Below are 72,089 nucleotides of genomic sequence, written 5' to 3'. Positions count from 1 at the left end.
TCAGAATCTGGGGCATTTCCTGTTTGAAATTTCATCTTGGTTTCGCCTGTAGCATAAGTTCTGTGGCACTCACAGATAATATCTTTGCAGTTTTGGAAACGTAAGAGTGTTTTCCTTCCAAAGCTGTCAATTATATGCATAGTCGAGCATCTTTTCGTGACAAAATATCTTTAAAACGAGAACGTTTTTTTTATCCCAAAATTAAAAGAGCGCCGCCTATATCGAAGAAGTTAATGAACCATTTTTGGTTCCAGGTAGAACCCTTTTGGTTTCCACAAAGAAGCCTTTCCACAGAGGGTTCTACATGGAACAAAAAAGGGTTCAACCTGGAACCAAAAAGGGTTCTCCTATAGGGACAGCCAAAGAACCCTTTTGCTAAGTGTTTTTTTGTATTTTCTATTGTTAGTTGAAACTATAGCTGTTGATGACTTTGCAAATTTTATGAGTGATATAGTATGGCCACATTTCATTCGCTCTGATAAACCTACCCTTCGGAATGACTTCACTCGACACAGGGAATCTATTTAGTTTTTAAGTGGAGATCTCTCAATAATCATTCTCACTATAGCACATTGGTAATAGTCATTGACAAATATCATATCTAAGCTGGGCTTGGTTAAATCCCTGGATGGAAGACCAAATTGATAGCTGTAGATAGATCAATTCTCCAGTAGGAGGTGCTGCCCGGTCTATCATTTTTGTCTGGTAATGGATATAAAGTTGAAATTCTGACATTGTTCTAAAGGTACAAATTTTACATATTTTATTCAAGATTTGTCTATGTTGAAATTTGGTTACCATGATGACATAATCCTGTGGTTGAAATTTCACCCTCAAACAACTATTTTCAAATCCAATGTTTTTTCCACGTAGATTCCATAATACATTTACAAATTACATTGGTGATAACTGATGACTTCCATGCTCTTTGTACAGTATTCCCCTCGGGGTAGAACATCAGGCTACACTTCTTCAGGCACTGGGCCCTGTTCACACGCTGAGTCTGTGGCTGACATGACTGCCTCCAAAATATCTTTCTTCCATGTGGTGTGAGGCTTGAAACAACTCCCCCATTCCCTCCCTCCCTCCTCCCTTCTGCCCACTTCACATCTCCCCTCTCCCGGTCTTTCACCAGTGAACATGGTTTACATAACATGATTCTCACTCACAAGAAAATGGAAACAGCAATGCAAACAATGACAACAAAGTGTCCTACTTTGAAAGGCAGTGCAGCAAAGAGTGACTAAACCCTGTGCTCAGATTCATTCTTCTGTGTGCTGTAGACGTGTGAACACTGTTCTCCCCTGGCATGCTGTTCCTCTACTCAGCTGCAGGAGATGTGTACTTGAAGATAAACTCTCAAGGATTAGCAAAAATGAAAGAGTTTTATATTGTACTTTGTTGTGTGTGAGTGTGCGTGCATGGGATTGTGCGCATGCGAGTGTGGGCATGCATGTGTGTGAGAGAGAGCGTGTATATGCATGTGTGTGAGGGAGAGCGTGTATATGCATGTTTGTGAGAGAGAGCATGTGTAAGACATAGTGTGAGCTTGTGTGGCTGTGGCATCCAGCACAAGCTTTGTTGTTTCAGCACTGCTCTGGGTGGTCACCTCTGATTTTACAGCTTAATTTCTCGCATAGTTCCTTCCCACAATTGGCACGTTTACTGCCAGACAGACAGACAGATGACATTACCCCAGAGTAATGCACAGACAGATCCTGGGCTGTCGAGCCCTGGGCTTACCTATACCCGGCAGCTCCAGACTCCTGTTATGTAAATTTGACAATCTTTAGGAGCCAGGCTTCCCATTGAACCTGGGTGGAGCGTGTCACAGCATGTTTCTGTGGAAATGCTATGTATGTTCGCTCCTACATTCCCCTCTCTCAAGCTGTCATTACACAGTAGGCTATACAGTAAGTAATGTTGAGAATTTTTTTATTACATGTTTTCATGTCTCTACTCTATCGTTGTTGGTACTCACGTCAGCCATGGAGAAGGAGAGGGAGGAAACACAGCCCTTAGTAGTGGGCCATGTTGGTGGCACTGTATTATTCTCAAATACAATGGTTCGCGCTTTCAGTTTTGCGCGAATGCTGCCATCTATCCTGTCACGTCCTGACCGTAGCTCCTTTTTTATGTCTCTATTTTAGTTTGGTCAGGGCGTGAGTTGGGGTGGGCATTCTATGTTTTTGTTCTGTGTGTTATAGTTTTATGTGTTTGGCCTGGTATGGTTCCCAATCAGAGGCAGTTGTCAATCGTTGTCTCTGATTGAGAACCATACTTAGGCAGCCTGTTTTCCCACTATGGTTTGTGGGTAGTTGTTTTCTGTGTCTGTGTTTTCACCATACAGAACTGTTTCGATTTTCGTTGTTTCACGTTTGTTATTTTGTGTTCAGTTGTAATACATTTAACATTGACACGTACCACAATGCATATTAGTCTGATCCTTCCTATTCCTGTTCCTCAGATGAAGAAGATTGTTACAGATCTACCCACCAATAAAGGACCAAGCAGCGTGGTAATAAGGAGCAGAAGGTTCTGGACTTGGGAGGAGATACTAGACGGTAAGGGACCCTGGTCACAGGCTGGGGAATATCGCCTCCCTAAGGAAGAACTGGAGGCAGCAAAATCTGAGCAGCGGCGATATGCGCAACAGGCACGAGAGGCAGCCCCCCAATTTTTGGGAGGGAGGGACACGGGGAGATTGGCGGAGTCAGTCAATAGACCTGAGTCAACTCCCCGTGCTTACCGGGAGAGGCGTAGTACTGGTCAGGCACCGTGTTATGCGGTAAAGCACACGGTGTCGCCAGTGCGCGCTCATAGCCCAGAGCACTATAGGCCAGCCCCCCGCAAGTACCATGCGAGAGTGGGCATCCAGCCAGGGCGTTTTGTGCCAGCTCAGCATGCTTGGTCTCCGGTACGCCGTTTCGGCCCAGGGTATCCTGCGCCGGCGCTGCATGCTGTGTCTCCGGGGCGCTGGGAGGGTGCCGTTCACCCTGTGCCTGCGTTCTGCCCGTGCAGGGCGAATGTGGACATTGAGAGGTGCGAGTGGTATGCACCAGATCTCCAGTGCTCCCCCACAGCCCTGTTCAACCTGTGCCTGCACTCTGGAGGGTCTGGGCTAAATTGGTCATCCCGCATGGAGGAGTGGTGCCAAGGCTGCGCACCAGAGCTCCAGTGCTCCCCCACAGCCCGATTCAACCTGTGCCTGCACTCTGGAGGGTCCGGGCTAAAGTGGTCATCCAGCATGGAGGAGTGGTGCCAAGGCTGCGCACCAGAGCTCCAGTGCTCCCCCACAGCCCGGTCCATCCGGTGCCTCCTCCACACACCAGGCCTCCTGTAGGTCTCCCCAGCCTGGTGGGTCCTGTGGCAGCCCCACGCACCAGGCTGTCTCTCCATCTCCTCCCTCCAGGTTCTCCCGCCTGTCCGGCGCTTCCAGAGTCTCCCTCCTGTCCAGAGCCGCCCGTCAGTCAGGAGCGGTCCCTGATCAAGTTGGAGTCCCTGATCAAGTTGGCCTTGCGCATAGACCAGCGTCTGAGAGAGAGAGAGAACTCAACCGTAGACCTCTCACCCTAGCTCCTATCGGTCCCAGCTCTGAGTCTCCACCTTAATCCTCGCTGGCTCCACTGGAACCCATGCAGATTGGACGCATCTCCCAGGCTGAGAGAGACCACCGGATGAGGGAGTGATGCTGTCTCTATTGCGGAAAACCGGGCCATTTCTGCTCCACGTGTCCCGGGCTCCAGGGAAACGTACTGTCCCGTGCAGGCCTGGGAGGGCTGTAACGGGAAACATAACCTCCTCCCATCCATCCAACACCCGCCTGCTCATTCCAGTCACCCTTTCCTGGGACAAGCACAAGCTTCCCCTTCAGGCCTTGGTACACTCTGGAGCAGCAGGTAACTTCATGGATGGTGTCTGGGCGAAGGAGAATGGCGTTCACTCTGAACCTCTAAGTGACCCCATGAGGGTTACTACGTTGGATGAAAGCCCTTTGGGATCTGGACTTGTCACTCGTGTCACTACCCCCTTGCGACTTTCAGTTTCCCAACACCAGGAAGTGATGAACTTTCATCTGATCTCCTGTTCCGAGTTCCCTCTCGTCCTTGGATACCCCTGGCTTCACAGCCATAACCCTCACATCGACTGGTCTGTGGGCACTATCAAGCAGTGGGGTCCTACGTGCCAAGCCACTTGTATCTTCCTGAGTTGCCCGAGTTCTCCTCCCGAGTCTCTAGAATCCATCGACCTGTCCCGAGTTCCCGAGTGTTACCATGACCTCAAACCGGTATTTAGCAAATAGAGGGCCACCATGCTACCATCCCATAGACCTTACGATTGCCCATCGACCTGTTTCCGGGCACCTGCCCCCCCAGGCGTCGGATCTTTTCCCTATCTCCTCCCGAACGATCTGCTATGGATACCTACATCAAGGACGCTCTGGCAGCAGGCCTCATGCGTCCATCCACCTCGCCGGCGGGAGCAGGGTTTTTCTTTGTGGCCAAAAAAGACAGTGGATTACGTCCTTGCATCGACTACCGGGGACTCAATGCCATAACCGTCCGTAACCGCTACCCGCTACCCCTTATGGCCACAGCCTTTGAGCTGCTCCAGGAAGCAGTTGTCTTCACTAAGCTTGACCTGCGGAACGCATACCATCTTGTGCGGATCAGACCCAGTGACGCGTGGAAGACCGCTTTCAACACGCCTACTGGTCACTATGAATATTTGGTGATGCCCTTCAGCCTCACCAATGCCCCGGCTGTGTTCAAAGCGCTCATAAACGATGTGCTTAGGGATATGCTTAACATCTTCGTGTTCGTTTACTTGGATGATATCCTCATCTTTTCGAGCTCCCTTCAAGAACACACTAAGCATGCCAGACAAGTACTCAAATGCCTCCTAGACAGCCATTTGTACGTTAAGCCAGAAAAATGTGAATTCCATTCCTCCAGAGTACAATTCCTGGGATTTGTAGTGGAACCCAGTCGAGTCCAGATGGACCCTAGGAATGTAGGGGCGGTAGCGGATTGGCCCACCCCCAAGTCCGTTAAGGAAGTTCAGCGTTTCCTGGGCTTCACAAACTTTTACCGCAAGTTCATCAAGAACTTCAGCTTGGTGGCAGCCCCTCTCTCAGCTTTAACCAAGGGTGGCAACGCAAGGTTTCTGTGAGGTAAAGAAGCTGAGATGGCCTTCCAAGGAGTCAAGCAGCACATCCTCTGCTCCCATCCTGACACTACCGACTGCGGATTAACCTTTTCTTCTTCTTCTTCTGCCAACTCATAGGGGCCACTGCCAGTCTATCTTCAGGGTACCACCCGGAGTCCAGCGGCCAAAACGAGAGGATGAATCAAGAGCTGGAAACCACCCTCAGATGTATGGTCTCCAACAACCCGTCCACATGGTCGTCCTCCATTGTCTGGGCCGAGTATGCACACAACACCTTGCGCTCCTCCTCCATTGGTATGTCCCCGCATGAGTGTCAGTTTGGCTATGCCCCTCCATTGTTCCCGGACCAGGAGGCAGAAGTTAGAGTGCCTTCAGCCTTGAGGTTCATCAGACGCTGTCGGCTTACGTGGAAGAAGACCCGTCTTAATCTTCTGCGTTCCTCACAGCGGTACCAACGACAAGCCAACAGACGACGCCGTCCCGGGCCTACCCTGCGCCTGGGCCAGAGAGTCTGGCTCTCAACTAAGAACTTACCGCTATGGGTGGAGTCTGGCAAGCTGTCCCAGAAGTACATTGGTCCCTTTAAGGTTGCCAGGAGAGTGAATCCCATTACTTATCGCCTGCACTTACCCAGATCCCTTAAGAATAATCCAACATTTCTTTATTAAAACCTGTTGTTTTTTCTCCCCTTATCCCGGCAGGCAGACCTCCCCCTCCGCCCCGTGTCATCGGAGGCCAGTCGGCTTATACCGTCCATCGGATACTGAATTCCCGCCGGGTGCAGCGGCCCTGGCAGTATCTGGTGGACTGGGAAGGCTACGTTCCCAAGGAGCGCTCCTGGGTTCCTGCCAAAGACATACTGGACCTTGACCTCATTCGTCAGTTCAGGGTCCTCCACCCTGAGAAGGCTGGTAGGAACGTCAGGAGCCGTTCCTAGGGGGGGGGGGGGATTCTGTCAGGATTTGCCCAGGATTGTTCAGGTTTTGGTCACTAGATGCCCCCATGTGCTTTTTTTGACCCTTTTCTAGTTATTAGTTGCACCTGTGCCTCATTTCCCTTGAATGTATTTAAACCATTAGTGTTCCTCAGTTCTTTGCTCTGTGTTTGTATGTTGCACCCAGCCCCAGCCATGCTGTGAACTTTTGTTTCTCTAGTTGGATTTTCTTGAGGTGCTCTGGTTTTTTTGTTAATTTTTGATTATTCTTTTGAGGTTTGTTTTTTTCCCCTGCTGTTCTTACCACTTTGTGGATTTTCCTTGTCTTGGATGATATAAATTTTTTCTCTTGGAATTACTTTTGACGTTGTGGATTTATATTTTTGCCTGAAGATCTTTTCCTTTTTTCTTTATTAAATCACCATCTCTAGTACTGATGTGTCTGCCTCATCTTCTGGGTTCTGCCGACTATTAGTGGCTGAGTTTACAAAGTGACTGTTTCTCACACCGGAGACCCGAGTTCGTAACCAGGTCCTGAAACAAATCAATAATAAAATGTAAATCCTCAAACGGTATTGATGTGGGATCAAAAAGTGTGATAGACAACAAACTGAGGGGTGTTGCTTATGGGAAAAAAAATGTTTTCCGCCTTATACAAGCTGGTTGGCATCTCCTCCTTAAACAACAACATCCCTGCTCAGTTATGTTGGGAACAGGACTTGGGTGTATCTCTCACTGCAGTACAGTGGGATGCAACATGGAAAAGCACAAAATCGAGGTTGGTACACTAATGCATCTGTTATGGAAATGTCCAGCCGTCAATAGACTTTGGACTGAGGAAGGTGATATGTTGAATTTTGAATGTACAGTATGTTAGTATGTAGGGTGGACAATATGTAACCTAGAACCACGCAACATACAGTATCATTGCATTGGCCTTCCATTCAGTCAAAACAACAAATGGAAAAACCTAAGCCTGTAACAAATAGGAACCATTAAGTCATCCAGAAGCATCCTACTAATTAAATTTTCCAGGGAAGGGGGAAACCCTTTCGTGGAGGGATCCCTGCAGAACACTGGCCAGTCGTTTATGGAGAGACGACACGGCGGCAACACACCCATCAGGTCAGAGCGGCGTCCAGCTACTGGAGTAGAAGAGAAATTAGGTGGATGTGGAAATTTTATTTTGTTATATTTAACTTCTATGTACCTAGGCAAGTCAGGTGATGTGGATTCCCCAGTAGCTTGTGTAAGTTCACTACTTGTTTGCTAAGAGTAGCCACTTCACCTCTGTAGTCCTCTGCGAGCAAACAGTTGCCGCATTGAAAGTCCGGGGGGACCACGTTATCTGGGAGTAAAACAAAATATCACATCTCCTGCAGCATTGAAACTGTTTGTTAGCGACCTCCATTTCAAACTTTAGGCTAACTGTGCTCCTGAGTCAACATGCATGTGTTACGCCCCTGAAAACAGGGGAGAAATAATCACGAGAGTGATGCGGTGTTGTATTCTCAGTTCAACGTTTAGTGTAATGAGAAAAGACTGCGATTTTCCCCAGGAATATGGGTGGAGACCAGAGCAATCGATCTCCGGCTCATAGATTAAGAGCATTTCGTAGATCACAGATTAACACTTTTAGGCACTACAAAATAAAGTAATCAATATAACGTTTACACATTACTCTCACAATTCGTACACTTTGACAGATTTGAACTTTAACACAATTATATGAATGTTATCAATCTCTATCAACTAATACTGAATGCATCTTTTTAACCTTAGATGTTTTAAGATCCTCACATACTATGAATTTACTAATACTTTTTAATGTATAACAGGCTATAAATATTTCCTTTAACCTGTCACACATGTCAATCTCTCATGACTCAAAGTGGAGGAGAGATTGACTGCATCACTACTTGTCTTTGTCAGAGGTATTGAAAGTACCAAACTGTCTGTTTCAATCAGTTAAAACACAGCACAGACAACCATACATACCCCACTGAAACAAGACATGCTACCAGTGTTCTCTTCACAGTCCCCAAGTCCAGAACAGAGGATAAGAAACACACAGTACTATATATAGCAATGACTACATGGAACTCTCTCCCTGAATTTTGGGTCGTTTCGGTAGCCAGATGCAATGTAGAAAACGGAACTCAGTAACTCAGATAAAACAACAACTCACAGTAAAGCTAGCCATAAAATCTGATTTAAAAAAACAGATAAAACAACAACTCACAGCACAATGTGAGAAAGTGGTTAAGAAAAGGAGAGCAGAGACATACATTTTCAGAAATTAATCTTATTAATGTAATAATGGAGCAAGAGGTTAATGTAATAATACAATATGATGCACAATGTTTTGTATGATGTAATGTTTTATTTCTGACCCTGGGAAGAGTAGCTGCTGCCTTGGCAACAGCTAATGGGGATCCTAATAAAATACTAAATGTTATTATATTTATAAAAGTTAGTACATTAATTAACCAGTGTTACTACATACACCATTATTACAGGGACTAATTAATACATTCAGCTGAAATTGAATAAATTCAACTAGAGACCTGGCTCAGCTCACATGTTGTTAATTCTCATGGCTGCTATACATGATTTATAATAGGGGAGGGCAACATGCAACAGTTGTGTCCTCATGGAATATTTTATTGTCTTAAAGATGTTTGGTTCTGAATTCCAGCTCAAGCTTAAAGTCCATGGATTGTTGAAAGAGATCCATTGTTAAGGAAGCTATTCTGAAAATATAGTTTTCCAGGGTACCAATTACTTAACACCGGAAGAATTAAGCTACACTAAAGCTACCCTTCAGAAAAATATAGTTTATTCACTAAAGATACATTGAAAAAGTAGTTATCTACATCCAAACTACTTTGTGAAAAATGATCATATGCAAATCTAAAATGTCATATAATACAAATAGCAAAAACAGATCGCTCTCAAGTCCCTTGTTAACAGGATGTGTTGTTGAGTCTATTAAATACAAACCTATGTTTCAAGTGAAAATGACACAGGTATTATGCTAACAAAGAAAGGAAATTCTTACCTACAATTTTAGAAGAAAAACAAAAAACCTAAAAAGGTTCTTTGGCTGTCTCCATAGGAGAACCGTGAAGAACCCTTTCGGAACCCTTTTTTCTAAGAATGTAGACCCATCTTTACTTTTTGCAAAAAAGTAATTTATTAGTAATTCCAGTGGTTTTCTACACTGCTACATGGCAAAATAGTAATTAACTACTGAAAACACTAATTATATTTGAATTTAGTTAAACTACCATCAAGCTACTGCAAAATGGAGTATAGTTACTAGTGGAGCTAAATGTACAGTAGCTCACTACTCCCTATCACTAGAAAGACTACACAATGGTATTTCCAAGTGGCTTTACAGCCTTACACAGCTTGCTTCTCCCCCCCCCCCCTTAATTTTACCTCTTATACTTTCCCCAGAATTTGTGAGCCATTGTGAATGCAGTAGCTAACAAATTTACAACACAACACTATCTATGTTGTAGCCTACTGTTCAGTGCAGGGTTTGTTGTAATTGTAGTTTTGTCCTCAACTGTTCCTGTTTGTATGCTCTATCCCAGTGGTGCAGTCAGGCCAGTCCTAGTCTGCTGCTCTCTGCTCCACAATGACAACAACACCAACCACCCCTTACACACAATATTGCTGTAGCCAATCCTCAGCTTGACGTTTAACCTCTCAACTCCCAGGAGTCTGTGTATCCAAGGCACTCACTGAGAGAAGGTCAATAGACTTTCTGCAGAACATGTCTGCATACTAAGCAGTAAGTGCAGCAGACCACTGTCAATCCCATCGCTGGGGAGTGAGATTCGCTGGTCAAAGTGTTTATTTAGTTTTACACAGACTTATAGGGCTAATGGAATTTATTGATTTCACATGTCTCTCTTAATCAGTGGTAAATAAAATATGAGATTGTGGAGTATCTGACAAGCCCCTGATCTATGTTTGGCATTAGAGGGAGGAGTGAGTGTGTGAAAGGCTCTGTCTTTTTAATGTACACAGACCAAAAATATAAACACAACATGGAACAAAGATTTTTAGAGTTACGTCTAAGGAAATCAGTCAATTGAAATAAATAAATGAATAAAGGCCTAATCTATAGATTTTGCATGCCTGGGAATACAGATACGCATCTGTTGGTCACAGATACCTTTAAAAAAAAAGTTTGCATCATGCAGTGCATCTCTTTCGCATAGAGTTGATCAAGCTGTTGATTGTGGCCTGTAGAATGTTGTCCAATTCCTCTTCAATGGCTGTTCGAAGTTGTTGGATATTGATGGAAACTGTGACATGCTGTCGTACACGTTGATCCAGAGCATCCCAAACGTGCTCAATGGGTGACATTTCTGGTGAGTATGCAGACCATGAAGGAACTCTGACATTTTCCGCTTCCAGGAATTGTGTATATATTTGTATTCAGCTTAAATTATTATCTCACCGGCATGCATTGCTTCTCCACTCAATTGTGTATGTTCATGACATTTCTGGGAAGCTGCCAAACTAGGTTATTAGCCTGACTGTACGTACAGTATAGCCCACAGTATGGTGGTCATCAACAGTGTGGCTCACAGTATATGTCAGATTCTTGTACATGTACATTTACAGTAGGGCAATTGAGAGATACTCTCTGAAAAATCATGTAAACGTTCTTTACGAGCCATAATGTTGAACAAAATGTAAACTTTCTCTAACGGTTGCCTGTGCGGCTTGTCTTTCAGTTATCCTAAATTTTGGACAAAATATCCATAGGAAAGTATTGCTTAACCAACTTTTTAGGGAGCTGGTAGGTATGGTTTGATTAGGCACCGAGGTAAATTTTGTTTTATAATGGATATTTTGTTTTCTCTCATCTATAGATATTGAACCAAGCATTCCATGAACAATGGGTTGGCAGGTAGCCTAGTGGTTAGAGTGTTGGACTTGTAACTGAAAGGTTACAAGATCAAATCCCCAAGCTGACAAAGTTAAAAAACATGTTGTTCTGAAGAAGGCAGTTTACCCATTGTTCCTAGGCTGTCATTAAAAAACATGTTGTTCTGAAGAAGGCAGTTTACCCATTGTTCCTAGGATGTCATTAAAAAACATGTTCTGAAGAAGACAGTTTACCCATTGTTCCTAGGATGTCATTAAAAAACATGTTCTGAAGAAGACAGTTTACCCATTGTTCCTAGGCTGTCATTAAAAAACTGTTCTATACTGACTTGCCCAGTTAAATAAAGGTAAAACAATCAGGAGAGGATGGAGAACAACACAAAAAAATGTTTTATTTTATTTTATTTTTTGGTATATTTAAATCCTAATAAAACATTGTAAAAGATGTTGCTTGTTCTCCATCCAACTCTGATTTGCCGACCAGCTCTCTAAAAGGTCAGGTAAACAATACATACCTGTGGATATTTTGTAAAAAAAATGTAGAGCAGCTGAAGGACAAACCGCACAGACAACCGGTATGTGCGGTTTGTAATTTTATTCAACATTCTGGCTTGTAAGGAACATTTACATGATTTTGCAGGCCGTATATACAGTTGAAGTCAGAAGTTTACATAAACCTAAGCCAACTACATTTAAACACAGTTTTTCTCAATTCCTGACATATTATCTTAGTAGAAATCCCCTGTCTTAGGTCAGTTAGGATCACCACTTTATTTTTAGAATGTGAAATGTTAGAATAATAGTAGAGAGAATTATTTATTTCAGCTTTTATTTCTTTCATCACATTCCCAGTGGGTCAGAAGATGACATACACTCAGTTAGTATTTGGTAACATTGCTTTTAAAATTGTTTAACTTGGGTCAAACGTTTTAGGTAGCCTTCCACAAGCTTCCCACAATAAGTTGGGTGACTTTTGGCCCATTCCTCTTGACAGAGCTGGTGGAACGGAGTCAGGTTTGTAGGCCTCCTTGCTCGCACGCGCTTTTTCAGTTCTGCCCACACATTTTCTATTGGATTGAGGTCAGGGCTATGTGAAGGCCACTCCAATACCTTGACTTTGTTGTCCTTAAGCCATTTTGCCACAACTTTGGAAGTATGCTTGGGGTCATTGTCCATTTGGAAGACCCATTTGCGACCAAGCTTTAACTTCCCTGACTGATGTCTTGAGATATTGCTTCAATACATCCACATCATTTTCCATCCTCATGATGCCATCTATTTTGTGAAGTGCACCAGCCCCTCCTGCAGCAAAGCACCCCCACAACATGATGCTGCCACCCCATTGCTGGATGGATAGTGTTCTTCGACTTGCAAGCCTTTCCCCCTTTCCTCCAAACATAACGATGGCCAAACAGTTCTATTTGTGTTTCATCAGACCAGAGGACATTTCTCCAAAAAGTACAATCTTTGTCTCTATGTGCAGTTGCGAACTGTAGTCTGTTTTTTAATGGCGGTTTTGGAGCAGTAGCTTCTTCCTTGCTGAGTAGCCTTTCAGGTTATGTTGACATATGACTTGTTTCCTCCAGCATCTTCACAAGGTCCTTTGCTGTTGTTCTGGGATTAATTTGCACTTTTCGCACCAAAGTACGTTTATCTCTAGGTGACAGAATGCATCTCCTTCCTGAGCGGTATGACGGCTGCGTGGTCCCATGCTGTTTAAACTTGCGTACTATTGTTTGTACAGATGAACGTTGTATCTTCAGGCATTTGGAAACTGCTCCCAAGGATGAACCAGACCTGTGGAGGTGTACAATTTCTTCTCTGAAGTCTTGGCTGATTTATTATGATTTTCCCATGATGTCAAGCAAAGAGGGACTGTGTTTGAAGGTAGGCCTTTAAATAAATCCACAGGTATACATCCAATTGACTCAAATTATGTCAATTAGCCTATCAGAAGCTTCTAAAATCATAACATAATTTTCTGGAATTTTCCAAGCTGTTTAAAGGCACAGTCAACTTAGTGTATGTAAACTTCTGACCCACTGGAATTGTGATACAGTGAATTATAAGTGAAATAATCTGTCTGTAAACAATTGTTGGGAGAAATGACTTGTGTCGTGTACAAAGTACATGTCCTAACCGACCTGCCAAAACCATAGTTTGTTAAAAATAAATTTGTGGAGTGGTTGAAAAACAAATTTTAATGACTCCAACCTAAGTGTATGTATACTTCCGACTTCAACTGTACCAATGAATTGGGTATTACAGGCTGATTAATCAGACTAGGTGACACCCAGAGTTCTAAAGCTGGGATTGTTCATGTTCAAGTCTTATGAACAGAGTAATTTCAGAAGAGATTTACTAGCTGTCAAACAAAGTTCTCCTATGCCAATTATCTAAAATTGATTCATGGTAACACTAAAGGACAGGATTGACATGAATGAATGTACCCAGATAATTGCACCTTGAGGGATAATACATATTTATTGCTAGCAGTAGCTCAACTCAAATCAAAGTGTATTGGTCAAATACACATGGTTAATGGATGTTAAATGTGAGTGTAGCGAACTATTTGTGCTTCTAGTTCCGACAATAATGCAATAATATCTAACAAGTAATCTAACAATTCCCCAACAACTACCTAATACACACACATCTAAAGAGTTGAATGAGAATATGTACATATAAATATATGGATGATCAATGGCCGAGTGGCATAGGAAAGGTGCAATAGATGGTATAATGGTATACTGTATGTACAGTAGATGTTATACATTATGTACATATGATATGAGCAATGTAAGAAAAGCAAACATGAAAGTGGCATTATTTAAAAAGGCATTAGTTAAAGTGACAAGTGATCCATTGATTAACCTCTAGCGTCGAGCAATCCCGTATCCGGGAGCGTAATCATAGCCTCAAGCTCATTAGCATAACGCAACTTTAACTATTCATGAAAATCGCAAATAAAATGAAAGAAATATATTCACTCACAAGCTTAGCCTTTTGTTAACAACACTGTCATCTCAGATTTTCAAAATATGCTTTTCAACCATCGCTACACAAGCATTTGTGTAAGAGGTATTGATAGCTAGCATAGCATTAGCCTAGCATTCAGCAGGCAACATTTTCACAAAAACAAGAAAAGCATTCAAATAAAATCATTTACCTTTGGAGAACATTTTCTGTACCAGGCTGTGATACAGCCCGACAGGATGCTCTTGATTGTACATCTGTAAAAGTCTGTCAGGGTTTTGGGTGACAAGCCAAATTTCTTCAGCCTCCTGAGGTTGAAGAGGCACTGTTGCACCTTCTTCACCACACTGTCTGTGTGTATGGATCATTTCAGTTTGTCTGTGATGTGTAGGCCGAGGAATTTAAAACTTTCGTCCTTCTCCACTGCTGTCTCTTCGAAGTGGATAGGGGAGTGCTCCCTCTACTGTTTCCTGAAGTTCACAAGCATTTATTTTATTTTGTTGACAATGACTGAGAGGTTGTTTTCCTGACACCAAACACAGAGTGCCCTCACCTCCTCCCTGTAGGCTGTTTCTTGTTGTTGGTAATCAAGCCCACTGCTGTTGTGTTGTCTGCAAACTTGATGATTGACTTAGAGGCGTGCATAGCCACGCAGTCGTGGGTGAACAGGGAGTACAGGAGGGGGCTAAGCACACACCCTTGTGGGGCCCCAGTGTTGAGGGTCAGTGAAGTGGAGATGTTGTTTCCTACCTTCACCACCTGGGGACGGCCCATCAAAGTCCAAGCCCCATTTGCACAAGGCGGGTTGAGAGGATACTATGGTCTTGAACGCTGAGCTGTAGTCAATGAACAGCATTCCTACATAGGTTGTCCAGATGGGATAGGGCAGTGTGATGGCGATTGCTTTGTCTGTGGACCTGTTGGGGCGGTAATCAAACTGAAGTGGATCTAGGGTGGCCGATAAGGTGGAGGTGATATGATCCTTGACTAGTCTCTCAAAGCACTTCTTGATAACAGAAGTGAGTGCTACGGGTAGTAGTCATTTAGTTCAGTTATCTTTGCCTTCTTGGGTACAGGAACAATGGTGGCCATCTTGAAGCATGTGGGGACAGCAGACTGGTATAGGGATTGATTGAATATGTCTGTAAACACACCAGCCAGCTGGTCTGCGCATGCTCTGAGGGCGCGGCTGGGGATGCCGTCTGGGCCTGCAGCCTTGCGAGGGTTAACACGTTTAAATGTTTTACTCACCTCGGCTGCAGTGAAGGAGAGACCGCATTTTTCTGTTGTAGGCAGTGTCAGTGGCACTGTATTGTCCTCAAAGCGGGCAAAAAAGTTATTTAGTCTGCCTGGGAGCAAGACATCCTGGTCCGTGACTGGGCTGGATTTCTTCCTGTAGTCCGTGATTGACTGTAGACCCTGCCACATGCCTCTTGTGTCTGAGCCGTTGAATTGGGATTCTACTTTGTCTCTGTACTGACGCTTAGCTTGTTTGATAGCCTTACGGAGGGAATAGCTGCATTGTTTGTATTCAGTCATGTTACCAGACACCTTGCCCTGATTGAAAGCAGTGGTTCGCGCTTTCAGTTTCACGCGAATGCTGCCATCAATCCAAGGTTTCTGGTTAGGGAATGTTTTAATCGTTACTATGGGAACGACATCTTCAACGCACGTTCTAATGAACTCGCACACCGAATCAGTGTATTCGTCAATGTTGTTATTTGACGGATAGGGAGAGATTAAATATGTCCGTAAACATACCAGCCACCAGGACGCGGTAAGGGATGCCGTCTGGGTTGGCAGCCTTGTGAGGGTTAACACGTTTAAATGTCTTACTCGCGTTGGCCACGGAGAAGGAGAGCCCACAGTCCTTGATAGCCAGCTGGTCTGCGCATGCTCTGAGGACGTACTCACATCGGCCACGGAGAAGGGGGGGGGGGTGCAGTCCTTGTTAGCGGTCTGCGACAATGGCACTGTATTATCCTCAAAGCGGGCAAAGACGGTGTTCATTTTGTCTGGAAGTGTGTCATCGGTGTCCGTGACGTGGCTGGTTTTATTTTTGTAGTGATTTCCTGTAGACCCTGCCATATATGTCTGGCTGTATTATCGGTGGGGATGTACTGTAGCATGTAGTCATTGAGCAAATGCAATGCCAAAGCATAAGTATTCTGTTAGAAAACATGAAAGGACACTGAAACAAGGCATTTTGTGTTCCCTTCTCTGAACAGTGAGAAAGGTTGTTGATATTTATTTATTCAAAACAGTAGGCATTCATTGCATTTTGAAATCCTGTGAAGTTTAGCATGACTTAAGTGTTGCTTGAGGGTTTTCTGAACTGGGAAGAGAGGGGTGGATATGCTAAAATATACATAAGTGAAGATCCAGGATTGCTCAATTATGAAGCAGCTTATGAAAACATCTGTAACAACTCTAATGCTGCATTTCAATTAGAGAGCAACCTCCCTGTGAATGCTAACATGCTATTAGGGCCATACACAGACCATTTCATGTAGCAGTTTGGAAGTACGTGGCCTGAAAGTAGTTAGGTATAGTACTTTATTATATGGTAACACCTGTAGCCAGAAGTAAATTTGTGTGGGGTTACAAGGGACGTCCTGGTGCAGAGTGCCACCATCTCAGGATGGAAAACAGCATATAGTGGGAATTGATTACATGGATAATCAATTAGTTTTATGAACAGTGCCATCCCAATCTAACATGCAGGACAAGCCCACATCCTTGTACACATAAATTAATAAATGAAAAGGGAATGTGATATTTGCAGTCTCTTGTAAAACCCTAAGGGCATTAAAGTATGTGTTGGAGGGAGGGTGATCTTGGATGATATTGGATATCAGCGATGATGAAGGGCAGCAGGTGGTCTGTCCAGACGGCTGAGAGGCAGGTGGGATCGTCTCCTGGCAGAAGACTCACCTTCCACCTGCCCAGAGGACTTGCTACGCTGCCTGGCGATGCCTGCCTGTGCCCTTCATTGGCTGTCTTTGGAACTCCTCCTAAAGCTTCTGGGCTGACAGCCACACACGCAGATTAGAGGTGAGGGTAAATGTGTCTGTAATGAGCTAAAAACAGAGTTGCAACAACCTTGTGGACATACTGTCACTCTGAGTGTCAGGTTGAGAGATTGGTGAGTGGGTTGGTGTTATTATTTGGACGGGTATAAGGACGAGTGGACATCTAGATCGAATATTCCCATTTCCACTACTTAAAAAGTGGCCGGGGACAATACTTCTGTTTTTAAACTTTCCTTTCAGCTAAAAAAAATAATCTGGGAAATCTACAGTTTGCATTTATTTTCCCTGAGGGGCCAGGACTGAGCTGGAAATATCTCTGTTGTGGTCCGCTTCCACACCTGTCACTCCCAGCCTAATGGGTCATGCTAATAGCTTCTCGCTGTAGCAGAGCAAATGTTACAGGACAAGACCCTTGTATCCCGGGAAAGAGAGGGTTGCAAGTCAAACAGTTATAAATAGAACTCTAAATAATTGATTTAGGCAGACAACATATTCAGCAGAGCGAGGTTTATTGTTACTGTTGCCTTCACTGGGCTAGCTTTAGGGTCTTTATATTGGTGCTCATGAAGGAGGGATTCTATATACAAGTGAAAATACAGAATGGGTCATTTGATGCAGCATATTGCAAGAGTAAGTGTTTTGAATCCTAAAGTAAAATAAAGAATATCGACCGAACTGTGCTTCCAAAAAACCTTGCATTAAATAATGAATCTTAGCTTTCAAGAGAACATATTTCTTGCAATGTTGTTGCTACAGCCAGTGAAGTGGACACCTCCTTCGACTACTTGGCTGCCTATTACCTCTTCTATTAATGTTCTCATCAGACTAACCACATCAGAAAAAGGATGAAATTCCGGAATAAATCCCCACTGCTCTTAATCTAACTCTAACTATGATCATAAGAGGATTTTGTCTACTTCAAAGCCCTCTGGAATGTCTGCATTAGAGGTGTGACAAATCAGGCCGGCAGGCTGTGGTACTCAATTAATCCCCGTCCCTGTACTTATGGAACCAACCAGTAGTCAATGTGAATTAAAAAGTCATTTATTCAAAGAGTGAATTTATGACAAACCTTTCTACCAGTATTAGGCACAAAAATTCAGTTCACAAGGAGGCCTTATTACAGTCATTGAAGGCACCCCCCACATGGAAAAGTAACTGTAGTTTAAAAGTGAGTCTTTATCATAAAACAAAATCCCCCCTCCTACGGGTCTTCTGAAGAAAAAGGTTGTAGCTTCTGGGCAGCTATCATTCCACAAATAAACTCCAGATATAAACCAAATCCACCCCTGGAAAAATCCCAATATCAAAGCTTAGTACCCTCATTGACATATTATCAAATGTATAGTGCCAAGTGCAAAGGTTGTATAACTAAAACACACATCAACCACAATGTACCCAGGTACAGATGCAATTTCAACATCTAGTTTTGATTTTAAATTTGGTTGAGTTGTCAACAATTGTGAATTCAACTTGAAATCAACACGAAATGTCACCATGTCCATTGGATTTAGGTTAAAAGGTGGGTGAAAAAAGACTACGTTGATTACTTTTTGCTAATCCAAATCAGTTTTCCATGTTTCCAATGTAATCACATTTAATTTGGGGGTTGAAATGACATGGAAACAATCTTGATGAAACCAGTGAGTAATGGGTATCGTTTCATACCTTCAAGAAATGCTTCAATGATAAGAGGTCAACAATAGCAAATTGTGCTGTGGTGTTGACAGGAGTCCCAGGCTGAATTGTTTCATAGATACAAAGTAAATACAGTACAACTGCTTATACTTTAACATGTACTTCCCCTGAAAGTTAGATGATACGTGTTGTGTTTCTTTGATATACAGTATCTCATTGTTTTAAAGAGTTGACTTGCAATGTAGTGTAGGGCTGCTTGTTGGATCTGAGTGTGCTGAGGCTCATTAACAGTGTGTGCTGAGAGCCTACAGCAAAGAGCTAATAAAACAGCACCACATTTTATGATGGAAAGGATAGTGTTCCTGCTTACTGTAGTTAATTAATTGCCATTTACAAAAAACAATCACCCCTTAAGACTACATTGTCTGGGTTCAAAGCTGGAATGATCTAATAGGGGATCCCTCAAATAATAAGACATTTAAAAATGGCCTCAGTTAGAAATATTGAGCAATAATACCCAAATCGGTTGTCTGTCTATAAAGAGTCTGTTTCTCTCCATGGTCATGAATAAGACTGTTAGGAAGCATGGTATGGATGTCTCCTTGTGATGTGAGGGAGAAGATCCAGCAAATGGCATCCCTCTTGGAGGACCTTGTGTTCTGCCGTTGGACCACGCACCCCTCAGATAATCTGGAACAGTCTTTACCTCCGAGGGGGTGTTTAGCGTAACAGCTATAGCTGGGCGACCCTGGCGGAACCAAACCCTTCACTCGCTTGACACATCTCGTTGGTCTACAGGCAGGCAAGCCCCAGCAAGCCTCTGCTAGTCACTATGGCCGGAAACATGTGACATCTGTGAACAGAGAGGCGGATGGATACACAGTGAAACCAAAGTCTCATGTCTCAGAGGCAAAACACTGAAATAGACAAAACAGCGCCAATGAGGAATACAGACTCAAGACATCAACACAACTTATTGGTTTATTCAGATCCCCAGTAGATGTTGCAGAAGCAGCAGCTATTCTTCCACAGATACACTGATAGACAAGAACGGTCACATAAATGTAAAATACAACAATATACAAACAATACAACTAAAGAATGTGTAGACCGTTAGTGTGTGCATAATTTCAGTCCCTATTGTGCCATGAGATGTTTTATACATTTTTAATTGGTAATTTTGCTTGAGTAAATGGAGATGGAAGGGAGTTCCATGAGATCATGGCTCTGTATAGTAAATACTGTGTGTTGGCATGAATTCGTTTTGGACTTGGACGGTGAAGAGACCCTGGTGGCATTTATTGTGGGGTCTATATGGGTGTCTGAGCTGTATGTTATTTGATTATGCAGACAATCTGGAATTTTCATCACAGTAATATCTCTCATAAAAACTAGGAGAAGCAGTTAATCTCTCGTCAACCCTCAGGGCTCCTGAGTGGCGCAGCGGTCTAAGGCAGTACATCTCTTTGCAAGCGATGTCATTACAGTCCCTGGTTTGAATCCAGGCTGAATCACATCTGGCCGTGATAGGGAGTCCCATAGGGCGGGGCACAATTGACCCAGCGTCGTCCAGGTTTGGCCAGGGTACGCCGTGATTGTAAATAAGATACATGTAAATAAGAATTTATTCTTAATTGACTTGCCTAGTTAAATAAAGGTCAAATAAAGCAGGAATGACTGGCATGCATATTGTTAATGTTAGTTCTGTATGTGCAATTAAACCCCCTATAGGTTCAAGTCCTTAGATCACAATATCTACTAAGCTAACGTATGGAATTGTTATAAGTTGTTCATAAAATGTATCATTTAGCCATTTGATTTAGAATTTTTTATGACCTATGTAGGTATCAAAAAAAAAACATTTAACATTGAATATAGCCTTCAAAAAAACTGTAATATCCTCACGGAATTGTGGCTGAATGGCGACATGGATATTCAGCTAGAAGGATATACTCTGCACCGGCAGGATAGAACAGCACACTCCGGTAAGACGGGGCGGCGGCGGTCTGTGCATATTTGTAAACAACAGCTGGTGCACAAAATCTAAGGAAGTCTCTAGATTTTGCTCGCCAGAAGTTGAGTATATTGTGATAAACTGCAGGCCACACTACTGTTCTCCGCTATACTTTTCGTGGCTGTTTATTTACCACCACAGACAGATGCTAGCACTAAGACCGCACTCAGTCAGCTGTATAAGGAAATAAGCAAACAGGAAACCACTCACCCAGAGGCGGCGCTCCTAGTGGCCAGAGACTTTAATGCTGGGAAACTTAAATCAGTTCTACCAAATCTCTATCAACATGTTAAATGTGCAACCAGAGGGGAAAAATTATAGATCACCTGTACTCCACACACAGAAATGCGTACAAAGCTCTCCCTCGCCCTCCAGTTGGTAAATCCGACCACAACTCTATCCTCCTGATTCCCGCTTACAAGCAAAAATGAAAGCAGGATGCATCAGTGACTCGGCCTATAAAAAAATGGTCAGATGAAGCAGATGCTAAACTACAGGACTGCTTTGCTATCACAGACTAGAACATGTTCCGGGATTCTTCCGATGACATTGAGGAATACACCACATCAGACACTGGCTTTATCAATAAGTGCATTGAGAACATTATCCCCACAGTGACTGTACGTACATACCCCAACCAGAAGCCATGGATAACAGGCAACATTCGCACTGAGCTAAAGGGTAGAGCTGCCGCTTTCAAGGTGCGGGACTCTAACCTGGAAGCTTACAAGATATTCCGCTATGCCCTGCGACGAACTATCAACAGGCAAAGCGTCAATACAGGGCTAAGATTGAATCAGACTTCACCGGCTCTGACGCTCGGCGGATGTGGCAGGGCTTGCAAACTATTACAGACTACAAAGGGAAGCACAGCCGCGAGCTGCCCAGTGACACGAGCCTACCAGACGAGCTAAATCACTTCTATGCTTGCTTCGAGGCAAGCAACGCTGAGGCATGCATGAGAGCATCAGCTGTTCAGGACGACTGTGTGATCACGCTCTCCATAGCCGATGTGAGTAAGACCTTTAAACAGGTCAACATACCCAAGGCTGTGGGGCATGACGGATTACCAGGACGTGTGCTTTGGGCATGTGCTGACCAACTGGCAGGTTTCTTTACTGACATTTTCAACATGTCCCTGATTGAGTCTAACATGGTTCAAGCAGACCACCATATTAACACCATTATCCCTGAAACCCTAGACCCACTCCAATTTGCATACCGCCCAAACAGATCCACAGATGATGCAAACTCTATTGCACACCACACTGACCTTTCCCACCTGGACAAAAGGAACACCTATGTGAGAATGCTGTTCATTGACTATAGCTCAGCATTCAACACCATAGTACCCTCAAAGCTCATCACTAAGCTAAGGATCCTGGGACTAAACACCTCCCTCTGCAACTGGATCCTGGACTTCCTGACAGGCCGGCCCCAGGTAGTGAGGGTAGGTAGCAACACATCTGCCACGCTGATCCTCAACATTGGAGCTCCCCAGGGGTGCGTACTCAGTCCCCTCCTGTACTCCCTGTTCACCCACGACTGCATGGCCAGGCACGACTCCAACACCATCATTAAGTTTGCTGACGACACAACAGTGGTAGGCCTGATCACCGACAACGACGAGACAGCCTATAAGGGAGGAGGTCAGAGACCTGGCCGGGTGGTGCAATAACAACCTATCCCTCAATGTAACCAAGACTAAGGAGATGATTGTGGACTACAGGAAAAGGAGCACAGAGCACATCCCCATTCTAATCGACGGGGCTACAGTGGAGCAGGTTGAGAGCTTCAAATTCCTTGGTGTCCACATCAACAACAAACTAGATTGGTCCAAACACACCAAGACAGTCGTGAAGAGGGCAAGACAAAGCCTATTCCCCCTCAGGAAACTAAAAAGATTTGTCATGGGTCCTGAGATCCTCAAAAGGTTCTACAGCTGCAACTTCGAGAGCATCACTGCCTGGTACGGCAATTGCTCGGCCTGCGAGCGCAAGGCACTTCAGAGGGTAGTGCGAAGCTGCCTGCCATCCAGGTCCTCTACACCAGGCGGTGTCAGAGGAAGGCCCCAGGCACCTCAGTCATAGACTCTTCTCTCTACTACCGCATGGCAAGCGGTACCGGAGTGCCAAATCTATGACAAAAAGGCTTCTCAACAGTTTTTAACCCAAGCCATAAGACTCCTGAACAGGTAACCAATGGTCACCCGGACTATTTGCATTGTGTGCCACCCCCCCAACCCCTCTTTTACTCTGCTACTACTCTCTGTTTATCTTACATGCATAGTCACTTTAACTATACATTCATGTACATACTACCTCAATTGGCCCGACCAACCAGTGCTCCCGCACATTGGCTAACCGGGCTATCTACATTGTGTCCCACCACCCGCCAACCCCTTTTTACGCTTCTGCTACTCTGTGTTCATCATATATGCACAGTCACTTTAACAATACCTACATGTACATTCTACCTCAATAAGCCTGACTAACAGGTGTCTGTATTTAGCCTTGCTACTCTTTTTAAAAATGTCTTTCTACTGTTGTTTTATTTCTTTACTTACCCACACACACACACACATACCTTTTTTTGGCACCATTGGTTAGAGCCTGTAAGTAAGCATTTCACCTGTCGTATTCGGCGCACGTGACAAACTTTGATTTGATTTACTGCTAGAGCTCATAGAAACGCATTGAATAATTCATAAATAGCAAAACACAGTAAAATAAATAAATAATAAGGAACAAGAGTTTGAAGTGTCTGTCCTATATCAGAGATATATAATAAAACTCAGGTTTGGCCACATTATTTTTGGCTCATTTTACCCCATATGCACTTTTCGCAATTTTTACAGCCAGGTCCTGGGTTACCTTCAGATGAATCCCCTGAAGCTTGTGTGCGTCGTAGAGATCAACCAACATCTTCATGTATCTTTTGCCTGCTTACCTCGGTTTATTTAAATTAAATAAATAAAAAACCTTGCCGATGACAAGCATACCCATAACATGATGAAGCCACCACCATGCTTCGAAATATGAAAAGCTGTACTCAGTGATTTTATATTATTTTTATTCTGTACAGGCTTCCTTTTCACGCTGTCATTTCGGTTAGTATAGTTTATAAATTACAATGTTGTTAATCCATCCTCCATTTTGTCATATCACAGCCAATTTTACTCTAACTGTTTCCTTCCTCTTCGGTAACTGAGTTAGGAAGGACACCTGCATCTTTGTAGTGACTGGGTGTATTGATCCACCATCCAAAGTGTAATTCATAACTTCATGCTCAAAAGGGATATTCAATGTCTGCATCAATTTTTAGCTGCCCTTTGTGAGGCATTGGAAGACCTCCCTGGTCTTTGTGTTTGATACTCACTGCTCGACTGAGGAACCCTACAGATAATTGTATGCGTGGGGTACATACAGTTGAAGTTGGAAGTTTACATACACCTAGGTTGGAGTCATTAAAACTCGTTTTTCAACAACTCCACAAATTTCTTGTTAACAAACTATAGTTTTGGCAAGTCTGTTAGGACATCTACTTCGTGCATGACATAAGTAATTTTTCCAACAATTGTTAACAGACAGATTATTTCACTTACAATTCACTGTATCACAATTCCAGTGGGTCAGATGTTTACATGCACTTAGTTGACTGTGCCTTTAAATATCTTGGAAAATTCCACCGGTTTTTAAAATGTTTTTATACATAGGAGTTTACAGGTTTTTGTTCCAGCCCTTTACCAACACCTCATTCAACTAATTGTGGTCTAAATGTAAGACTTGCACACAGTGCAATCCCCCAGAAGTCACATCTGTATTTTAGAATGAGCGTCATAAATTACAATGACCTGAACAATCTGCATGACAAACAATAACCTGGATGAATCTATTTCTATATCAAATAAAAGTGTATTGGTTACGTCACAGATTAGCAGATGTTATAGAAGCATAAGCATTTCGCTGCACCAGCTATCTCCAGCAGTGCAGTAAGTATCTAACATTGTGATGTTGCACACCCCTGAAACAAATCCTGGGATATGGTGATTGTCCTGGTGGCTGGGCGGTTCTCAAGTTCTTTACATCTGCCCAGGTGTCAGGGTGGGATATCCTTCAACCTGGAACAAGCACAGATAAGAGGGGAGATATTAACCTCACTGCTCAAATTCCAGTGCTGGTTCAAGTTGCTGAAGCCACACCAACCTCTTAATGTGCCATTGTTTTGTTAAGTTTTGTATATTTATAGACTTGATCAATTTGTTTACATTAAGAGTAGTAAAATAACTTATCCTCTAATTTTAACTAGTAAAGACAAACCCAACGGTACAACACAATATCGTAAGAGAAAGTCAGCAAACATTAGGTAAACAGACTCAACAGAACGCACAAAAAACTTAGATTAGATTGAACAGAACACAACTGGCTGCATTTACATTTTTCCATCAGATGTTGAAATGTCTTACCTCCAAATGAGTTAAGCATAACTGTTTCCTCCTGCTAAGCCAATTGTGTGAAATGCCAATCAGGTGCCCTCTTTAGTCCCTGAAAACAAATGGGAAAACTAATTTGCCACATGTCTTTAGCTGGCTAGAAAATTAGCCAATTCATGATAAAAAAATAAATAACGTCTGGGTCTTCACAATTAAAACTACTGAATCTACGATTAGTGTTCATTTCCGGTCACAACTTGTAGACTTGTTTACGTGCTGCTGTGCGGTTTGTTGCTCACCTTACTTTGCTACCTGCCAACTTCACTGATTTCTATTTTTTTAATTACCGTTTATATTTGAATTTTTTTCTCCTTGCTCAACTTTTTTCATTCAATTTTCTTCCACCCCTGACGCTTTATCTGGACGTGGTTCGTCCAGCTTCAGACGCAATCGTTAGGCAAGGGCAATTTCAGTGTAGGAAAGGATGAAACAGCTTCTGTGCCACCAGTAAGTACAGATAGTAGTATAAATCCCCTCACACAGTCCCCACAGCCGGACAATGTTCTCATGGCTTCTGGAAGAAAATGCTGTAGGAACGCTCAACCGGTGTCGCTCATTCAGCCAACAGAAACATTCAACAGGTTCTCCCCATTAAGCAGCGGGTCGGAGTCAGAGGCCGAGCCTTCTCTTGTCTCTACTCCTCCCATTACGGGGTCTGAGACGCCGAAGCCTCCCACCATTAGCTCTGACAAATTGAAAACCCTAGTCATTGGCGACTCCATTACCCGCAATATTAGACGTAAAATGAATCATCCAGCGATCATAAACTGTTTACCAGGGGGCAGGGCTGCCGACATTAAGGCTAATCTGAAGATGGTGCTGGCTAAAGCTAAAACTGGCAAGTGTAGAGTGTATAGGGTTTAGAGGTCGACCGATTAACCGGAATGGCCGATTAATTAGGGCCGATTTCAAGTTTTCATAACAATCGGAAAATGGTATTATTTTTGGGCGACGATTTGCCTTTTATTTCTTACACCTTTATTTAATCTTCATTTAACTTGGCAAGTCAGTTAAGAACACATTCTTATTTTCAATGACGGCCTAGGAATGGTGGGTTAACTGCCTCGTTCAGGGGCAGAAAGACAGATTTTCACCTTGTCAGCTAGGGGAACCAATCTTGCAACCTTACAGTTAACTAGTCCAACGCAATAATGACCTGCCTCTCTCTCGTTGCACTCCACAAGGAGACTGCCTGTTACACAAATGCAGTAAGCCAAGGTAAGTTGCTAGCTAGCATTAAACTTATCTTATAAAAAACCATCAATCATAATCACAAGTTACCTACACATGGTTGATGATATTACTAGATATTATCTAGGGTGTCCTGTGTTGCATATAATCTGACTGAGCATACAAGCATACAAGTATCTAAGTATCTGACTGAGCGGTGCTAGGCAGAAGTAGGCGCGTAAACATTCATTCAAACAGCACTTCCATGCGTTTTGCCAGCAGCTCTTCGTTGTGCGTCAAGCATTGCGCTGTTTACGACTTGAAACCTATCAAATCCCGAGATGAGGCTGGTGTGACCGAAGTGAAATGGCTAGCTAGTTAGCGCGTGCTAATAGCGTTTCAAACTTCACTAGCTCTGAGCGGGTGGTTGTTTCTCTTGCTCTGCATGGGTAACGCTGCTTCGATGTGGTGGCTGTTGTTGTTGTGTTGCTGGTTCAAGCCCATGGAGGAGCGAGGAGAGGGACGGAAGCTATACTGTTACACTGGCAATACTAAAGTGCCTATAAGAACATCCAATAGTCAAAGGTTAATGAAATACAAATGGTATAGAGGGAAATAGTCCTAAAATAACGACAACCTAAAACTTCTTACCTGGGAATATTGAAGACTCATGTTAAAAGGAACCACCAGCTTTCATATGTTCTCATGTTCTGAGCAAGGAACTTAAACGTTTGCTTTCTTACATAGCACATATTGCACTTAACGTTCTTCTCCAACACTTTGTTTTTGCATTATTTTAACCAAATTGAACATGTTTCATTATCTACTTGAGGCTAAATAGATTTTATTTATGTATTATATTAAGTTAAAATAAGTGTTAATTCAGTATGGTTGAAATTGTCATTATTACAAATACATTTTTTTTTAAATCGGCCGATTAATCGATATCGGCCCCTTTGGTCCTCCAATAATCGGTATCGGTGTTGAAAAATCATAATCTGTCGACCTCTAATAGGGTTATTGTTATCCAAGTCGGCACCAACGATGTTAGGATGAAACCGTCAGGTCACCAAGCGCAACATAGCTTCAGCATGTAAATCAGCTAGAAAGATGTGTCGGCATCGAGTAATTGTCTCTGGCCCCCTCCCAGTTAGGGGGAGTGATGAGCTCTACAGCAGAGTTTCACAACTCAATCGCTGGTTGAGAACTGTTTTCTGCCCCTCCCAAAAGATGGAATTTGTAGATAACTGGCCCTCTTTCTGGGAGTCACCCACAAACAGGACCAAGCCTGGCCTGTTGAGGAGTGAAGGACTCCATCTTAGCTGGAGTGGTGTTTTCATCTTATCTACGAACATAGACAGGGCTCTAACTCCCCTAGCTCTACAATGATATAGGGTGCAGGCCAGGCAGCAGGCTGTTAGCCAGCCTGTCAGCTTAGTGGAGTCTGCCACTAAGCACAGTCAGCGTAGTCAGCTCAGCTATCCCCATTCAATTGTCTGTGCCTCGACCTAGGTTGGGCAAAACTAAACACGGCGGTGTTCGCCTCAGCAATCTTTACTGGAATAAAGACCTTCTCCATTCCTGCCATGATTGAAAGAGATTGTGATACCTCACATCTCAAAATAGGGCTACTTAATGTTAGATTCCTCACTTCCAAGGCAGTTATATTCAATGAACTAATGGCTGATCATAATCTTGATGTGATTGGCCTGACTGAAACATGGCTTAAGCCTGATGAATATACTGTGTTAAATGAGGCCTCACCTCCTGGTTACAGTAGTGACCATATCCCCCCACACATCCCACAAAGGCAGAGGTGTTGCTAACATTTACAATAGCAAATTTCAATTTACAAAAAAAAACTGAAATGTTCGTCTTTTGAGCTTCTAGTCATGAAATCTATGCAGCCTACACAATCACTTTTTATAGCTACTGTTTACACACCTCCTGGGCCATATACAGCGTTCCTCACTGAGTTCCCTGAATTCCTATCGGACCTTGTTGTCATAGCAGATAATATTCTAATTTTTGGTGACTTTAATATTCACATGGAAAAGTCCACAGACACCCTCCAAGGCTTTCGGAGCCATCATGGACTCAGTGGGTTTTGTCCAACACGCCTCCGGACCTACTCGCTGCCACAGTCATACTTTGGACCTAGTTTTGTTAACTGGAATAAATGTTATGGATCTGAATGTTTTTTCCCCCTCATAATCGGACCACCATTTTATTACGTTTGCAATCGCAACAAATAATCTGCTCAGATCCCAACCAAGGATCATCAAAATTCGTACTATAAATTCTCGGACAACCCAAAGATTCCTAGATGCCCTTCCAGCCTCCCTCCACCTACCCAAGGACGTCAAAGTACAAAAATCAGTTAACCACCTGAGGAACTCAATTGAACCTTGCACAATACCCTAGATGCAGTCGCACCCCTAAAAACATGTGTCATAAGAAACTAGCTTCCTGATATACAGAAAATACCCGGGCTCTGAAGAAAGCTTCCAGAAAATTGGAAAGGAAATGGCTCTACACCAAATTGGAAGTCTTCCGACTAGCTTGGAAAGGCAGTACCAACTTAATTGAGGAAAATAAGAACAATCCAAAATGCATTTTTGATACTGTCGCAAAGCTAACTAAAAAGCAGCATTCCCCAAGAGAGGATGGTTTTCACTTCAACAGTGATTAATTCATGAACTTCTTTGATGAAAAGATCATGATCATTAGAATGCAAATTACGGACTCCTCTTTAAATCTGGATATACCTCCAAACCTCAGTTGTCCTGAGTCTGCACAACTCTGCCAGGATCTAGGATCAAGGGAGACACTCAATTTTTTAGTACTATATATCTTGACACATTGATGAAATAATCATGGCCACTAAAACTTCAAGCTGCATACTGGACCCTATTTCAACTAAACTACTGAAAGAGCTGCTTCCTGTGCTTGGCCCTCCTATGTTGAACATAATAAACAGCTCTCAATCCACCGGATGTGTACCAAACTCACTAAAAGTGGCAGTAATAAAGCCTCTCTTGAAAAAGCCAAACCTTGACCAGGAAAATATTTTAAAAACTATTGGCCTATATCGAATCTCCCATTCCTCTCAAAACATTTTGAAAAAGCTGTTGCGCAGCAACTTACTGCCTTCCTGAAGACTAACAATGTATTCTTAATGCTTCAGTCTGGTTTTAGACCCCATTATAGCACTGAGACTGCACTTCTGAAGGTGGGAAATTACCTTTTAATGGCGTCAGACTGAGGCTCTGCATCTGCCCTCGTGATCCTAGACCTTAGTGCTGCTTTTGATACCATTGATCACCACATTCTTTTGGAAAGATTGGAAACGCAAAATGGTCTACACAGACAAGTTCTGGCCTGATTTAAATCTTACCTTTACAACAGATATCAGTTTGTCTCTGTGGATGGTTTGACTTCTAACAAAGGGGGTTGGTTTAGACCGTCGTGAGACAGGTTAGTTTTACCCTACTGATGATGTGTTGTTGCAATATCAATGTCAATTTCGGTGTTCCTCAAGGCTCCGTTTTAGGACCACTATTGTTTTCACTATATATCTTACCTCTTGGTGATGTCATTTGGAAACATAATGTTAACTTTCACTGCTATTCGGATGTCACACAGCTGTACATTTTGATGAAACATGGTGAAGCCTCAAAAATGCCCTCCCTGGAAGCCTCTGTTTCAGACATAAGGAAATGGATGGCGAAAAATGTTCTACTTTTAAACTTTTAGACAAAACATATATGCTTGTTTCCCAAGAAACAAAGAGATCTTCTGTTGAATCTGACAATTAATCTTGATGGTTGTACAGTCGTCTCAAATAAAACTGTGAAGGACCTCTGCATTACATTGAACCCTGAACTTTCTTTTGAATAACATATCAAGACTGTTTCAAGGACAGCTTTTGTCCAACTACGTAACATTGCAAAAATCTTAAACTTTCTGTCCAGAAATGACGCAGAAAAACTTATCCATGCTTTTGTCACTTCTAGGTTAGACTACTGAAAAACTTATCCATGCTTTTGTCACTTCTAGGTTAGACTACTGAAATGCTCTACTCTCCGGCTACCCGGAAAAAGCACGAAATAAACTTCAGTTAGTGCTTAACACGGCTGCTAGAATCTTGAATAGAACCAAAAAATGTGATCATATTACTCCAGTGCTAGGCTCTCTACACTGGCTTCCTGTTAAGGCAAGGGCTGATTTCAAGATTTTACTGCTAACCTACAAAGCATTACATGGGCTTGCTCCTACCTATCTTTCCGATTTGGTCCTGCCATACGTACCTACCCGTACACTACGCTACGGTCACAAGACACAGGCCCCCTTACTGTCCCTAGAATTTCTAAGCAAACAGCTGGAGGCAGGGCTTTCTCCTATAGAGCTCCATTTTCATGGAATGGCCTGCCTACCCATGTGAGAGACGCAGACTCGTTCTCAACCTTTAAGTCTTTATTGAAGACTCATCTCTTCAGTAGGTCCTGTGATTGAGTGTAGTCTGGCCCAGAAGTGTGAAGGTGAACGGAAATGCACTGGAGCAAGGAACCACCCTTGCTGTCTCACCTAGCCGGTCCCCCTTTCTCCACCCCTATTGCAGAGCCTGAGTCACTGGCTTACTGGTGATCTTCCAGTCCGGGTTGGCGCTCCCACTTGGGTTGTACTGTGGCGGAGATCTTTGTGGGCTATACTCGGCCTTGTCTCAGGATGGTAAGTTGGTGGTTGAAGATATCCCTCTAGTGGTGTGGGGGCTGTGCTTTAGCAAAGTGGGTGGGGTTATATCTTTCCTGTTTGGCCCTGTCCGGGGGTGTCCTCAGATGGGGCCACAGTGTCTCCTGACCCCTCCTGTCTCAGCCTCCAGTATTTATGCTGCAGTAGGTTATGTGTTGGGGGGCTAGGGTCATTCTGTTATATCTGGATTATTTATCCTGTCTTATCCAGTGTCCTGTGTGAATTTATTAAGTATGCTCACTCTTTTTCTCTCTTTCGTTCTCTCTCAGAGGAACTGAACCCTAGGACAATTTCTCAGACCTACCTGGCCTGATGACTCCTTGCTGTCCCCAGTCCACCTGGCCATGCTGCTGCTCCAGTTTAAACTGTTCTGCCTGCGGCTATGGAACCCTGACCGGACGTGCTACCTGTCCCAGACCTGCTGTTTTCAAATCTCTAGAGACAGCAGGAGCGGTAGAGATACTCTGAATGATCGGCTATGAAAAGCCAACTGACATTTACTCCTGAGGTGCTGATCTGTTGCACCCTCGACAGCCACTGTGATTATTATTATTTGACCCTGCTAGTCATTTATGAACATTTGAACATCTTGGCCATGTTCTGTTATAATCTCCACCCGGCACAGCCAGAAGAGGACTGTCCACCCCTCATAGCCTGGTTCCTCTCTAGGTTTCTTCCTAGCTACCGTGCTTCAAAACCTGCATTGCTTCTACATTGCTTGCTGTTTGGGGCTTTAGGCTGGGTTTCTGTACAGCACTTTGTGACATCAGCTGATGTAAGAAGGGTTATATAAATAAATTTGATTAAATTTGTTTGATTAGTTAGTTTAGTTGTTCATCATAGCTTTCACGTCTGACATATCCAAGATTCTTTTTAACGCGTAAATTCAGATGGCGACACTTGCTTCGCCCTTATGTTGGTGCTAGCAAGCAGGCTAGGTATAAGCCAATCCAGTAGGATCTGGAAATTATATTGAGCTTCGATTGGTCAATAGCAAAAGGATGTCAGAGTATTTGCATCAATTTCAGCTTTCCCCCAACTATGGCCCCGCCTTGTTTTATGTCCCTCTCCCATCTTTGCGGCTCGTGTCGTCCAACAGTTCCATCGCCCACTTCGCTTCAGTCATTAAAAATGGGCTTCCGTTATTTCATCGTCCCCAACATGGATCTTGTGTTAGCTAGCTTGACAACAGGCTGATAAACACCAGTGACTTAACATCAGAAATAATATCAAATAATTTTAACATTAACATAATTTGGTGAATAAATGTTTTACAGTTGGAAGTGTTATTACTTATCCTTTTGGATTTCTCTCTCCGACGAGGGGACTTATGTCCGCCAGCAAGCAGGAGGATGAATACAAACTCGACAACCCAACCTTCATCAAATATACAAGCCCTTAGTAAGATAGAAGGGGTGAGGGTAGTCACTAGTTACCACAGCCACAAAGTATGAGTTTCAGCTGAACCCCACCTAGTTCTACAATATATTTACCTTTTCAATGCACTCACTGTTCCAAAATGTGACTGACCAGTTCAAATCGGTCTTATGTAGCAACATTTGAAATTGAATAAAAGTAGATGTATACTTTTATATATCATACACTGCAATTAGGAACAATGGGCAAGTAATTCTGCTTTGAAAGTTGATCAACTTGTAAACTCACTTTTGAGAAAAGGACCAACTGGGAGTTGGTCTACACCCATTCGCTTGTCTACACCCATTCAGAATTGTTCACATCCTCTTAAACCACCCCCACCCATCTCTTTAAGGATTCACATGAGGTCATGTGTTAAAACAGTGAGTAGTGTAGTAAAGACTAAAAAGGTAATAGTAGCCTACAATAAGGAACAAATCCAGGTAAACAGTGTCCAGATAAATATTATAGACACTTACCCAGACACAATTGTATAAATTGATGGGTTATGTGAAATAAATGCTATAACCCCCAGCCACATTCAGTGGTAAAAAAACAACTAAACTGCCAGAGTAAAATCATAAATCACTTCAAATTCCTTATATTAAACCAGAAGGCACAATTCAATTTATTGGAGTGTGCCCCTGGCTCTCGTCAACACTCAAGACAATTTACAAACAAAGCATTTGTGTTTAGTGAGTGGGCCAGATCAGAGGCAGTAGGGATGTTCTCTTGATAAGTATGAATTGGACAATTTCTATCAAAATGTAACAAGTAGTTTGGGTGTCAAGGAAAATGTATTGAGTAAAAATAATTTTCTTTATGAATGTAGTGAAGTAAAAGTAGCCCCAAAAAATATAGAAAAAAAGTAAAGTAGTGTACAGGTACCACAAAAAAGTACTTTAATAAAAATACTTCACACCACTGCCCAAATTCTTTCACACCAGTACATTTACATACTTTATAAACTGTTACACGTGCACTTTTCACAGTATTCCATACATAAGTTAAGGCCATGCAACCTGAGTGAGTTACTCATGTACAGTACATAAAGATGCATGCGCCAAATATTTCTGTAAATGACACTTGATACGGTCACACGATATTGTTGTGGTATGTTACGACCACACATACCAATATTTTGCTAAGTGGGTGGTCTCTACAGATGGTGTAAACTGTGCAGCCAAATGGTTACTTGCATAGTAGCAATATCAGAAATAGACATTTATATTAACAATATCTATCAGTGATTGATGAGGTAGTTACATGTATACAATCAGCAGTAAAGTGGGTGAGCAGCAGGATAAAAACATTTAATATTAGCAGCAACGTATGGCGTGTGTGTTAGGAGAGTCATGTGAATAGAGGCACTGCAGATAGTGCTGATGACTGGTTCGTCCAAACCACGCATGAACAAGAGAATGTATATTTGAGAGCCTGTTTCGGTCTTGCCCTTGACTTTGGTGCAGGGCATGTGATGTCCATGGCTTCTTCGTCGCAAAACTCCGTGATCTTGTGAAAAATATACATTTGTCTAGCTGTGTCCAGTCCAGGTGGTGATTTTATTTTCAGACTATCTATGTGAGGAAGGATGCGCAGAAGCTGAAACATGTTCCCGACCTCCCGAAAACTCCTTGGTGACAACACCAGGCACTAGAGCATCGAAGCTGTAAAACAGGGAATAACAAATCAGAAGACATTACAACCCTGCACAAGATCAATTCACCTCCCAAGTTTTGATAAGAATAACCTTAATGAAAATAATTTTTTACCTGATGTGCTAGAACTGCTTGCTCTGTGGCAGCAGCCTGAAGTATGGAGTCAGGTGTCGTTGCCAGCCATAGCTTTCCACCAGCACCGTACCATCCTCCAGTCCAACCAGCTGTGAGATGTTGACCCGTCACAGTGCTGTCCTTCACAACACTAGAAATCTCAGACAGTGTTCACTCTGGTCTTTCTGAAGCGCCGCTTGAGAAGGCCGAAGCACCAGTCGGGGGGAAAACTTGGTGAGTTTTGGTAACTGTATGACTGGTGGATTAGAGTCAGGCGTATTCTACTGATTGATGCAGAAAGACAAATTCCAGATAAATATTTTAGCTTTATTATATAGATGCGAAATGGCATTCTGAGATAACACTACACAGTTCATACAGGGAATGTTAGCTACTGCAGCTGGCCAGCCATCTAACATCAGCTGGCTGGCTAACAGCAAGCAATACAAACCGATTGTCATAGCTAGCTAAAGTTAACCCAATATGTTCAATGTTAGCTAGCTAACATTAGGCTATACCTAGCAATGCGGAATGGCATTCTGAGAACTACACTAACGTTACACACACACGTTAATGTTAGCTAGCCACAACCTCAGCTGACGTTAGCTAGCTAACAGCAAACTTTAACTTGGGGTCTTTTGTTTAGTCACATTAACTAGCTAAAATATGAAATATAATCTCAATCAAATGAGTAACGTTACTAGCAATACAAACCAATTGTCATAGCAAGCTAAAGTTAACAATGAAACTAACGTTATTTGGTTAGCAAGCCAGCCATCAAACTCCAGCTGGCTAGCTAACAGCAAGCTTTAGCCTGCAATGAAAATGTTAACAAAATTAGAAACATATCATGTCTGAGTCTGTAGCTAGATTCTTACCTGTATACATGGATGAAATCTTCATGGCAGACTACAACCCCTGTGTTTCTGTTTAGTTTACACAGCTTGTTTGGCCGGTTGTGTTCCACCGATTTCAAAACGTGTTATTTTCAGAGACAGCATTGCATGGCACGATCGTCATCCAGAAATTTTTCCCCACTGACCTTTGTCGATAGCATCTGATAAATTCAGGGCAGCAATGTTATTGAGAGCAGCAGCAAAATATTTGCAGTTCTCCGTGGTTAAAGTTATATCTTTCGAAAACTGCATTACGAGCAGCTCATTATATAGACAAGATGCAACACTGCAGACCAATCCACACTCATCACTCAGCATGTCCAGCCCACTTGTTATCTCAGCTAATCATGGCTAGCGGGAAGGTTGCCGTCTTTCTGTGGCTAAACCACTAGGCCCGTAATTGAACAATTTTATTAGTATTTAGAGATGACATAGTTTAATATTAAAAAGGCACATGAAAGTTCACATGTTCCAGAAGGCATTTTATGGCTGGCGCTCGCATTGACTTTGTTTTCCTAAGAGGAATAATAACTTTGGACATGTCTGTTCCTATCAAAGTGCATGCCTTATTTTCTGTATATCGTGTTGTTTCTACTGTAGCATAACCAAATGTATGCATGTATGGAGCATAATATATTTAGTTTTAAGTACTGGTGAAAAATGATGCGTTCCAATTGTTGCATAGATTGTAATGGATGTGTGTAAAATACTTTGACAGTTGTACTAACCCGATGCTGCTCGCCAGCTACGTGTGGCACCTTGTTTGTTGACATTATACCATGCATTCTGGGTGTCACGTAAACATCTCAGACCAAAGATGTTCTAACAAATTCATGTGAAGGGACGGTTCACTCATCTTTGAATGAAGGGAAAGGAATGATCGTAGACACACCCTCTTCAACATGGATACTGCAAACAGACAAAACTCATGTCTTTTCTTAAGTTGACACGGGGAAGAAAAAAAGTGACATTTTAGATTTTTTAAATTATTTTGATCAATGTTGAGCTCACCCGTGATGTGATTAATTGTAAATAGTAATTGCTATTAGCCAATTCATATTATGGTTTGTCAGACCGAAAGTTACCCAAATATGACCGTTGTGTTAGGTCAATCTTTCCTCAGATAACGCTAAGAATAATGTAGCATACATTTTCCGGTTTGGATGATTGTGTTATGCGGACACAGCTTCTGAGGATGTCTGAACATTGCATGCATCCAAAAATAAACTGGTCACATTTAGGACATTACGTTTCGAAACAATGTTCTAAATAAGCGTTCTAATCACACAAGTTTGAGAGTGCTGCAGGGACCACTGTATAATGAACACACCCGTGTTAATGACATTGCTAACCTTAAATTAAGCCCAAAAAGCAAATTGTTTTATGAATGTTGACGATATAGCTAATTCTGACTGTGGCAACCAGGGGAGAGAGAGCTGAATGTTGCGAGGCTTTCTGGTAAATGTAGGAAACTGCAAAGGCAGAGGAAGCTTGGGGAGAGGATTGCACAATCTTGGAGGGTAAAGGAAAATGCTGTTTATAAAATAAACGGTAAGATATAAAGTGATTTAGCGGGTGTATTTTCATTACAGTACATGTAACGATGCTTGTAATGTATTAAATAAAATAAAAATATTTTCCTATAAATATCAGCAATCAAACAATTTCAGAGCACACTGGTGTACTGGCTATCCAGATATCTAGGAGAAGGATAAATCTACAGAAAGTATGGAGGGCTATTATTTTCATGTCTTTCAAATCTGTTCGCACACAAGAATAAAGCCATAAGGTTTCCCTCATGTTGGCATATTTATTGGAAAACAGCAGCATGTTACGGATCTGACTTTTCTGCTGCAATTCTAATTACCGCAACGCGTCCAGCTCTGTCTGAATGTATGTTGTTATGTTGTAATTTAAAACAGAGTAAGATTAAAATATCATGAAAAAAATAAATGGATGTTATAGATGTTTTCAAATGATAAATTATTAACCAAATATTCATATACAATAATGAAAGAAATGATGGAAAAAGTGTCCATGACTGATGTTCTCATCCTACGAAACATTTGGACTGTTTACACAGAGAATTTTAAATAAAGTTTGATTTTGAATGAAGCAACAAATCTGCCAGTACCTTCAAGATGGCTACCAGGTAAGCAGATCTTTATATTTCTCCAGTTAAAAGTTAAACAATCTCGTCAGACTGCGTACACGACAGTATTGATTATCATTACCGATACAGGTAGTTTCCCACATTTAGAAAAAACGTTTTTAAATCTATTAAAATATAATTAATTAATGTCTAATTATGTACATTGAGTGATAAAAATGTGCTTAGTCATCATGTCTTCTCCATTGTTAGCAAAACATGCTACGGTTCCTCATCCTCCGCAACACCATTCTCACTTACCACTGCAATTTAAGGCTAGTTGTGGTAGAGAGAACTTCTGTTTCGGTAATGAGAATTGAATTATACAGACTATTTAATATATATAATGAACTATTAATTTAAATATTATTTACTAACTGTTGATATTTTTCTTTATGACCTGTTTAATTGCAGACAATCAGCAAGTGACAAAAAGAAAGCCAACCCAGAACTGCTGGAAGAGTACAGAAATAAGACAAGACAGGTCAAGGGTTGGAGAAGTTACAGCAAGAGTAATTAGCGTATAGGTCTATAGGAAGCCTATGCCCTCACAGTGTTTATAAGAAGTCAATACCCTACAGTGTTTAGAAGTCTACACATGCACGCGCACACATCCACCACACACAGAATTAGTAAGCCATTTAGATACTATAGGACGTCCACACACATCAGTAAGCCATTCAGTCTTTACTATAAGATGACGTGTCCCTAACAGTACGATTTCCCCCATGTTTTGAGACATGCTCATTTCATGCTTCCTTTCCATCTCTAGATATCAAAAACAAAAGCAAAATTGTAAAATCAAGAAAACTCCAGATCTGACAAAGCAGCAACATAAACGAAGCACAGTGGCGGGAAAACTTAAGAGGTATTACAGAAAAAAAACATCTAAAAGCTGTATTGGACATAATACCATCAAGCGAGGAAGACAATACACTTCAACATGTTCAAGAGGCAAAATTAAGTTATTCAAAGTCTTCAAGAAGACAGCCTCCTCAAGAGAACTGCCATTCTCACCTCAGCAGGTAAATGTCCCTGCCATCAACTCAACTCCTAAAAGAAGAGACACAAGCACCAAGAAACTCACCCAGAAAGAAGAACCGAAGAAAGAAAACAATCCAAATTGAGGTCAAAGTTGGTCTACACAGAAAAGTTGCTGGAGAGGACCAAAGAGATTGTCAACCTAAAGAAAAGACTTGAGATGATGGCCAAGAGGAAGCCGGTAATTGACAACAAGGAAGGCAGATTGGTCCAGAAGAAAACTACAAAGAGAGGTCATCAGAGAACATTATTCAATAACAACCAGAGAAGACTAATGCGCAAACTCATTAGCCGCTTCCATCATCAAGATGAAGTATCCACTGTAATAAATGGGAAATTCGGAAAAGAGCCAGACATTCCGTAAGAGAGCCCTGACAGAGCCCTGACAGCAAATTTTCATAGAAGTCTGAGAATCCATGCTGCCTTTGGCCTAAAGAGCAGAAACCCAGACTTCACCAAAGAAATCGGTAATACAGACATTGTCATCCTGCAAGAAAACTGGTATAGAGGAGACAGGCCCACTGGTTGCCCTCTAGGTTACAGAGAGCTGGTAGTCCCATCCACCAAACTACCAGGTGTGAAACAGGGAAGGGACTCAGGGGGTATGCTAATTTGGTAAAGAGCAGACCTAACTCACTCCATTAAATGAATCAAAACAGGAACATTCTACATTTGGCTAGAAATTCAAAAGGAAATTATCCTAACAGAGAAAAAGGTCCTCCTGTGTGCTACCTATATCCCCCCACTACAATCCCCATATTTTAATGAAGACATCTTCTCCATCCTGGAGGGGGAAATCAATCATTTCCAGGCCCAGGGACATGTACTAGTCTGTGGCGACCTAAATGCCAGAACCGGACAAGAACCTGACACCCTCAGCACACAGGGGGACAAACATCTGCCTGGAGGTGACAGCATTCCCTCCCACATATGCCCCCCTAGGCACAACTATGACAACATAACCAACAAAAACGGGTCACAACTCCTGCAGCTCTGTTGCACGCTGTGTATGTGCAGTCAATGGTAGGCTTCGAGGGGACTCCTATGGTAGGTACACCTATAGCTCATCTCTTGGCAGTAGTACTGTAGACTACTTTATCACTGACCTCAACCCAGAGTCTCTCAGAGCGTTCACAGTCAGCCCACTGACACCCCTATCAGACCACAGCAAAATCACAGTCTACTTAAACAGAGCAATACTCAATCATGAGGCTTCAAAGCCAAAGGAACTGAGTAACATTAAGAAATGCTATAGATGGAAGGAATGCAGTTTGGAAACCTACCAAAAAACAATTAGGCAACAACAAATTCAATCCCTTTTAGACAATTTCCTGAGTAAAACGTTCCTCTGTAATAGTGAAGGTGTAAACTTGGCAGTAGAAAATCTTAACTGTATATTTGACCTCTCAGCTTCCCTATCAAATCTAAAAATCTCAAACAGAAAACCGAAGAAAATTAACAACAATGACAAATGGTTTGATGAAGAATGCAAAAATCTAAGAAAGAAATTGAGAGTCCCCTAAGCAAGCTGGTCCTGGGGCTTTGTTCACAAACACACAGCCCCAGGACAGCAGCACAATTAGACCCAACCAAATCATGAGAAAACAAAAAGATAATTACTTGACACATTGGAAAGAATTAACAAAAAACAGAGCAAACTAGAATGCTATGTGGCCCTACACAGAGAGTACACAGCAGCAGAATACCTGACCACTGTGACTGACCCAAAATTAAGGAAAGCTTTGACTATGTACAAACTCAGTGAGCATAGCCTTGCTATTGAGAAATGTCTGCCTACGGCGGCATGGCTCTCAAGAGAAGACAGGCTATGTGCTCACTGCCCACAAAATGAGGTGGAAACTGAGCTGCACTTCCTAACCTCCTGCCCAATGTATGACCATATTAGAGAGACATATTTCCCTCAGATTACACAGATCCACAAAGAATTCAAAAACAAATCCAATTTTGAAAAACTCCCATATCTACTAGGTGAAATTCCACAGTGTGCCATCACAGCAGCAAGATTTGTGACCTGTTGCCACGAGAAAAGGGCAACCAGTGAAGAACACACACCATTGTAAATACAACCCATATCTATGCTTATTTATTTCATCTTGTGTCCTTTACCATTTGTACATTGTTAAAACACTATATATACATACACATTGTTAAAACACTAATATATATATTTATTATGACATTTGTAATGTCTTTATTGTTTTGAAACTTCTGTATGTGTGATGTTTACTGTTAATTTTTATTGTTTATTTCACTTTATATATTCACTTTATATATTATCTACCTCACTTGCTTTGGCAATGTTAACACGTTTCCCATGCCAATAAAGCCCTTGAATTGAATTGAAATTGAATCCAAGGCACAACCTTTCCAAGGCTCTACTTGCACATCATCATCTGCAAATCTATCACTCCAGTGTTAATGCTAAATAGTAATTATTTCACCTCTATGGCCTATTTATTGCCTTACCTCCCTAATCTTCTACATTTGCACACACTGTACATAGATTTTTGAATGGTGTTATTGACTGTACGTTTGTTTGTGTAACTCTTGTTTTTGTCGCATTGCTTTGCTTTATCTTGGCCAGGTTGCAGTTGTAAATGAGAACTTGTTCTCAACTGGCCTACCTGGTTAAATGATGGTGCAATAAAAAATAAAAATCTTTAAACTTAAGCCACTTTGGATTGGCCAGCAAAGAGTCAGACAGAAACATGTGCTAGCAAAACGCATGAAAACTTTGGCTTAAAGATAAAGAATCTGCACCAGAGCTTGGGGTCATAGAAACGTCATCCCAAGGGACACTGTACAGGCCAATGTGTGTAGTGATATGTGCTCTAATGTTTTTTTTTGTATGTGTTTATGTGTTTTGTTTTTACCCTGTTTGTTATGTACTTTTGAAGCACTGCAAAATTAAATTGATTGAACTTAAATCCATGGTTGTGCCAATATGATCTCATTTTCTACATTAAAATGTCATGTTTTTAACTATACCTCAGTCTTAGTATCATTACCAAAATCAACCTCATTTCCATTTAATGTTAATTTAATGAATGGAAAAGTTTGCTTTTAAATGCATATGCAGAATCTATACGTTACGTTCTTTCAGGCTTGCCACATTGAAAATATGTCAGGTGTCAATGAAATATCAAAAATATTAGGTTGAAGATTGCGGAAGGTGTTGCGGTAATGAGAGAAGTCAGTCAAAATCAAATAAACATTTTAATTTAAACATATATATTATTTCAGAGTTAAGTAACAAATCTTTTTTTTTTATGTGAAAATGTTTTAGCTTTCCTAATGGACATTTTCAGACCGTTCATGTAATGAGATTAAGGACTTGTTTTGGAAAATATGTTCAAAAGGTGTTAAATCGTCAGTAAATGTTTAAAAAATTAATGATCAAACACTTCAGACCTTGATATGAATGCCTAAAAAGGAAATTTGTTGATGCATGTCTTTAAAGATGTTTGAAATCTTTGAAACTAAGATTGTGAGAATCACCCTAGCATACTCATTTAGCCAACTTAATTCTGTAATTATAATAAAACGTTGCATTGCTTACAAATCTCCCACGTCGCGTGCTCAAAATGGAGCCTCTGACAGAGCTGCTTTGACTAAGTGACAATTAGATGTCGACAGATTTAAAAAAAAAAAAAATCGGCTTGGCAGATTAATTAGGGCCGATTTCAAGTTCTCTTAAATCGGTAATCAGCATTTTTGGACGACGATTACGAGGAGACTGCATGGCAGGCTGACCACCTGTTATGAGAGTGCAGCAAGGAGCAAAGGTAAGTTGCTAGCTGGCATTAAACTTATAAAAAACAATCTTAACATAATCACTAGTTAAACTAGTAATATCATCAACCATCTTTAGTTAACTAGCTTGTCCTTTGTTGCAAATAATCAATGTGGTGCCTGTTAATTTTATCATCGAATCACAGCCTACTTCCATCTTCACCAAACAGGTGATGATTTAACAAAAGCGCATTCGTGAAAAAAGTGCAATCATTGCACCAATGTACCTAACCATAAATGTCTTTCTTAAAATCAATACACAAGTATACATTTTTAAACCTGCATATTTGTAAAAGACTCATGTTAGCAGGCAATATTAACTAGGGAAATTGTGTCACTTCTCTTGTGTTCAGTGTAAGCAGAGTCAGGGTATATGCAGCAGTCTGGCCTGCTTGGCTCATTGAACTGTCTGAAGACCATTTCTTCCTAACAAAAGACCATAAATAATTTACCAGAATTTTACATAATTATGACATAACATTGAAGGTTGTGCAATGTAACAGCAATATTTAGACTTCTGGATGCCACTCGGCCGATAAAATACAGAACGTTTCTGTATTTCACTGAAAAAAATAAACGTTTTGTTTTCTAAATGAGTTTCCGGATTTGACTATATTAATGACCTAAGGCTCGTATGTGCGTTTATTATATTATAATTAAGTCTATGATTTGATATAGCAGTCTGAGCGGTGGTAGGCAGCAGCAAGCTCGTAAGCATTAATTCAAACAGCACTTTCCTGCGTTTCCCAGCATCTATTCGCAACGCTTGAAGCGCAGCTCTGATTATGACTTCAAGCCTATCAACTCCCGAGATTAGGCTGGCAATACTATAGTGCCTATAAGAATATCCAGTAGTCAAAGGTATATGAAATACAAAATGGTATAGAGAAATAGTCCTATAATAAACTACAACCTAAAACTTACCTGGGAATATTGAAGACTCATGTTAAAAAGGAACCATCAGCTTTCATATGTTCTCATGTTCTGAGCAAGGAACTTAAACATTTGCTTTTTTACATGGCACATTTTTTTTGCCTTATTTAAACCAAATTGAACATGATTTATTATTTATTTGAGACTAAGTTGATTTTATTAATGTATTAAATTAAGTGTTCATTCAGTATTGTTGTAATTGTCATGAAAAGAAGGGAAAAAAAGTTATATTTATAAAAACGGCCGATTAATCGAAACCGGCTTTTTTTGGTCCTCCAATAATTCGGTATCGGCATTGAAAAATCATAATCGGTCGACCTCTAGTAACAATAACAAGCTATTTAGAAATGCATAGTCTTTCCTTGTATGTAGCAATGTCACAGAATTTAATACAATTTTAGACAAAGCCTTTTAATTAAAATAGGCATTTATGTACTCAAATTAGTCTCGCAAGTAAATCAAATACTAATGTCCGTTTGGGTATGCAAATAACTGCCCATCGCTACTTAAACAGCGTCGAACAAGAGACTACGATGAGTTTAGCTTTTTCTGTTGATGAAATAGGTTAAAGCACTTGAATAATCCTGCAGATTTAACCTTCAAAGTTAGACTGTGAGACGCTGGACTGCATTCCTTCAAAATTAGTAAAAAGGCGGAGGACAGGCAATTACTTTTTAACTTGTTCTGTATCAGCCTACTATTGTGTAAGGCTCTCAGACAATATGGAACATGCCCTGGAAGTTGATACCAATAAGGTTTGCTTAACAAGTCTCAATGCTTTGTATTTTTAACATCTCTGCACATCCTGCTTTCACATCCCACACAGTGTGGAAGAAAGGCAATTTTCTTTAAAGAAGAAACAATAGCGGATTTGGCATATCACCGGTTCATGGTAATTGTATGATGAAGGATCTCAGCCTCCTATTACAGTGTGCTGTGTAATGGCTCATAATATCCTTATCTGGACACCGGTCTAGACTGGAGCAGAATGAACATAGCTCTGCTGCATAATGCGATAAGGTTTGAAATTTCAGGGCGGGTAGGGATAGCAACAAGCCAGTGGATTTCAGGAAAGGGAAGTTCAGTGCAATGCCATGCCAGCCTGTTCAGACTACTGCCAATATACATTGCTCAAAAAATAAAGGGAACACTAAAATAACACATCCTAGATCTGAATGAGTGAAATATTCTTATGAAATACTTTTTTCTTTACATAGTTGAATGTGCTGACAACAAAATCACAAAAATTATCAATGGAAATCAAATGTATCAACCCATGGAGGTCTCGATTTTGAGTCACACTCAAAATTAGTGGAAAACCACACTACAGGCTGATCCAACTTTGATGTAACGTCTTTAAAACAAGTCAAAATGACGCTCAGTAGTGTGTGTGGCCTCCACGTGCCTGTATGACCTCCCTACAATGCCTGGGCATGCTCCTGATGAGGTGGAGGATGGTCTCCCGAGGGATCTCCTCACAGACCTGGACGAAAGCATCCGCCAACTCCTGGACAGTCTGTGGTGCATGATGTCCCAGATGTGCTCAATTGGATTCAGGTTTGGGGAACGGGCGGGCCAGTCCATAGCATCAATGCCTTCCTCTTGCAGGATCTGCTGACACACTCCAGACACATGAGGTCCAGCATAGTCTTGCATTAGGAGGAACCCAGAGCCAACCGCACCAGCATATGGTCTCACAAGGGGTCTGAGGATCTCATCTCAGTACCTAATGGCAGCCAGGCTACCTCTGGCGAGCACATGGAGGGCTGTGCGGCCCCCCCCAAAAATGTCACTCCACACCATGACTGACCCACCGCCAAACCGGTCATGCTGGAGGATGTTGCAGGCAGCAGAACGTTCTCCACGGCGTCTCCAGACTCTGTCACGTGCTCAGTGTGAACCTGCTTTCATCTGTGAAGAGCACAGGGCTGTAAGCACAAGCCCCACCTGTGGACATCAGGCCCTCATACCACCCTCATGGAGTCTGTTTCTGACAGTTTGAGCAGACACATGCACATTTGTGGCCTCCTGGAAGTCATTTTGCAGGGCTCTGGCAGTGGTCCTCCTGCTTCTACTTGCAAAAAGGCGGAGGTAGCGGTCCTGCTGCTGGGTTGTTGCCCTTCTACGGCCTCCTCCACGTCTCCTGATGTACTGGCCTGTCTCCTGGTAGTGCCTCCATGCTCTGGACACTACGCTGACAGACACAGCAAATCTTCTTGCCACAGCTCGCATTGATGTACCATCCTGGATGAGCTGCACTACCTGAGCCACTTGTGTGGGTTGTAGACTCCGTCTCATGCTACCACTAGAGTGAAAGCACCACCAACATTCAAAAGTGCCCAAAACATCAGCCAGGAAGCATAGGAACTGAGAAGTGGTCTGTGGTCACCACCTGCAGAACCACTCCTTTTTTGGGTGTCTTGCTAATTTGCCTATAATTTCCATCTGTTGTCTATTCCATTTGCACAACAGCATGTGCAATTTATTGTCAATCAGTGTTGCTTCCTAAGTGGACAGTTTGATTTCACAGAAGTGCGATTGACTTGGAGTTACATTGTGTTGTTTAAGTGTTCTTTATTTTTTGAGCAGTGTACTTAGGGCAGGCTGAACAAGCAAAGCATCACCCCCCCCCCCCCTATTTTGGGGAGAGGAAGCAGTGTTTAATGTATGTAGATTTGTGAGGGAGAGTCAAGTACTCTATGTTCCCTGTGTCTAGCTACCAGCTGCATGGCGTTACAATTGGAGCACCAGTACATTGGGCCAAAACACCATGTTTCCTGCGACAGTAACATGTGCCACAGAGAGATCAGATTAATATCCACAAAATCTGATGTAGTGCCTCTGCAACAGCCACACAATTAGCTGGTTTAGTCTTTCTGGAAGCAGGGGGTACTGGTTGGCATGGTGTCACAACTGCTTGTTCTGGCAAATTAACTAGATTACTGATCTAGGCACAGTCACAATGCAGCTACCCAATACAATCCCTCTGGACTGGAGGTAAGAGAAGCAGTAACATACGTGTACCATGCTTTCAAACACAATGTCACGTGGTGGGACTGGGACACACATGGAGCTGCAATTTTGCTTTAAAAGCAGCAATATGCTAATTTTTGGGCATCCCGACCAAATTCACATAAGTGTTATAGATCTTTAATTCTCATTGAAAGCAACATAAGCACAATATCTATTGCCATTTCTATGCTTCACGTTAAATCTAGATTGAGTCTTAATCTGGCTTAAAAAACTGAAAGTAAAAACAGCTGGAAAATATATTTCACAGCGGTTTACATGGTGCAAATCAAATGTCATACACATGGTTAGCAGATGATAATGTGAGTGTAGCGAAATGCTTGTGCTTCTAGTTCCGACAATGCAGTAATAACCAATGAGTGATCTAACCTAACAATTTCACAACAACTACCTTATACACACACACACACACACACACACACACACACACACACACGTGTAAGGAATGAAGAATATGTACATAAAAATACATGAATGAGTGATGGTACAGAACAGCATAGGCAAGATGCAGTAGATGGTAGAGTACATTATAGACATATGAGTAATGTCAGGTATGTAAACATTATATTAAGTGGCATTGTTTAAAGTGGCTTAGTGATACATTTTTTACATCAATTTCTCCATTATTAAAGTGGCTGGAGTTGTGTTGTATGTCAGTATGTTGGCAGCAGCCACTCAATGTTAGTGGTGGCTGTTTAACAGTCTGATGGCCTTGTACCTATGTTGGGACTAAAAATGTCTAAATTAATTATTCTGTCATGGTTAAGAACAAATTGTCACCCAACCCGGTTCCTGGAGAACTACCTTCCTGTTTTTGGTCAAAAACACAGTAAATAACCAGGTTCAGCTTATCAACCAGCTAATTATTAGAATCAGGTGTGCTAGAGTCGGGTTGGAGTGAAAACCTACAGGAACGCAGCTCTCCAGGAACCGGGCTGGAGAGCCCTGCTCTACACGATGCTTGCTTTTTTAATTAAACTGAAATTAGGTGAACTATTAGAATTTTAGAGTGTGTGCAATTGGCATGCTGACAGCAGCAAAGTCCACCAGAGCTGTTGCCAGAATCTCTACCAGAAGCCTCCAATGTCATTTTAGAAAATTAGGCAGTACGTCCAACCGGCCTCACAACCACAGACCATGTGTAACCACACCAGCCCAGGACCTCCACATCCAGCTTCTTGATCTGCGGGATCTTCTGAGACCAGCCACCTGGACAGCTGATGAAACTGAAGAATGTTTGTCTGTAATAAAGCCCTTGTGTGGGCAAAGAAAAATAATAATTGATTGGCTGGGCCTCGCTCCCCAGGGCATAAGCAAGTCTCCCAATTTCAATTGACTGATATCCTTGCGATCAGCCAGAACACAGCAAAGCTGAAAGTAATACCTTTCAGAAAAAGGCAGAGACACTATTACAGATGGCTATGAGAACTGTCATAGTATGGTCAGACAAAATGATTGATACTTGCAAAACAGAGATTGTACAGCTTTTAAAAAAGGAGAACTCGCCCCAGTCATTCACTTTGGAAAGGTTTTGACAAACTGCCTACTTGGAAAGGAAGCATCCTATAATGGTTCCACATTGAGCTCTTCAGTATGGGCCATTCTACTTCCAATGTTTGTCTACGGAGAGTGCATGGGCTCGATTTTATACACAGGTCAGCAACAGCTGGGGATGAAATGGCTAAATCCACTCATTTGAAGGGGTGTTCACGTAATTTTGGCCATGCATCTCAGTGCTAGAGGCGTCACAATAGACCGGATGTGATGCAGCCTGCATTCAAACCAGGGACTGCAGTGACGCCTCTCGCACTGAGATGCAGTGCCTTAGACCGCTACACCACCCGGGACCCCAGAATTTAATAATCTATTGGGCTCACAAGCAACGACTGAATCAATTATTGTGGTGAGATGATATGGTTAGGGACCTCAATGGATCTTAAAGGAAATCACTCTCATGCACTTATGGAGATTACAAATATCATGGATACATTAGAACTAGTGGATATATGGAGGCTGAAAAACCCTGACCTAGTGAGATATACAGTTGGGCAAAAAGTATTTAGTCAACCACCAATTGTGCAAGTTCTCCAACTTAAAAAGATGAGGCCTTTCATCATAGGTACACTTCAACTATGACAGACAAAATGAGAAGAAAAAAAAATTCAGGAATTCACATTGTAGGATTTTTAATGAATTTATTTGCAAATTCCATTCTGATATCGTGCTCTTATTTCTATTCCTGAGGGTCCCAGTTGATCAAATGAAGTGCCGTTTTCTTTGATAAAATCCATTTTTATAGCCTAAATCGAAACATTTTGTAATCCGTTTGTGCCGTGAATTCCATCTCTATCAATTTTTTTACGGAGCATTCGACGTAATTACACACGGTAAACCATCGTTTATCTAGTCATGGTTGGTTTCAGTGCATTCCTCTGGATGTCTGCAACACAGCCAAACGTCATTGTTTTTGTTGCAGGGAGTATTGACCGAAGTGAACTGATTTGAAGACAACGAGCAATGACTTCCTTGCGCACCAATCATTTTAGCGAAGCTTCATTGATGGACTGTATTTCTGCCCAATGACCACTGATCTTCTTGAAATCTAGCTGTGTAGAGAACCAATGAGCCGAGGTAAACGCCAGTATGTAATGGTTTTGGGTTGGACCACCATTGTTTGTAATTGCACGCGTAACGAACTCCATTCTCGCCTTGACGATCAGAGGAGTTGCTGTGAGGCTAGTTACGGGCAGCAGTATTTCGGAAAGTTCTATTTTCAACGATTTCATTGAAGATATCATGGCGAATAAATCAGGAAAAGTGAAGTCCAAGTCTAAAGTGAAAGTGAAAGATTTGTTTGAGGAATCTGTTTCTGCAAGGACAGGACGTACTTCTGGACGGGTAAGTGCTAATGCCGTTTTATGAAATAAATAAATATATATATATTTTTTTTTAAATTTGCAATGAAATGCGTGGTGTTTGGTGTGTGTATATATACACATATATTTTTTTTTCCAAGACAGATTATATTTTCCATATTTTTATTCAAATGGAATGGAGTAGAACAGCAAACACACATGGCCACTGCGCCTGCTACTCCTCTCCATTTCCATATAAAATAGCCATTGGGTGCTGTTCAGGGGAGGGCAAGCCCACAACAATGGCCGGAGTTGAATGGAACAGCACTTCACCTTAGTGACTGTTCCCTCTGCTCTACATATTATTTTATGTGATGATAAAAGGCTCATACAATACAATTATTTTTTTTTTTTATGTTCTCTTTCAGTGATAGCGACTCCGACTGGGAGCCCCCGGTGCCAAGCTGCCCGCTCTACCTCTGCCCCCAGTGGTGTTCATATGCCACAGTTCATTACTGCAGGCATGACTGTGCCTCAGGGCCAAAAGGGCACAGCATGGAGGCGTCGTTGTGTTCTGTGTCGCATGAACTGCACCACTTGTTCAGTTTGCTTCTGCTTTACATCAGAAAAAGACTGCTATGGGATATGGCACAGGCAGCAAAATATTGTGTCTAGGACTTCCAAAGGGTGTACTGTTGAGAAAAATATATATTCCCCCCTCCCCCCCCAGCAATTGTGTGTGTGTGTTAGAATTGCTTTTTGATATGTGGTATATAGTTATTTGCACTGTTGTATATAGTTATAGGTCATTTCACCAATTCGGCCACTTGGGTACATTCGGGCAACTTGTGTGGGACACCTGGGTGACTTCATGCTAAATGTCATGTAGCTCACCCATTCCATCAGTCTGAAACTTTGCACACCTACAGTTGCCCTCGTGTTATCCATCAAAATTATCTCCAGCTTCCTATCGGAATGTGTGGCTATTCTAGAACATGTGAAAGATGATGCTACAACAATAAAAAACAAAAAACGTATGCTCTTTCTCTTTTCTTCCACCAGATCTGTGTTATATTCTCCTACATTCAATTAACATTTCCACAAAATTCAGAATGTTTCCATTCAAATGATACCAAGAATATGCATATCCTTGCCTCTGAGGCTGAGCTACAGGCAGTTAGATTAGGGTGTCTTCAGGCAGGAAATTGATAAAAGGGATGCAGCCATAACAGGTTAAACACTGTTTCCCATGCTTGTTCAATGAACCATAAACAATTAATGAACATGCATCTATGGAACGGTCGTTAAGACACTAACCGCATAAAGACAATAGGCAATTAAGGTCAAAGTTATGAAAACTTAGGATACTAAAAGAGGCCTTTCTACAGACTCTGAAAAAGAAAGATGCCCAGGGTCCCTGCTCATCTGCGTGAATGTGCCTTAGGCATGCTGCAAGGAAGCATGAGGATTCCTGATTATCGTCTAAGGAATGAGCGTTACACCGGGGCCTGTACTCTGGAGTGAGATCGATTTGGAGGTGGAGGGTCCGTCATGGTGTGGGGCGGTGTGTCACAGTATCATCGGACTGAGCTTGTCATTGCAGGCAATCTCAACACTGTGCGTAACAGGGAAGACATCCTCTTCCCTCATGTGGTACCCTTCCTGCAGGCTCATTCTGACATGACCCTCTAGCATGACAATACCACCAGCCATACTGCTCGTTCTGTGTGTGATTTCCTGCAAGACAGGAATGTCAGTGTTCAGCCATGGCCAGCGCCGAGCCCGGATCTCAATCCCATTGAGCACGTTTGGGACCTGTTGGATCGAAGGGTGAGGGCTAAGGCCTTACCCCCAGAAATGTCCGGAAACTTGCAGGTGCCTTGGTGGAAGAGTAGCGTAACATCTCACAGCAAGAACTGGCAAATCTGGAGATGCACTGCAGTACTTAATGCAGCTGGTGGCCACACCAGATACCCCCTTTGTTCAGGGACACATTCCATTTCTGTTAGTCACGTCTGTGGAACTTGTTCAGTTTACATCTCAGTTGTTGAATCTTATGTTCATACAAATATTTACACATGTTAAGTTTGCTGATAGATCTATCTCAGCTCTGTAAACTTCACTGAGAAGAGACAAGCACTATATCATTTATTCTGATATTGCCCCTACGGAGCATGTTCCTGGTCACAGGTTCAGGACTGGTAAAATAAAAAAACGCAGGCCTACTCAGATGTGGCAGTAATTAATGGCCATGCAGCGTTCAATGTAGAATTGTTCATCAATTTAGAAAATTCCAAGGAATGGGCATAAACTAAATTGAATGTCTGTATATCGAAAAGAGATTTTGGTTTGTAACCCTCAACTTGCCAAATTAAGCCCTGACTGGGTGCTGGGCATCTGTCCTACATCTTTGCAACTTCGTCAAATTGCCCAGGGTATCGGTGGTAAACTCAGATTGGTTCATTAAAGAAAGACACCATTACTGTATATCTGTTCAGAATTATGGTCAACCATCATTATATAGTTGCCTCTGGGTCTGAGGTTCATAAAAACATACTTTAAAATATAATAGCATTGGGTGGGAGCAGAAGACCTTTGATTCATACAGTATTATTTTTATAATTTAACCAAGCAAGTCAGTTAATGACAAACTCTTATTTAGAATGACGGCTTACACCGGCCAAACCCAGATGACACTGGGCCAATTGTGCGCCGCCCTATGGAACTCACCGCCGGTTGTGATACAACCTGGATTCGAACCAGAATGTCTGTAGCGACACCTCAAGCACTGAGATGCAGTGCCTTAGACTGCTGCGCCACTCAGGAGTACTGTAAATAGGTTACTTTAGTTTGCTGGGAGTGAAAGCGATCACGATGTTATAGTATCCCCTTATTTTCTGCTCGGGAGTAATTCAATTAAATCTGAACTCACTGTGGAGCCTAACCACTGAGCTGGAAAACCCCCATCTCCAAGCCAAGCAAGACAGACACCTCTTCATAGCTCTAACACTATTTTTTCATCTTCCTCCCATAACCAACCACTATCACGCTATATAAGGAAGGAGTCAGCTATAAGCCACACTCAGGCCAATAAAAACCATAAGCTCAAGGCCCTGTGGGTGACTTTCACAAACAAATGTCAGGAATGAGAAGACGATACAGGCCTTTGTACAGTCACCATGTTGAACTGAGGAGAATCCACCCCTAGGACACAGCGAAGCCAAGAGAGGTATCATCCCTGTGCCAAGAGAGCATTCTAATAGCTCTACACCTCCCTATGGACATTCATTAGATTCAAAACGACGAAGCGATTTGGGAGGGCAAAGCCTGTGAGACCAACATAGTAGAAACACTATGTAAAATGTATCTTGCGTACTGATTTGCTTCATTTGGCCAGCTAGGGTGAATGCGTCTGTGTGGAGAGCAATTTACAGAACTCTTCACAGTAGAGGTCGACCGATTATGATTTTAAACGGGGATACAGATTGGATGACCAAAAAAGCCGATTCCGATTAAATCGGACGATTTTTAAAATGTATTTGTAATAATGACAATTACAACAATACAGAATGAACACTTATTAACTTAATATAATACATCAATAAAAATCTATTTAGCCTCAAATAAATAATGAAACATGTTCAATTTGGTTTAAATAATGCAAAAAAAGTGTTGGAGAAGAAAGTAAGTGCAATATGTGCCATGTAAAAAAGCTAACGTTTAAGTTCCTTGCTCAGAACATATGAAAGTTTGTGGTTCCTTTTAACATGAGACTTCAATATTCTAAGGTAAGAAGTTTTAGGTTGTAGTTAAATAGTCCTATAAATACTATATTATCTATACCATTTGTATTTCATATACTTTTGACTATTGGATGTTCTTATAGGCACTATAGTATTGCCTGTAACAGTATACCTTCCGTTCCTCTCCTCGCCCCTACCTGGGCTTGAACCAGGAACACATCGACAACAGCCACACTCGAAGCAGCGTTACCCATCGCTCCACAAAAGCAGCGGCCCTTGCAGAGCAAGGGGAATAACTACTCCAAGTCTCAGAGCGAGTGACGTTTGAAACGCTGTTAGCACACACCCAGCTAACTAGCTAGCCATTTCACATCGGTTATACCAGCCATTAGGCTGATAGGCTTGAAGTCATAAACAGCGCTGTGCTTGCGAAGAGCTGCTGGCAAAACACACGAAAGTGCTGTTTGAATGAATGGTTACGAGCCTGCTGCTGCCCACCATCGCTCAGACTGCTCAAATCATAGACTTAATTATAACATAACACACAGAAATACGAGCCGTTGGTCATTAATATGGTCGAATCCAGAAACTATCATTTCGAAAACAAAACGTTTATTATTTCAGTGAAATACGGAACCTTTCCGTATTTTATCTAACGGGTGGCATCCCCAAGTCTAAATATTCTTGTTACATTGCACAACATTCAATCTGTCATAATTACATAAATTCTGGCAAATTAGTTCGCAATAAGCCAGGCTGCCCAAACTGTTGCATATACCCTGACTCTGCGTGTAATGAACGCAAGAGAAATGACAATTTCACCTGGTTAATATTGCCTGCTAACCTGGATTTCTTTTAGCTAAATATGCAGGTTAACAAATATATACTTCTGTGTATTGATTTAAAAAAGGCATCGTTTATGGTTAGGTACAGTCGTCCAACGATTGTGCTTTTTTCGCAAATGCGCTTTTGTTTAATCATCACCCAGCGTTGCATCGATTATATGCAAAGCAGGACAAGCTAGATAGTTGTGGTTATAACTAGTGATTTTGATTGTTTTTTATAAGATAAGTTTAATGCTAGCTAGCAACTTACCTTGGCTTCTACTGCATTCTCGTAACAGGCAGGCTCCTCGTGGAGTGCAATGAGAGGCAGGTGGTTAGAGCGTTGGACGAGTTAACTGTAAGGTTGCAAGATTGGAACCCCTGAGCTGACAAGGTTAAGAACACCTTATTTTCAATGACAACCCACCATTCCTAGGCCAACTGCCTTGTTCAGGGGCAGAATGACAGATTTTAACTAGGCAAGTCAGTCATTTAATTTTTTCAAAGGGCAACAATACTGGATTTCCGATTGCTATGGAAACTTGAAATCGGCCCTAATTAAAATCGGCCATTCCGATTAATCGGTCGACCTCTACTTCAGACACACGGGCAGGCCAAATTAAGCACACAAGTACTCCAGATACATTTTCCATACAGTGTTTCTACCATGTTGGTATTGAAAAGGGTTCATGATACGGGCTGTACCAAATGTTTGATATATTATAATAATCAATTATGCTTATGCTGTATCAATAGAAGGGGAGGGGTTATAAGACCCCACCCTCCTTACTTTTATAGGGTCCTAGACTACAGATTAACTATATGTATTCATTATAGAGTTTAGTATTGTTCCACATGTGTTTTCTAGGCTCTCTGCCTCTTAAGAAGCGTTCTGAGAAATGTGTGAATGAAGACAGAACTCTGCAGGGGAGTGTAAGAGATTAGTCAAACATTCCACTATAAAATCAACTTGGACATTTACTGCTAAGCTTTTATATAGCTATATAAACAAGAGTTTGTGTTGAGTATGCATGGTTTTGGTCTCAGGAGTAGAAGATAATGCCGTAGGCAGTGATATCACTAGGGCTGGACTACGGGTTTAATTAAATAACTTGGGACCTTTTACATTTTGCAGAACTTACTCAGAAACATGCGCTGTGTTCCTGTTGTCAACTTGTCTGCAATTGCATTAAAGGTTTTAATGATTTAATTAAAGATAGTCATAATGCTAATTTCACCAATGATTGACAAGGAAACAAACCAACAGTATCAAAGGCTTAATATTATGGACCAATGATTCTAATTTCCTAAATTATATTTCATAGAATCATTCCTCATATTGAATTGGATTAATAATCATGACTAGTCGACCACCCAAAACCATCCAGTGTAACCCTAGTCCTCACAGGCTGGCTTCTCGTCAGGGGGAAAAAATAAAATAAAAGTTCTCATTAAAATGTGAGCGCTTCAAGCCCTGACATCTGATTAAGTGTAAGAGGGTACCAAAATGTCTGACAAGAGGCTCCAGTTGAATCTAAAATGATTAGGATACGCACTTCTGGCATAAAAGGTGCCTACTGAATACTGACATGCTTTTCTGTTCACTGGTTTGGTCCAACACTATGGCTCAACCATATTGCTGGGGAGTCGAGACTGTCTTAATGTTCAGGGGCAGTACCAGAGAGATACTTGAATAGCAGGTGGAGTGTGACTAGATATGGGCAGGTAGTCTACTCTCCCCTTTAACCTGCTGTAGTTGTAAAAATAAATATTTTAAAAATAAAGTAAATAACTGAAACAGGATTCACAGGCCTGCTCACAGACCAAAGCATGTGGGTGTCTGTACTGTGACCACCTCACCTCTGACTCCTTTACAGGGGCAGTTGGTTGCAGTCATTCAACAAATTGTGTTTAAGGAGAAATGGATGTGTGGAGAGGGTGAGGATGTAACAGCAGCTGTAAGTTCAAATCAAAATCTAATTTTATTTGTCACATACACATGGTTAGCAGATGTTAATGCGAGTGTAGCGAAACGCTCGTGCTTCTAGTTCCGACCCCACAGTAATATCTAACCTAACAATTTCACAACAACCAGAGAGTCACCCAGCTACAGTCTCCCAGGCAGCCCAGCCACCACATTCATCAGTCAGGGAGAGAGGAAGGGCAGCCACCCTGGGGATCCAGCCTCTCTAGCCTGGCCCCCAGGGGCTAATTATGAAGCTGGGCCATCTGCTCCTTTGAAATGGAGCCCTGTGATGTTGGCTGTAAGGTGAGTGTTAATGATTACACACAGGAGACTAAACCTCAGCTCACAGCACAGGGGTAATGTGAACTAAGTTAGTTGCTTCTGTTCTCACCAGCCTGGTAGATGACTGGACACTGACTTGAGCCTCCCTGTCCCCTGTAGCAACATCATCCATTAAGACTTCATGGGTTTTTGGGTTTGAAGGTCTTTTCAGCAATACTCCAATCCCACTATAGTAGCTCAGCACCAAACACACTCACCTACCTTTCAGATAAGAACCATAGCATTGGGTTAAATATCATTGCACAATTCAGGCACATGCATAACTGTAAATAACTGCGATGGTCTCATTTATTCATGATAAAAACAGGACATCATGTCAGTTTAGGAAACAACTCTGTACTTTAGACTATATTTAATGGGGTTAAGGTACATTTGGGATCTACTGGCTTTCACAACTGAACAGCACCCACCCCCATTAGAGTAGCTCTCGCCATGTAAAACCGATTGAGCCCCAGCATGTTCTCCAATAGGCTAATAGCCAGTTGACTGGAAAACCTCTGTAATGCAGCTCACAAATAAATGTCTGAGTGGCTTACTGCTCTGCTGATCCTGACAGAGGCACAGCGATTTCCCCCGTGATAAACCTTCTAGCCTTTACTGCTACTATAGTAATAGCTACCACTCCCAAAAGCCATCATCATCCAGGTACTGCAGAGTTTGTACTTTTCCAAATCATTGCTAAGAATAATGAGAATGACTGCAGGTTGTACTCGTCATTGTTTTCAGGCTGGTTGTATTGGTGCTATCTAGGTACCAAGCTAAAGCTAGCTACCCCAGAAGTTGCGGTCGAACAAAATGCTTTATTACCAATGCGGTATTGTAAACACATCGTTCGTGGCTGGTGTTTGCAGACTGTCCTGTACAGCTTTGACAGTGCTACTGTATCTTTTTTGACACGCAAAGACAAACGGTGTTCTATAGTATGTATGTTGTGAAGCTAATAGCAGTGACATCATTACTGTGTAACTCCGGTAGTGCAACATCTGAAAAATACCTGGTAGTGTGTACCAGTGCACAACAAGTCGGCGAATGCCATCATCACCCACGACAGAGAACGGTTGGTTGTCAAGAGCAATGAATTCCATCATCTTGGATTTTAACGGATTTCGCCCGAGTGGTCTTGCTGAAATTATTACTCTTTCAAATGACTGCTCAATTCACACAGCAGACATTGTTGGCTAGTTTAGGACTACTGTGTTGCACTTAGAGCACAAACTTTTACGTGGAATCATTAAATCATGTACCTATGTTATATAGGTATGCACAGCAGCTTTGACATTGGTTTTGCACATTCCAATATGTTCCGATTCCAATATGTTCACCGATATATCGTGCATCCCTACCCCTTTCATTGAGTAGCCACACCTCTCCTCAGCACAAAATACAATACAGATTCCCCTAATGACTTTAAACTAGAGGTCGACCGATTAATCGGAATTTTCAGGATCCGAGTTGCCGATTATACCTTTATTTAACTAGGCAAATCAGTTAAGAACACATTATTATTTTCAATGACGGCCTAGGAACGGTGGGTTAACTGCCTTGTTCAGGGGCAGAACGAAAGATTTTCACCTTGTCAGCTCAGGTGATCCAATCTTGCAACCTTACAGTTAACTAGTCCAACACAACAACAACTTGCCTCTAGTTGCACAACAGGAGACTTCCTGTTACGCAAATGCAGTAAGCCAAGGTAAGTTGCTAGCTAGCATTAAACTTATCTTATAAAAAACAATCATAATCACTAGTTAACTACACATGGTTGATGATATTACCTAGTGTGTCCTGTGTTGCATATAATCTGACTGAGCATACAAGCATCTGACTGAGCGGTGGTAGGCAGAAGCACGCGTGTAAACATTCATTCAAACAGCACTTCCGTGCGTTTTGCGAGCAGCTCTTCATTGTGCGTCAAGCATTGCGTTGTTTAGGACTTCAAGCCTATCAACTCCCGAGATGAGGCTGGTGTAACCGAAGTGAAATGGCTAGCTAGTTAGCGCGCGCTAACTAGAGGGACGGAAGCTATACTGTTTTACTGGCAATACTAAAATGCCTATAAGAACATCCAATAGTCAAAGGTTAATGAAAAACAAATGGTATTGAGGGAAATAGTCCTATAATTCCGACAACCTAAAACTTGTTACCTGGGAATATTGAAGATTCATGTTAAAGGAACCACCAGCTTTCATATGTTCTCATGTTCTGAGCAAGGAAATGAAACGTTAGCACATAATGCACTTTTACGTTTTTCTCCAACACTTGGTTTTTGCATTATTTAAACCAAATTGAACATGTTTCATTATTTACTTGAGGCTGAATTGATTTTATTGATGTATTATATTAAGTTAAAATAAGTGTTCATTCAGTATTGTTGTAATTGTCATTATTAAAAACAAATATATAAAAACATTTTTTAAAATATATAATATATATATATAACAAAACAATTAATGACCGATTAATCGGTATCGGCCTTTTTGGTCCTCCAATAATCGGTATCGGCGTTGAAAAATTATAGTCGGTCGACCTCTACTTTAAAAAGCAGAATTTAGACAAGCTTAGCAGTCTGACGTTCACTTATCCTGAGATCAGTCTGCCGAGTGTGTACATATCAACAGCTAGCAGACTTGAGTCGCTTTCACTTGAAAGCCTTTAAAATCAGAATTTGGGGAAATATAGTACACATCTTATGGAAAGTGCTCCATGAATATGTTCAAAGGATTACAATGTATACATTTAACTATAACTTATTGAATTCTACCCTGTTTTATTATATCTGATTAATAATGTTAGTTCATAAGAAAGAGGATATGTGGCATGGACAAGGGGGTAATTGGAAATGATAACCATTGTGGAAGAAGGAATGTATGTGTCTAAAGTAACCAAAGAGAATCCTATAACCGACCCGGCTATAACCCTGTGGAGATAAAATAAGACAGCGAGAGCCAGAGTTTTCCGTATCTGGGGTGGGACTGGAACTGTCAAGTGGTAATATACTGTGGTGAGACTTCAGGAGATAATCCAGATGTAGTGTGTAATGTATGTGCGCTAGTGGGTTGGAATGGACTTTAGAAGCAGCTTTGTCCTTGTCGGAGAGAAGGAGGGGGATTCAAGACGCTATGACAAAATGTGAGGTATTTAAACCAATGTACATGGTATTATGACCAGTGCTCTCGAGAATAAACGCTATTGGCCAATTTTGGTTGACTGGTCTCTTTCCATTCTATGCAAATAAGGATCTTACAAATTCTTAGAAACGGACAGAGTATTTTAAATTGGTTAATGAACACATAAGAACTAAATTCATCTAACACTTACCCAGTTCTGGAGACCACTCCATGTTCATGTCAAGGTTGCTAGGCAGGTAGATGTTTCCAGGTACTTACAAACGCAGTGGGAATTAGTGAGTAAGGCACTGTGGTTATACTGTTCCAGCTATCTGACGTGGGGTCATAACAGTCTAGAGTCTTGCAGCGCTGCGTCCCAAAGTAGCCCCCCACCACGTACAGTTTGTTCCCAGAGGCCACCGCATGGCAGCTCATTCTTTTAGAAGTCATGTCCCCAACACGAGACCACTGGTTGGTCTCACAGTCAAAGCGGTAGGCGGAGGCGGCGGTGAACTCAGTGTCTCCGCCCATTATGAAGATCTGGCTGCCCAGAACAGCAGCGGCTGTGTATCTCCACGGTTGCGGACATTCTGCTGCGATGGCCCAGCGGTTCTCTAGAGGGTCGTAGCACTGCACCTTTGAGGCCTTGTCTCTGTGTATGGTGGTACCACCAAACACAAACAGCTTTAGCTTGGCGCTGACCACAGCTGCATTGCTAACACCATCTCTGAGCGGCGCCATCATGGTCCATTTGTTGGTGAGTGGGTCATACCGCTCTACCTGTTTGAGGGAGACTGATGGGGAGGCTGGGAAGATGCCTGCTATGGCAGTGTGGCCACCCACCACATACAGCCAGTTCTCCAGTTCAGCTGAACCATGGCCAAACCGTGCTATCAACATGGGAGCTCCTTTAGACCACTCCTCGTGGACCGTGTCATAAATCCAAACATCCTTGGACACCCCATTCTCAGAACCCCTTCCCCCAGTCACGTAGACCTTACAGCCAATTGCACAGGCACTGAACTCTTTCCTGGGACTGGGCAAGACCGACTTGGGAATGATCTCCTTGGCTTTGTGGTCCACCTGGTAGATCTTATCACACATGAAGGTCTGTCCTCCCAAGATGAGCAATGTGTGGCCTGCCTTGCGGGGCCGGGCACATGGGCTGGTGACCACCCCATCGTTTTGCAGGATCTTCTTCTTGCACTGCATGGCCTCCTCCACTATCTGCCGGCTCCTCTTGTCTGACATCACCAGCTCCTCGCAGGCCACCGCATCAATCAGACACTCAGAGGGCAGTAGGGCCAGGCGGATTCCACCCAGCAGCTCAGGGAGGTCGTCTCTGCGGCCGTCCAGGTCGTAGCGCACCCAGCGCATCACAGCATTGAACACGATATGCTCGTCCTCGATCTCCAGCTCGTCGCTGAGGATCAGGTTCAGCAGCTTGTATTTGTTGAGGCCGTAGAAGTCCTCTGTGTCCTGCAACGCCTCAAAGTGCACCAGGCACATCCTCCAGGAGAGCTCATACAGCTGTTTGCATTGGTGGGCATCAGACAGTAGCATCATACCCAGGCAGTTGGACAAGTGCAGGTTCTTCTCCAGGAATTCCGCAGCAGCGTCTCTGATGTCGTGGAACTGCAGCATGTCTCCCGCCTCCAGCAACGACTCCGCGTTCTCCTCGTTGATGATGACACGTGACGAGTAGGCAAAGTCCAGCAGCAGCTCCAACACCTCTGGATGCACACTGTCTCTGAAGTTCACCTCGTTGTCCAGGCTCTCACGGAGCCCGCCGCTGAACATCGCCTCAAAGTAGCGGCTGCATGCGGCCAGTACCGCCCGATGGCAGGGGAAGGAGCGGTCCCCCGCCCACAGCGTCACGTCAGTGAACATGCACTGCTTGCGGAGGGTGTTGAGGTGCGTGAGCACGCTGTCTGGATGCGAGGGCTTATGGAACAGTGAAATGTTCATGGAGCCCGTGCTGGTCCGGGACTTACGGTTTTCATGGACGCTGACTGACATGGTTTCAGAGACCTCCAGGGAGTCGCTTGTCCTAATTTCTCCAACTACTGAAAAACAAAAACAGAAAATGAGATGCAAAACAAACTGGTGGATATTTTTTTCCAAAATACAATTTACTTCTAAAGTTGAGCTCAATGGGGATTTATTGTTAAATCAAATAAACTTAGATTCTTTACATCTACTCATTGGCACAAAGGGCAGACTTAAAATATAATTTGAGAAAAAGTATTATTTATCCAACTGATCATAGACAACCAAATGGGGGAAATGTATTCAATTACTAGGCAACATCTAGATCATGTGATAACGTGCTACTTATATGAATGCCATTCCTACATTGGAATAATGCCTATTAAAACACCTACGCCTAATTGCAGAAAATGGATCATCCTAAAGTGGATATGCCTATTGAATCAAACAAGTTAGGCCTATGATTTTGGTTAGGCTATTTAAATCAATTAGTGCATTTAAAAAAAATCTTCAAAGTCACTCATGTAAATGAACCGTGCTTAGTAGGTACAACATTATGATATCGCTCGATGTCTGAAATTATTCAGCAGTCTCAGCATGTTTTATTAATAGAGCTCACACACACACACGCACAGCAGAGAAGGCCCACAGAGTAATGTGGCCAGAATGTGACCCTCAGCTAAATTGCACATTCAAGCCACTTAATGAATCTCCTGAGTAAAGCATAGCCTAATTGTTAAGAGTTTGTGGGAAAGCCTTTCAAAAATCAACCTTTCAAAGTAACCAAATCCTATTTATTAAATTGTAGTAGATACAGTTCCTAGCCTATGTAATGTCTTATCGATGGCCTACATGCATATTAAATCATTAAGCAGACTCCCTGGCACGTTTCATAGCATATCAGCAAATCTACACTTGAGCCGGCTTATTAATAATGGTCAGTCAACACAGGGCATCCCTTTTTAAAAACTGTCTCTTCCACTTGTCATCAAAGTCCACAAAACACTAATTCAGAGCTTTCAAACCATTATATACCACAGAGCATTCAATTAGTGAAGTCATTCCAATCTCAGACAAGCAGCTCAATATTCATTAGAATGCTGTTCTTTTTCAGAGGGGAAATATTGTGGGGTGCACACTGCTGCTCAATCACTGTTAGTACTTCTACCACATAGCAACACTCCAATCCCAAAAGGATCAAGTCTTCTTTTAACTACATGGCATGGAAACAGACGAGAGTATATAAAAGCCCTAGCAGACAGGTTTGTGTTCAGTTGTGGCAGGTTAGAGGGCACAGGCAGGCATACACACATCAGCAGGGCATTTAAAAATGTCAATGTCAGGGAACACAATGCAGCAGGTTAGTCACAAAAAAGATGGGGCACACCAATTACAATTACACTGCAAATACAGCTGATCCAGGCACAGACTGAAGAGGATTGGGGGGGACAGCATCAGATCCCAAACAAATGCTCCCTCTATTTCATGTTGTCAGGAAAAATTCTATGCAGCTTGTGAGCTGGTAAATTACTTAGGCCAGGGAACCACAAAATGGCCAAACGAGTTCTGATGGTGGTTTATGTTACTCAAATAAAATAAAACATTTATTGGTCAGGCTAACAGTTTTGAAGATGTTATCACAGGTGCAGCAAAACGCTTGGGTTTCTAGGTCCTATAGTGCAGTAATGAAGCAATACAATAAACAAAACTTTTAAAATTAAGACATATCAGAGAGCGCAATTTAAATATGTGAATGGTGTGTGTGTGTGTAGACAGTATGACTAGAAAAGGTGTGTACAGCAGTAGTCATATAGGATGAGCAATGACTAGAACACAGTAAATAAATAAAGTGGGTAAAACAGTACGTAAACATTTAAGTGAGCAGTGTTTACTATGTACATAGGACAGCAGTCCAAGGTGCAGGATAGAGTACCGAGTGGTAGCCGGTTAGTGACAGTGTCAGGCCAAGGTACTGGACAGAGGCCAGCTAATGATTACTGTTTAGCAGTTCAATGGCCTGGAGATAGAACCTGTTAATCAGCTATTACTTCCAATAATAACTGCCAGTCATGCCCAGCATGATCAGGATGATGCTGAATCATTCTCTGTGAGACTAAATACCAAACTTCCAGGACATTCACACATGAATGGGGCCTCTTAATTAGATTGTCAACAGGCAACTTAGAAAAAAAAAGGTCCCTATTTTCCCCATCTTGTTTCTTCCCTCCGTAAACATCTCAGCCCTTCTGACTAAAAGCCTTTCCAGGATCTTTTCACATGGTGTTTGTATTCCAGTGCTACTCTCTTTTATTAGACACAGGGAGGATGGAGGAGAACCGGGGTTTCAGGAGTCTGAAGCAGGGAACTTCCCTGCATTTGTGATGCTGAATGGATCGCCAGCTGGTTTGCAGTCCTAATAACCAAGAGTTTCTATCAATCCGTAGGGACTCTACATGGCCCATTGGGAAATGGCTGGTGTCTGTGCAACTGAGGGCATATGGGTTCAAACCCTCAAGCTACTTTGACAAGCCAGTGAGTGAGTCTAATGAAAAAGTGTTTGAAAGAACAGCTCCAGGGAGTCAGGGACATTCAAGCCAGGAGCTTTCAAAGATAAATTCTTCTCTTAGTAGAAGAGTTAATCCTTTATGGCTGAGAAACAATTGTTTTGGAGGCCACTTTGCCATCCTGTTCCAGATGGACCAAAAAGAAATGCCAAAGAGTTACATTTGACTGAATCTGCCATCTAAAATGGGATGAATTTATTAATGTGACTGGTCTGGTGTGACTTGGAAAATGAAGATTTTAATTGGAAAAGTTGTCATTGTAAATGAACTTATTTTCCACAACTAAGTCTAATAAAGCTATTTTGTTTTACTGCCTAACTTTAAAATTATTTTAGTCACCAAGGTCCCAGTTTACTCCTAGCCTATTATGCTATAGCCCTGGAATTATGCATTTTGCTTTCAACGTCTCAGTAGGGTGCCAAATGACATTTAATTTTTCAAACTTATTTATGAAAGGAAATCAACCCTGTTTAGTGTGTTATGATTATTATTAAACAGAGACATCAAAATACACCCCTAGGTGCCAGCCAGCTATAACTACGCTGATATATCATATTGAAATCCTGGGTGGTGGGCGGCTGGCTACTTTCAAACAAATAACTTAAATAATTATCACGTTAATAACGAAGTATCACCTAGGCTACAACAGCTGTTGAGTGAATCAATTAAACATTTTAAAACTCCTATAAAACTACATAAAGTTGAATTCAAGACATCAAAAGGTGGCGTAGTTAGATAGCTTCGATTTCCTTCAGACAATTGAACACAAGCCACATGTGGAATCATGTCATGACATCAAAGCTGGCATTCCAATAAACGTTGCATTGTGGGCTAGCTAATGAAGTCCGATTATGACGATAGCGAAATTAATTGAAACGCTCACATTGTTAAGGCAAGCTAACCTGACAGTCTTAACCCCCTAAAATATCTTCAGAATGATCTGGTCAGGCCTTGCACGTTAACGCTAGCTCGCTAATTATCGATGGTTTCGCCAAAGGACTAGCTAACCAGTTAGCAAACTAGCTAACTCGTTAACGTTACATTGTTTTTTGTCTATTTCTAGAGTACCACCAATTGGTATCAAATAAACCTGTTTAACCCTATGTTCTGTCAAGCTAACTAGCTAGTTATATATGAAAATAAGTTTAACAGCTAATTTACCTAGCCAGCCAGCTAACTAGCAAACAAACTTTAGCTGAAGTAACGACGTCCACCTAGTTACTCCTTCTGTCAAGACTTCAGATGACAAGCTAGCCAACATCCAGATAAACACTTGCAAAGTAGCCTAATAACAATTGACAGCATACTCACATACATATGGTTGTTAAACGGGAATCGAAGAAGTGTATTAGTTTCTGGTTGATTGATTAAACCATGATTTTACTCTAAGTAGTTGAGGTCCTTTCACGCCACTTTGTCTGCAACTGGGTTCCGTCTGAGGTGGGAAATCAGGAAAAAATGCATATCCAGTGGTGTGTTTCTTTACCCAATTCCGGCAACCTATTTCATGCAATTCAGCACAACAACCAATAAAAGTAGATCTTTGGGTGCGATTTTGACAACTAATAGACCAATCGGATTAAACGACAGAATGGGGTCCGCCCTCTTCCTCTTGGTGGTAAACAGCAAAACAATAGCTTGCCCACTGACAATTAATGAGTTACAGTACATAGATAATTTGTAAGGGAAAGTGGATATCTAGTCAATTGCACAATGAATGTGTCTAATGCATTTAACCCAATCCCTCTTGCCTCAACCTCTTCCAAGTCTCCCACAAAGATGAGGGCACTCCCTCTCTCCCTAGCAATGATATTACTCTAAAGACAAGTCTTGTAAAATTTTCCAGAAAAATTCAACAATGAAAATGAACATGAAGTTCAACCATTGAACAAGGAAAAATACATGTTACTCATTCGGTTCATGTTTTGCACTACATTGACTTAAAAAAAACAAACTTGGTGTGGCTTCATGTCTATAATTTTGCCTTTGTCTAGTGTAGAGTTCCCTCTAGTGGAAGTAGGCCTACAACTGTACATCACTGCAGATACTGTGGCATATAGCCTAGAGTAAATACAACTTCTCTGTTCACAGAAAAGCCATCTCCAAGGGAATGAATATGGCATTTCAGAAGGAGGTAAGCAAGCAAGGTGCATTATGCAGTCCAATACTCCAATATAGAGTATAGAACTGCAATGATATCCCTTGAATGCCAGAGTGCGCTCTGGCATTCAAAGACACATCTCTAATACTGGTACTTGCTAATTAGGGACACTTGAGATCAAGTAGTCAATGTAAGTTGTTGTTTTGAAGGTAACATTTTTTCAACACAAACAAACTTTGTATATAATATGTTTAATTTTGACCTTTGAAACAAGGTCAGATCTTCAATGTTATATCCACTATCAGAAAAAAAGAGAATAAGATGAGCAGCACCTCCTACTGGATAGTTAATCTATCTACAGCTATCCTTTTGGTGTCCCATCCAGGGTTTTAACTAAGGCCAGCTCTGCTAAGCTTTGATATTTGTCACTGACTACTACCTATGTGCTATCGTGAGAATGATTACTGAGAGATCCCTTAATAAATAAATAGATTCACTGCTATCGAAGTCATTTCAAAGGGTAGGTTTAACAGAGCAAATGAAATGTAACTTTACTTTATAAGTCATATAACATGAATTATAAACTGGTTTGTTTGAGCTCTGAATGCTGATTGGCTGAAAACTGTGTTATAGGGGACCATGTACCACGGGTATAACAAAACACTTATTTTACATTGGTAACCACTTTATAAAAGCAATATGGCACCTCGGGAGTTTGTGGTATATGGCCACTATACCACGGCTAAGGTCTGTTTCCAGGCACTCTGAGTTGTGCATAAGAACAGCCCTTAGCCGTGGTAAATTGGCCATATACCACCCCTTGTACCTTGTAGTTTAATGATACAAGGTCTATATATATCTTTTGCAAAGTCATTAACAGCTATTGTTTAAATTAAATCCAAACTTCAACTAAAAATAGACAATACATATAGGCCTAGGGTTTCAAGATTTGGTTGATTTGAAATGTAATATTTACGTTAATAATGAATATGTTGGATTTATGTCACCATCTCAACCAAAAATCTAAGATAAAGAATAGGATTAACTTTATTTAAAGTGCCTTTAAAGTTTGATTTTATTTGATTCCATCCTTTAACTTAGATTTTTGGTTGAGATAAAGATGTGAATCCAACATATCAGTAATTAATTTGTAAACAAACTGGATATTGAATTGTGTTCGGTTGTCAGTGCAACCAAATGTCAACATTTGAAGGAGATGTATCTACAGTGTGTTTGGAAAGTATTCAGACCCCTTGACTTTTTGCACATTTTGTTTCATTAATCCTTTTCCCCTCATCAATCTACACACAATATACCATAATTATTAAGCAAAAACAGGTTTAGAAATCTTTGCAAATTTACTAAAAATAAAAAACTGAAATATCACATTTACATTAGTATTCAGACCTATTACTCAATACTTTGTTGAAGCACCTTTGGCAGTGATTACAGCCTCAAGTCTTCTTGAGTATGACGCTACAAGCTTGGTACACCTGTATTTGGGGAGTTTCTCACATTCTTCTCTGCAGATCCTCTCAAGCTCTGTCAGGTTGGATGGGGAGTGTCGATGCACAGCTATTTCCAGGTCTCTCCAGAGATGTTTGATCAGGTTCAAGTCCGGGCTCTGGCTGGGCCACTCAAGGACATTCAGAGACTTGTGCTAAAGCCACTCCTGCATTGTTTTGGCTGTGTGCTTAGGGTCGTTGTCCTGTTGGAAGGTGAACATTCACCACAGTTTGAGGTCCTGAGCGCTCTGCAGCAGGTTTTCATCAAGAATCTCTCTGTACTTTGCTCTGTTCATTGTTGCCTCGATCATGACTAGTCTCCCAATCCCTGTCGCTGAAAAACATCCCCACAGCATGATGCTGCCACCACCATGGTTCACCGTAGTGATGGTGCCAGGTCTCCTCCAGATGTGACAGTTGGCATTCAGGCCAAAGAGTTCAATCTTGGTTTCATCAGACCAGAGAATCTTGTTTCTCATGGTCTGAGAGATTTTAGGTGCCTTTTGGCAAACTCCAAGCGGACAGTCATGTGCCTTTTAATGATGAGTGGCCTCCGTCTGTCCACACTACCATGAAGGCCAGATTGGTGAAGTGCTCCAGAGATGGTTGTCCTTCTGGAAACGTCTCAATTCTCAGAGGAACTCTGGTGCTCTGTCAGAGTGACCATCGGGTTCTTGGTCACCTCGCTGACCAAGGCCCTAGTCCCCCGATTGCTCAGTTTGGCCGTGCGGACAGCTCTAGAAAGAGTCTTGGTGGTTCCAAACTTCTTCCATTTAAGAATGATGGAGGCCACTGTGTTCTTGGGGACCTTCAATGCTGCAGACATGTTTTGGTACCCTTTCCTCAGATCTGTGTCTTGACACAATCCTGTCTTGGAGCTCTACAGACAATTCCTTCGACCTCATGGCTTGGTTTTTGCTCTGATATGCACTGTAAACTGTGGGACCTTATATAGACAGGTGTGTGCCTTGACAAATCATGTCCAATCAATTGAATTTACCACATGTGGACTCCAATCAAGTTGTAGAGACATCTCAAGGATGATCAATGGGAACAGGATGCGCCTGAGCTCAATTTTCGAGTCTCATAGCAAAGGGTCTGAATACTTAAGTAAATAAGGTATTTCTGTTTTTTATTAGTAAAAAATATCCAAACATTTCTAAAAACCTGTTTTCACTTTGTCATTATGGGGTATTGTGTGTAGATTGATGAGGATTTACATAGTGTGTTGTATTGGGGTTGTGCCGCAGAGCATTATGGGGGGGGGGGGGTACTTTTGTTGAACTACTTTCATTCTCTGGGGTACAGGAAAAGGTGCGAATAAAACGAGACTCAACCTCTGCCTGATAACAGCTTCATGAAGTAAGATGAAAAGGTGAGGGTGTTGGGCCCTCATTAACAGGGAGCCTTTTATCAATCTGCCTGTTTTGCAGCCCTGGCCTGCTTTTTGGATAGTCTGAGCCTTGGGCGAAAGAGGGGTACAGTGACTTGAAGAACATCGATCGTTCGGCTAAACGGCAAAAACAGGGAGCATATACGATTCAAGCTTCTGGGAAAAAGCTGCATCGATCATGACGAAGGTTTGCATATTCAAAATGCGCAACACAACGAGGAAGTAAGAAGAAACAGGGATGTTCTCAAGCAGTTTATCAACACCACTGAGTTTTTGGGCATGCAATAATTGGCTTTAAGAGAACACAACGTAGGAAAGTTCCGCTAACAATTGCAACCACAATGAGCTTGTAGCGGTAATTGCACGTTACGATACTTTACTGGCTAAACATATGGAACTTCCTACTGTCTTTTCTGGGATGTCGAAATCAATTCAGAATGAAATGATAATTTCATTACATCATCCATTAAAAGTTATATTAAAGAGAGAGGTTGAAGCAGCACATTTCTTTTCATTGCTCGCTCTAGTATGCTTTCCACTTTCCTCCAGTATTTATTTAGCAAAGATGATAACACATGATCACTCCAGACAGACACAAGCAAAAACTCATTAAATAAATGATGCAGTAGCCTAGGCTACACCTAAACATTTGAGATATGACTTGCTATATGGGATGAAAAAAAGACCATTTTTTTGTCTGATCAACTGTAGGCTACTAATAAGAGCAGATGCATCCATTTGCTGTCCATTTGGTCAGGGTAACTAAATGGTAACGTTACGTATTTACGGTCAATTTGTGTGTCAGGAGAAATTGTGAATGTGATCAAATTTGGTTTATATTCAAAATTGGGCTGGCTAGGCTGCCAATACGTTTTCAATCCAAAATTATTAACTGGGATGAATCAATCAAGATAATAGTCATGAGGCCTACAGTTGCATAGGCCTGCATGATGCAATCATGCATAAAGCAGGCTCAGGCCCATGAGTTCTATTGTCTATCAGTTGTTGTTTCTGTGTCTGAGTAGAGGAAATCCCCCACCTTACCTAGTCTAAATATAAGGTTGCTTGACAGAAAAAAATTGCCCCCATCTCTGGGACCTATGGTGCCACCAGTCTGCTTGCTCTTGTCAGTTATCGTCAGGTATGTGAATGATCAGGGCTTTTTTCAGGAACGTTTCTTGGAATACATTGTGTAGTGTGTTGTGTTATTGTTTTTTGTCTTCTCAGCCAAGTCCTATACTGCACTGAAGTCAAGCCTCTGAACACCTCAACTCATTCCTCATACCCTCATTCAATCACTGCTGTGATCCCTTCCTAAAACGGTGTAAGTAGCACTCTCATTCCCATTCCCCATAATATTGTGCTATAAATGTCTTTATTAAATGCTTTATGTTAAAATAATTATTATTTGATGGTTTTTGCAACACACTTTGACGTCTCTGTGCGTTCCGCACCTATACCGTGGGTCTCCCATCCTCCTCAGTTTTTCTAGTCTTCAGCCTCCACTGATCCATGGCCACATGTTGAGGTTACTGTGACTATAAATGTCTTCTTACGTAAATCATAGAAGCCTGCATGTTCAAGATAGCAGGTTACAGGTCTGTGGAGATTTTTGTAATTGCTATAAATATCTGTGCAGTATCTCAAACAGTATTGATCACTTGCCCTATGTACTTTGAATGCAATCTCAACTGGAATCCATCCAGGTCATTTGGTTGTGCTATTAAATCAAGCACATTAAGTTGTTCTATCCATACAAAATATTTGACATTGCATTCCCATTTGAACTTTGCTTTTAAATGATTGAAAGCGCGGTGACAACTAAACCAAAAATCAGACATTGTTTTTGATTGGGAATTTGGTTGTGTTTTTAGATCGTTGAAAGCATAGTGATAGCACATTGGTAATTCAACAAACTTCTGGCTGTCTTTTTGAGTGGGTGAATAAAGGTTGAAATCTCATTAATAAACGTCTCAACGAAGTATTACCCAAATGTCCATGTTGAAATGATGTGGTGTGACCAGTGGGACACAACCAAGCCCATTTCAAACCTCAATGGTTGGCCATTATAGCATGAAGAAACATAGAAGGGGGAGGGCGATGACTGAGGATACATTTGAGGACATGGAGACAACAACCTTTCCCCTTGAACCCCTATCTCTTCATTGTTGGCAGACTGGATGGAACTGCTAATGGGAGCTGAGGAACTGTAACAGAGTTAAGAACATAACTGCATTACTCCACAGCTAGCTTGAAGTGCAGCGGGTGCAGCCAAGCACAAGTTACTTTTTGTTTACATTTTGTCAAGGAGGGCGGTCACATGTATTGCAAAGCAGAAGATCAGTAGTTCGAGACCAGTATGGGGCAGTCGGACAGTTGATTAAGCGAAGCTGTTAGCAGCACACTGACCCCCGCAACACAACCATGCTTGATATGTGCTGTAGTATCAGACCGAGGTGTGCTCCCAAATAGTACAGTAAGTTGTTGGTCTTTATATGGCCCCTGCAGTCTTCTAAGAGCCATACTGGATCAGGTTAGGTTCAGGGTGCTGAGTGGGGTGTTTCTCACAGCTGATAGTAAAGTAGAACATTTCAGGTAATTGAGCTTGTTGTGGTTTGGCAACAGTCCTTTATTTAGATGTCTGATACCTATCAGTGAAACTGAATAATGTGTTGAGAACAGCCTGTGATCTGGCACCAGATGGATTATCAAAATACATCTATGGAAGTAGGCAAGATTTGAACAGCTGGGAGGGGTATTTGCACCGTTGATTGCCATATTATACAGCCGATTTGGCACCAATGGTCCTTTTTTTTCAGAAAACAATGTTTATTGCGTAATGGTTTCATGGTGTGACTCATAGTTTGTGAGCAGATTCTCATATTTGTGATTGACAATGGTGTCCTGGTTTTCCATGAGAATTCTGTACATGGAGGCAGAAAAAATGCCAGTGCATCCCGAATGAAGGCAGCAAACAATGTACCAGGCCAGCTGTGGTTTACAACCTGATAGCAATATTTGTTGGGCTACCAAGAAATGTATTGGTGAATTATATTAATCATGCATTGAATTGCATCCATCTATTCTGCCAACATTGCCCTAGTGTACGTCATGCAACATTGAGTCAAATATGACCTATTTTTAAAACCTTGTATGAAGTTGGTTTTGTAGTATGACCTGGATATTTGATATTTTTTACTGATATTATGATTGTCTGATATTATGATCTGTCAAGTAGTTAAAACGCTGTCAGTTCCACTTTAAACTTTAGGTTACTGGTTACTTTGTGTGCAAAACATGAAATGCTTTTCGCAATTTTTTAATTTAAACTTTTATTTAACCAAGTAGGCCAGATGAGAACAAGTTCTCATTGACAACTGCGACCTGGCCAAGATAAAGCAAAGCAGTGTGACAAAAACAACAACACAGAGTTACACATGAACAAACGTACAGTCAATAACACAATAGAAAAATCTATGTATAGTGTGTGTAAATGTAGAAGATTAGGGAAGAAAGACAATAAATAGGCAATAGAGGCGAAATAATTACAATTTAGCATTAACAC

At 41.8% G+C, this 72,089-nt stretch overlaps 1 protein-coding gene across 8 annotated transcripts; it reads right to left on the bottom strand.

The window, feature by feature from the left end:
• Positions 1–18,044: 18,044 nt before the first annotated feature.
• On the bottom strand, positions 18,045–65,065 carry LOC135524527 (kelch-like protein 25). Of its 8 annotated transcripts, none has more exons than XR_010452975.1 (5): positions 64,837–65,065; positions 59,184–61,038; positions 25,140–25,218; positions 24,696–24,794; positions 18,045–19,513 (listed from the first exon to the last, which is right to left on the bottom strand). XR_010452975.1 is itself a non-coding variant. In XM_064952130.1 (3 exons), the coding sequence occupies exon 2, from the start codon at positions 60,989–60,991 to the stop codon at positions 59,222–59,224; it is 1,770 nt and encodes a 589-aa protein (XP_064808202.1). In that variant the 5' UTR covers positions 60,992–61,038; positions 64,837–65,065; the 3' UTR covers positions 18,045–24,794; positions 59,184–59,221. The 8 variants fall into 8 exon arrangements, 2 of the variants coding, with proteins under 2 accessions (XP_064808202.1, XP_064808203.1); XR_010452977.1 differs by lacking the exons at positions 18,045–19,513; positions 24,696–24,794; positions 25,140–25,218 and adding exons at positions 33,339–34,171; positions 34,277–34,560; positions 35,155–35,333; XR_010452973.1 differs by having other exon boundaries at positions 18,045–24,794.
• Between the last annotated feature and the right edge of the window lie 7,024 nt (positions 65,066–72,089).

The sequence above is a fragment of the Oncorhynchus masou genome, chromosome 31 (genome assembly GCF_036934945.1).
Source record: "Oncorhynchus masou masou isolate Uvic2021 chromosome 31, UVic_Omas_1.1, whole genome shotgun sequence".
NCBI classification, from domain to species: domain Eukaryota; kingdom Metazoa; phylum Chordata; class Actinopteri; order Salmoniformes; family Salmonidae; genus Oncorhynchus; species Oncorhynchus masou.
This window is presented reverse-complemented; position numbering and strand designations above follow the sequence as displayed.

Coding starts and splice junctions, on each gene's coding strand:
- LOC135524527 (XM_064952130.1), bottom strand. CDS start 60,991: ATGTCAGTCAGCGTCCATGAAAACCGTAAGTCCCGGACCAGCACGGGC.